General features: G+C 49.3%; 1 protein-coding gene across 1 annotated transcript; it reads left to right on the top strand.

Moving 5' to 3' along the window:
* Positions 1-48,309: 48,309 nt before the first annotated feature.
* LOC144936465 (volume-regulated anion channel subunit LRRC8E-like) lies at positions 48,310-57,140 on the top strand. The gene is made up of 8 exons (XM_078863535.1): positions 48,310-48,453; positions 48,884-48,997; positions 51,948-52,252; positions 53,548-54,060; positions 54,308-54,455; positions 55,283-55,441; positions 55,812-55,961; positions 56,136-57,140. Exons 1-8 carry the CDS (start codon positions 48,310-48,312, stop codon positions 57,138-57,140), a joined length of 2,538 nt encoding a protein of 845 aa, XP_078719661.1.
* Positions 57,141-72,089: the final 14,949 nt, after the last annotated feature.

Raw genomic sequence — 72,089 nt, 5'->3', positions numbered from 1 at the left:
TAAGTGACGTCATCACATCTATCCCTCTTTAAGGAATGAAACAGGAGGATTTATACACAAATCTCCGGTCGCCTAATGAAGCTGTTTGTAATTACTGGCCAAACGTCATATTCAGATTGTAAATGTTGTGGATTTGCTCTCCAACACACCGGTCTGCTGTACTTGTAATTAATTGGCATGTTCTGTTTACGTGACAAACCTTACTGTGTCGGGTGGTGGCGTGTTCCGCGACACATTTATATTTTTGCAATCTAACTCATGAAACCAATGTTATGTATTACCAACTGTAAATAAATTGTCTTGATAATTCACATTGACTCGAGTTCGTTTGTATGTATGTATGTTGAATTTATTTCGCATAGCCAACCGTGCTAATCAGAGTAGCAATTTGCATTGCTATTCTTTTTGCATTGCGAATTTGAGTGGGAAAAATGGTATACATCACTAACGGGTTACACACGGTAAAATTTTTGACACCAGCAGCTCACAGGCAAGAGGCAAATTTACCTCTTGCAACAGGGCTCATTAACAATTTTTTTACTTAGCGCCATCGCACAGGCTGAGTGGCTGCTTGCTGAGTGATATGTCACGTATACATGCCCTGTAAACGTGAAGATACAAACTTGCGATAAATATATATATTTGCAACTCGCCGTCAACACTTTACGGCCAGTTCCCGCTTCACGAACAGGTTGTGTGCCTGAGGCCCGTTCATTGATCCAACTCATTGTAAGTTGACACTCAGTGAACGAAAGCCCCATTTATGACAACACAGAGATAACACATTCCGTGAGAAAAAAAAACTTTTAATAACAGCTTGACAACGCCGAATTGCACTGGCGATACGAACCACCCAACCATTTGGTTTGGCGGAGCCAGCTGTAATGAGCCCTAACATCACCGCTGAGAGTGTGTGTACGTGTGCGCGTATGTATATGTGCGACAGGGATGTTCTCTGGCTTCAACATTATTTAACATCTAATAAAGAATAATTATTTCATATTTTAATAGCAAATGCTATCACCATCATTTTACAACAAAAAAACTGAAGGCACCCAATGGGTTCTCCCTTCTCTCCGGTTGTAGCCAATATTTTCATGGAAATATTTGAGACGGACGCCATCCAGGCATCCACTCTACGCCCGTCCTTGTGGAAGTGGTACGTGGATGACACGTTTGTCATCTAGCCACATGGCCGACCGGCTCTAACCAATTCCTCAACCACATCAATTCCATACACCCAACCATCAAATTCACCATGGAGGTAGAAAAGGATGGCATGCTACCTTTCTTGAATGTCCTAATCAAAAAGAGACCAGATGGCTCGGAGCCATTCTGTCAACAGGAAAGTAACCCATACTGACGCCTACCTAAAACCTGATTCCCACCACCATTCATCCCAGAAGAATTGCCTCATCAAAATGCTACACCATAGAGCTCAATGTATCTCCGAGCATGAACACCTGACCAGTGAACTCAAACACTATGCAATCAACAAAGCCATCACCCCAACCGTGAGGAAGGAGCCATCTGAAGATCCAATGAAAACCATCACCTTATCTTACTTCGCAGGGATAACCAAAAAGATTTCCAAAATCATGAACAAACACAAGATCCAGGTCCGATTTAACACAGTGCATAAAATTCGTGACTTGAACCCATCTGTGAAGAACAAGATTCCTGACATGCAATATCCAGGCGTCTACAAACTAAGCTGTATCTGCGGCAGCAGTTACATTGGGGAAACCAAACTACATGTCTCGAAACGTGTTCGTGAACATAAGGCAGATCTGAAACATAGCAGGACCAATACTTCTGCTGTGGCTGATCATTACTTTAATGCGGCTGGCTCACATGAAATTGATTTCTCAAAGACGATGGTACTTTGCAAGCCGACTGGCTATCAACAAAGATTCGTTCACGAAGACATCCATATATACAGACCCAGACACAATTTCAACCGAGACGACGGTTTTAACCACAGCAATAATTCGAAGAATGTCATCAACCACTCTGGGTCATGACTTGATTTGTGTTTTCTTGTCCACCTCCACCGTCAGCAGTGTTGATGTGTGAAGCGAGGTGCAATGCTATGATTGGTGTAGAACTACTGCCGGTGTCGGAGACCTCTCTTACATTAACAGCTGCCCAGCCCATCTCTAAACCTTTATAAACAGCCTCCCTCAGCAGCGTTCCCCCTCTTTTTTCTCCTGATGACGATTGCTTGTGTTGCGATCAAAACGTCGTGATATTTTAATTATTTTTAAAATTATGTTATTGTTATTATTTTTTCTATCAACGTGACTTTACCGAAAGAACCATATAATATGAATTCCTGCAGTCACGAAAGTTTCATGTAAAAATGAAAAGGCTATTTCCTCCAATATTTGAGGTGCCGCAGGCCCAGCAGGGTCAATCCCACCTTGCCCCATTTTGTTATATGAGCGGAGGGATTTCTCCACCCCCAAGAACTCAGAAAAGCTCAAAATATATTAAACTAGATTCGAAGCTTTCGTGACTGCAGGAATTACTCTTTAGTTATTTTAGTAAAGTAATTTCGAAAGGAAATGAATTAAATAATAATAGAATACGACGTTTTAATTGCATTATATTTCTAAGTTTGCTATGTTTGTTTTCTCATTCATTCGTACCTGATGATGGTTGCTTGTGTTGCAATCGAAATGTCGTATTCTATTATTATTTAATTTACTTTCTTTCTACGTGACTTTACCGAAAGAATCAAAATATATTCCTGCATTCACGAAAATATTTTAAATCAAAATGTATGCTGGTAGTGATTACAGTGATGGGCCAGCTTCATGGTGATTATGGGACTCGAGTTGGTCGGGTGATGCGGATGGAGTGATGGAGATTGGTGATGTTCGTGGGGGTTGGAGAGGGTGATTGCAGGAAGGATGGGGTTCATGCTGATTGGGAGAGTGGCTGAGGTTTGATGGGGAAAGCAACTACATACATGTCAACCCCTTATCAGTGCCTACCTTATTACAGACCAATTCAGACAGTATTAGTCACCCCGTGCCCTTATAAATCTCAACGTTCATCCTACAAAGTCCCATCAAAAGGGAGAAACACAAACAAATTGACAAAAAATAAAAAATAATTATTGAATATGTAATATATAGTACATGAAAAAAATTGCTCGTAAAAAAGGGCTTTACGCCTTATGGACCTGGAAACTCAATTTCCCCATACAAGAATACAGGTAAATCGTATGGGTTGACAGGTATGCAACTGAGATGTGGAGGGGGTACAGTGTGATGGGATTGGGTAGGGAATGGTGATGGGCGGTGATGATGGAGGACATTGGGGGACATCGTGATGCGAGTGGAGTTTTGAAGTCGCGCCCCGCTCCTCTTCACAAAATCCTCACGGGAGTTCCACAGGTTCCTGCTGAGGTCGGCCTCCCCGAGGTCAACCTCATCTTCATTGAGCACCGAGTGCGGTGTGTCAACATCCCCACTGGGTAGACAGGCAACCGGACCTATTGCTGCCCATCCACCTCGTGTGCCGTGCCGGCCATCATAGATGTTGCTCTCTAAGTGCACTTGCCCCAAGAGTATGCTAAGGTTACAAGGGGGATATTTGTCTTTGTGTTCGCATGTGAAAGTGTGAGTGTGTGTTAAATTTTAAGAGTTTACTCCTGAATAGCGCTCTGCTCCCCATCATAAAATCCACGCGGAAGTTCCGCGGGTTCCTGCTAGTTAGTAGTATTACACGTGTTTGTTTACCCAGCAAAGCCTCATTAAGTCTCCAGACTCTTTAACAGGAGGGCCATATTGCCCAGTTTTCATCGCAGTAGGAGAGATGTGGCTGTGTGTGTCATCACAATGGAATAACATGCAGGTCATTTATCAGCAATTGGATGTTTGGCCAATACCAGTTTTACGATGGCCGGAAACCATGCAGAACAGCGGGAGAACATACAAACTCCACTCAGAAAGGCACCCTAGTCGGTAATTGAACCAAAGCCCTTTTTGCTGTGACGTGCAACCACTCGGCGAACCTGCTGCGCTGACAGTCTGTCACCCACTACCAATGATAGCGAGAAAGCTTGGAATCCTGTCATCGGATGTGACTGCATACCACACAGGAAACATTCTAGACAGGTACAGTCTTCATATGTTTGGTGGCCTTGGGAAACAAAAACAACCTCATGTACCCCTAGAGGTCACCAGCAGGGATAGAGGTCACTAGCAACAGGGTGGTCTCAGTCTGTCCTTGTATGTCGCTCTCTCTCTCTGCATCTCTCTTTACATTTCTGTTTCTCTATCTGTTTCTATGTCAGTCTGTGTATCACTCTGTGTCTGTATCTTTCTCCCTATGTTTCTGTATTTATGTTTCTATCTCTGTGTCTGTCTCTATATACATGTGGAACTTCTTTTGTACCGTGGATAGCCAACCGTGCTAATCGGAGGTGCGAGGGAAATACAGCCTATCAAACACAAAAAGAAGTTTCAAGAAATGAGTTTTCAATCTATATTTAAAATTGCATACCTCCAGTGGCTTCCTTATATCGGGACAGCGTTCCAGACGGGCGTAAAACTGCATCAGAAAACACGCGATGCGGTGACTGTCTTTGTTCGATGGCCAGCCAAAAGCCACTGTGAGGATGACCGGAGTCCTCGTGATGGTTTTTCTCTGTGTCTGTGTCCCTTTGTGTGTGTGTGTTTGTAGGCCTGGGCTCTGTGTAGTTCTTCGTGCTTTCGAAGTCCCTAACCCTCTGCTCACAATCATTAAGGACCTTCATGATGGTGAGCGGGCCCGGGTAAAACTACGTGGCCGGGAGTCAGAGCCATTCCCTGTACACCTTGGGGTGCGACAGGGATGTCCTCTGGCTCCCACATTATTTAACATCTATTTTGACCACGTAGTTCGTGAAGCCTTCAACGCTGTACCGGAGGAATTTCCATTTGGTACAGATACAATGGAAGGCTGATCGATGCCCGTGTAATTGCTGCTCACTCAGAGGAGGAGTTGGAGGCTCTGCTGCTGAACCTGGAGCTTGCCACTAAGAGGTGGGGCCTTACCATCAGCCCCACCAAAACTTAGCACCTGCCTGGGTATTTTGTACCATCGGACACTCCACCCCACAACTCCCAATTGGTGATAGGACAGTTGTGGAGAGAGTGGAGAGTTTCCCATACCTTGGCAGTGTGCTCATGACCGTCTCCGGTTTAACAGCAGAGGTCTCACTCCGAATTAGTCGAGCGGCATTATCTTTTCATTGGTTGCATATCGCTGTTTGGAACCTACCTGGTCTATCACTCCACACAAAGCTTCAGGTCTTCTCAGCCACGGTCATTCCCAGCTTGCGAAACGTGGACACCCTTAATGGAACATCTTAGCCGGTTAGACACATTTTTTCTGGCCTGCCTACGATCCATCCTGGGTTTAACCAGGCTGGATTGTGTGAGGAGCTCACAATTCCTTTAAAGATGTGGACAAAGTCCCATTGGTGAGCTCCTCCGGCAGGCAAGGTTGCGTTGGCTGGATCATGTCACCCGCATTCCCAGCCACAACATGCCTTAACAGCTTTTGTTCAGCCGGATCGAGGGGGTGAAACGGGCGCGGTACGGGCTAGAGTAAAGATGGAGTGATGTGGTATAGGAGGATGTGGAGGTGAGTGGACTTGCCGATGACTGGTACCAGCGGTGTCAAGATCGGCCTCTGTGGAGGAGACTTGTGGTGCCACAGCGACGGGGCCGCTCCGCCGAGCCAGGGAGCCGCCCGGCTTCCCCCACCGCACTGCACCCCATCACCCCCCCCCACATAAGCACACACCCGCACGCATTTCCCCCCCCCTCATAGAGCTGGAAGGGAAGGTTACCTGATCGACCGGTTTTTATCCGAGAAACCCTTTTCGGGGTTAACTCTCACGGTTTCCGGCGATCAGGGAATTGGACGACCTCCCCCATGCTACGTTGCGCCGCGGCGCTGCGACCAGCCTTAATATGGTGTGGTCGCGGCATGGGGCATTCGGCCACCGCGGCTGAGGCGCATTTTCACCCCACACACACCCCCACGGGTCGACGAGACAGGCGGAGGGAGGGGACAGCATGAATAGCGGGACCGCAGGGGCTCTTGCGCATAGTCATGGAGGGTTGGGATCATTATGCTTGAGCGCGCAGGCCCCATTGTTAGGAAGGGTAAGGGATTAATTAGAATTTGCGCCGCGCAGGTTGAGCATTAAGTAGCATATCAAAAGCGCCCGGAACGGCGGTGCGCATGCGAGAGGGTCGCGAGCCTATTGTCCAGAGTCGCATTCCCTTTGAGGTAGGGAGGATTAATGGGGAGCGCGAAGGGGAAATCGCGCTCTTGCTCCGAGAAGCCAACGTCCAGGACTGCCCCAGCTCTGCCCTCCGGACGTCCGTGCGACGTGTCGAGGCGAGCAGCGAGGAAAACCCACGGAACGTCGAGTGCCTCAAACCGTGAGTAAGGAGGTAAAAGTGTTTCGTGAACGATAAATAGGGAATAGGTTCCGGGCTAGTAGAGTAGGCAGCCTCGTCGATTCATACTGACTCAACAACCAGTCCCACGTAGCAGACAATAAATCATTAATAGCTGATCGTGGCCTCGTGTGATCTCGTGTTATAAGTGTGAACGCGTGTGGTACTGTGTATGCGTAAGCTCGCGGCGTGCGTAATCAGCGTACCCCAGGTGCGCGATCATAACGTGAGCGGCGAGCGCGGCGCAGAGCGGCGCAAGAGTGGGTATCGCGTGTGGAGCTGTATGCGTGTGTGCGCGCACGTTCACGACGTGTATAATACAGGTGCGCGATCCTAGCGTGAGTGGTCAGGGTTGAGTGAGTGCCGCGCAGAGCTGTGTGTGGGTGTGCGCGTACGTAATTAAACATGCCTACTACGCGGACCCGCGGGGGAGGGGAATCCTGGAGCGACGGCTCTCACCCCATGGGTGAAGAACGCAGCAGCGGTTCGCCTAGCAGCGAGGGGGCGAGTAATGAGGTTAACCCGGCCGTTAGGGGTACCGAGGGAGGGATATCGGGGGCTAGCGACCCTCACATATTGGTGTCAGAAGCGGGACGATCCCCCGCACCCCCAAGGGAAAGAGGCCCCCCAACCCAGGTTAAAATCAAATGCACATTTACGGGCAAAGGAATTCCATCATGGAAATCGTTTGCCCGCAGCATCAGGGGGGCTAAAAAGGTTAATGGGTGGTCGGATGAGGAGGCGTTGCAGCAGTTAGAGATACATTTAGATGGACGGGCAGCTGACTTTGTGGAAGCTTTGCCCGCAAGCGTACAAACTCAGTGGGAAAAATTAATGTGCGAACTCGAACGGCGCTTCGGCGCCTATGACGAGGAGGATGCGCAGGCGGCCTTAGAGGCACGCCGCCGCCAGCCCGGCGAGGATCTGCGAGATTACGCCGAGGACGTACGCATGTTGACCCAGCTCGCGTACCCGGAGCACGAGGCGAAAGTAATTGAGAGCCTCGCCGCCGGGAAGGTCCAGCGATATTTGGCACGCACCCCGTGGTGGCAGCCAAATATAGACGGTGCACGCCTCTCCTTTAACACACTTGTCGAGCGCGCGCGTAAATGCGAGAAGCTCTCTGGTGAGCGCGCGCAGCCTCGAGGGAGGGGACGAGAGTGCGCCGTAGCGAGCCTACTCTCGGACGAGGAGGAGGAGCTCGCCATCGCAGGAAGGGGACGGGCAAGGGAGCCCCAGAGACCCAGCGAGACTACCCCGGGGTGGGTAGCCGGGTTACAGACCGGCATTGGAGATATTGCTGGCCGGGTAGACCGAATGGACGGTAAGGTAACCCACGTAGGTGAGAGGGTAACCCAGGTACGCGAGGAAGCAAATAAAAATATGAAGACCCTCCAGTCTGAGATGGGTGAACTACGCTCGACAGTAGGGGGACTAGCCGGGAGGGTGTCCCAATTAGAGTCCGATTTGGGACAACTGCGTACTGGGGGAGGGAGAGGGAGCGGGCAGGGGGCCCACTACGGAGCTGCCACCCCTCCCCGGGCGTGTTATGTGTGCGATCGGCGAGGGCATCTCAGGAGGGACTGTCCGCAGGTCGCCCGAGCTAGACAAGAGCTAAGGTCAAACACTAAGGCCCCCCTAGAGAGGGGACCACCGGGGGGTCAAATCGACGTAGCCCCGACACAAACAAGCTGTGAGAATAATGGCGAGCGAGTGATCTCCACACAGGTTCCAGCAACAATGCCAACGGAAACGATGACTCCTGACGACTGGCTGCGGGAGCTGGTGGCGGGGATCACGGGGGCCACGTCGCTGGTGGAAGGGGAGGTAAACGGAGTGCGTACCCGAATTCTGCTGGACACGGGGGCGGTGGCCTCGCTCGTGAGCGCAGCGCACTGCAGCGCGATCGGGGTCGACGTGCGTCACCTGCAGGCCCCGGACCGCGCGCTGCACACGGCGAGCGGAGCCGGAATGGGGTTGCTAGGGAGAGCCACCCTAGAGGTCCGCATAGGCAGCCAGGTGTGCACCCAGGAGTTCTACGTGTCGAGTGCGTTGTGTCACGAGTGTATCGCAGGTACCGACCTCCTAGAACGGTTGGGACTCAACGTGCAACCCCGCCAGCGATGCGCCACCATGGAGAGCAACGGCGAGCGGATACCGTTCCTGGGACGAGAACCGACGCGCCCCCGCTTCGCACCTGTGGCCGCTATCCTGGCGACGGCAGTCACCATCGGCCCGCTCACCGAGATGCTGGTGCCGGTGGCAACATCCCCCACCGACCCCGCGCTCCGACCATCAGGGGAGGTAATGCTAACTCCTCACCCGGAGTTGGCAAAACGGTATGGGGTTGTGGGATCCACCACGTTGGTAAACGCAGATGGGGGCCGATTGTTTATGCGGATGTTTAACCCCCACAGTACCCCAGCGATACTGCGGCGGCGCACCCCGATAGCCACCGTACACCCCCTGCACGCACGCCACTCTAACGACTCGGTGTTCGCACTCTGGGCTGAAGACCCCGGTCGTCCTGAGGGTGACCAGGACCTGGCCTGGCGAGTCGGCCCGACTCCCCGAGCCGAGGTCATTCCCCTGCTCGACGCGTTACATGTACCATGGGCGGATTTACCTAAGGGAGAGGCCGATCGGCTGCGCGAGTTACTGCGGGAGTATGCCGACGTATTCAGTGAGCACGACTCGGACGTGGGTCGGACCGATCTTGTTAAGCACCAAATTGACACCGGTGCAGCCCGACCCATCAAACTCCCTGCGTACCGAGTGGGCGCACCCGAACGCGCCCAAATCAAAGAGGCAGTTGGGGACATGCTTCGCGATAACATAATTCAGCCCTCGGCGAGCCCCTGGTCAGCCCCAGTGGTACTAGTGACGAAAAAGGATGGGTCAACCCGGTTCTGCGTCGATTACCGTAAACTAAATGCAGTCACGCTCGGCGATGCCTTCCCCATACCCCGCATCGACGACACCTTCGACAGCCTCGCTGGAGCGCGATATTTTTCCACCCTCGATCTCGCGTCCGGGTACTGGCAGGTGGAGATGGCGGAGGAGGATCGGCCGAAAACCGCATTCACCACCCCGATGGGGCTATTCGAGTTTCGAGTACTCCCGTTCGGACTCACCAATGCGCCCGCGACGTTCCAGCGGCTGATGGAGTTGGTGATGCGGGGCTTGCAATGGGAACAGTGCCTGATTTACTTGGACGATGTGATAGTGTTCAGTAGATCTTTGTCTGAGCATTGGTCCAGGCTTCGAGAGGTGTTCCAGCGACTGCGAGCGGCTCATCTCAAGCTCAAGCCACGTAAGTGTTACATCGCACAACGCGAGGTGGGGTACCTCGGGCATCGCGTCAGCGAGACAGGTGTGCACACCGATCCGGAGAAGGTACGCGCCGTAGTGGAGTGGCCACGGCCAAGGAATCTGACGGAGATCAGATCATTTTTGGGGCTCGCCACCTATTATCGCCGATTTGTAAAGGGATTCAGCGAGATTGCACGCCCCCTCACCCAACTCACCTCCCCTAAGCACCCCTACCAGTGGACGGGGGCCTGCCAGACGGCCTTCACCACTCTCAAAGACCACCTCACCCACGCCCCCACCCTCGCTTTCCCCGATTTTACCACCGATTTTATTTTGGACACCGACGCCTGCAGCAGCGGGCTGGGCGCGGTGTTGTCACAGGTACAGGATGGGACGGAACGAGTCATCGCGTACGCCAGCCGGACCTTGAGTGGGGCCGAGCTGAACTATTGCGTGACCCGCCAAGAGTTGTACGCCGTGATTTTCGCATGTAAGCAGTTCCGGCCGTATTTGTACGGCAGGAAATGTCGCGTACGCACTGACCATTATGCTCTGCAGTTCCTTCTTACATTTGTAATAAACGACTGGACCACGATGTCTGGCTCAGTGTCCTTTATTCGGTTCGTGCTGTACACCCACACGGCTGTCTTTACTCTGTAGCTTCTCCACGGTGCTGACTCCAATGTCGGCCCGATCCACAACAGCAGCTCCGCTGCTGTTTCTCTCACACAGCCCCCCTTGGCTGTACCCGCTGCAACTCCTCTCCCTCCGCAGCTCTGACAGCCTCTTGCTGTCTCTCTCTCTCTCTGCAGCTCCTCCTGGCAGCCACACCGCTGCCTCTAACATGCAGCCCTCTCTCTCTCTCTCTCCGCAGCTCCTCCTGGCAGCCACACCGCTGCCTCTAACACGCAGCCCTTCTGGCTGTCTCCTCTGCAGCTGCACACCACTCCGCAGCTTCCTCTTATCTTCGGGGTTGGCTCCCGATGGCCGTCGGCGCCCCCCCCTCTCCACACTCGCCCGCGTGGCCTCACTCTTTTCCGCTCACACCCCGACTGCCTTCCCCTTCCGGTTTACCCGCTTAAGGACCCGAACCTTCCCCCCACGTCACATGACTCCACCCCCCGTGACGTCACATCCGGAAGGTCGCTTACGCCCGCATTACACCACCCTCCCCCGTAGAAAAATCCCAGCCGACCTCGGCTGACCAATAGCAAATCGTAATGCGGCGAACCGAGCTTCCCCCCCTAAAGGACACTAAGCATACAATGTAACAGCAAGAACAACAACAACAACGCAATTAACATCAACGAACGTACAAAAAGCATGCAATAAATACAACTGTAAGAAAAAAATAACAAGACAACAACAATCAACGAAACGTAAGCGATTTGGAACGTGTGCGGGTCGCCGGCCCGTCCCGGACGGTCGGCGGCCCACTCGCAGAACGGGAACGCGATGAAAGTCGAGGAATGACAGGGGGTAATCCCCCTGTCGCAGCTGGAAGTCCACCGCCGTCCCGTGTCTCTAAAGAGTTAGTCTTGGGCTTGTCCTGTGACCGTGCCCGCAGCTGGGTCGGAAGGGCTGCAGGGCTCGAAGGTCCCGCAGACCTGGCAGGCGTCCTCCGAGCAGGGCCCCTCGTCCCCCGCAATGTCACGGCCGGCCTGTCTGGAACAGGTACGACAGGCGCTCTAGCAAGATCAATGGACGCAGGCAGGGGAGAGTCAGCAGCAACAGACCCCGGCAAGGCAACATTGGGGGATGACGCATCATGTAAGGGAGCAACATATGGTTTCAAGCGCGACGTATGCACAACCCAGCGACGAGACCCAATCTGGACGCGTGCTGACTGTGGGTTGGGAACCGCAATGAGGCGTACGGGACCATGCCAGGGTTTGTGCAATTTCGGCGAGGTCCCCGGACGTACCTGTGGACAATGAAGCCAGGCTAGGTCCCCAACCTTCCAAGGGCACTCCCCCTCAGACCGTCGCGCATATCGCTCGTTCCGGGCCTGGGCTTTGGCCGTAGCCACGCGGGCATTCTCCCGCGCCTCCGTGACTCGGCGAACCGTGTCCTGAATGTATTCAGGAAGTGGTTTACGAGGTCCCTTCACCCCAGTTCCCAATTGCACATCCACCGGCGGCACGTTTTCCCGACCATACATAAGGTAAAACGGCGAATATCCTGTAGCCGCATGAGGCGTCATCCTGTACGCCGAAAGCACCCCGGGGATGTGCAGATCCCAATCTGATTGTTGTTCACTCACGGTATGGCAAAGCATGGCAGACAATGTCCTGTTCAGTCGTTCAACCATACCATCCGTCTGCGGATGGTATGGGGATGTCCGTACTTTCTTAGTCCCAAGGCCCGCGCACACTTCCGCCAATAATTTAGAAGAGAAATTCCTGCCCTGGTCCGTGAGGAGTCTCTCAGGCGCCCCCTTATCCATAATATACCCAAACAAAAAGGCGTCGGTAATGGCCGCGGCCGACTGATCGGGCAACGGCCAGGCCATCGGCCAACGGGAGAGGTACTCAACCCCTACCAGCAGATATTTATTACCCCTCGCCGATGGTGGAAAAGGTCCCAATATGTCCAGTGCCACCAATTCATTGACTCGAGACACCTGAATCGACTGGAGAGGCGGCACGTAAGGATGCTTCGGCGGCTTACGTCGTGCACACGCAGGGCACGCGCGCACGTGCCCTACGACATCTGTCGCCATGCCGTGCCAAAAATAATGACGTTGCAACGTCAACAAGGTCTTCTGCACCCCTAAATGTAAGAGAGTGTCACAATGGAGGGTTCTAATCAACTCGAATCGCAAGGACGTTGGTACCACCAGGCGCCAACGTTCCTGGAACCCCTCCCGCCACATAAGCAGACCATCTCGGAGAGCGGTTTGCGGCCCCACAGCCGTACTCGGACTCCCATTGTCCTTAGCAGACCGCTTCCGCAAGGACACCAATGACTCATCCATCATCTGTTCCCGGATCCAGACAGACCGCGGCAGATTCAAAACCCCGTCAGCCGGTCCCGGTTCCATCGGAGTGTCCGACTTCTCGACGGCCAACGTAAGCGGCTGAGGGGGGTTTGGAATCGGCGAACACCTATGCGTCCCCGACTCACATTTACAAGGGGCGCGCCGCGGTAATCTGGAAAGTGCGTCAGCGTTCGCATGGCGCACTCCCTTCCGATGTTGAATTTGGAAGGAAAATTCCTGTAGCGTGTCCAACCAACGTGCCAACTGTCCGGATGGCTGGTCAATTTTAAGGGCATATTGCAAGGCCGCATGATCCGTACGCACAATAAAAGAACGACCGTAGAGGTATGGTCGAAATTGCCGTAGGAAAAAAACAACCGCCAATAGTTCTCTGCGAGTGACACAGTAGCGGGTTTCCGCAGGAGACAAGACTCGGCTACCATACGCCACGACACGCTCTACACCCCCTTTAGACTGTGATAACACCGCCCCAATACCTGTGTCACTCGCGTCCGTATCAAGAATGAATGGGTGATCGAAATCGGGATAATCCAATGTTGGGGCCGTGGCCAATAGATCATGCAGACTCCGAAAGGCCGCCTCTTCCGGCTGTCCCCAAACAAACTTCCGTCCTTTACCCGTAAGGAGATGCAAGGGCCTCGCAATCGTCGCAAAACCCGGCACAAATCTTCGGTAATACGAGGCAAATCCCAAAAACCGCCGAACATCCCCCACGGTGGCCGGAGTCGGCCAATCCCGGACGCACGCCGTCTTTTCCGGATCCGTGGACACTCCCTCAGCACTCACAATGTGCCCCAAATAGCGGACGGACCGTTGCAGTAGGTGACATTTCTTTGGTTTGAATTTCAATTTGGCAGAACGCATCCTCGTGAACACTGTCTCCAGCCGCGTCAAATGTTCATCAAATGTGCGGCTGAAGACAATGATATCGTCCAAATATATAAGACATGTCTCCCACTGCAACCCCGTCAAAACGAGCTCCATCAATCTTTGAAATGTAGCAGGGGCCGCATTCAATCCCATCGGGAGACAGTTGAATTGAAATAACCCCTGCGGCGTACGGAATGCGGTTTTCTCCCGTGAGGACTCGTCAAGGGGAAGCTGCCAAAATCCCGAAGAGAGGTCCAGTGTGGAAAAGAACTTAGCCCCCGACAATGCGTCGAGGGAGTCATCCATACGCGGCAGGGGGTACGCATCTGCCACCGATATCTTATTCAATTTGCGGAAATCAACACAAAATCGCAATTTGCCATCCTTCTTCTTAACCAAGACGACTGGAGCGCCCCATGGGCTGTTAGATGGCGATATAATGTCCGCAGCCAACATGTCTTCCACTGCCCCCCGTACGTGTTCTCGCTCCGCAGGGCTCATCCGATGCGAATTTAATCAAATAGGGGCAGCATCGCCCGTCTCAATGTGATGGTAAAGCAACGAAGTGCGGCCCAAATCCAAATCATCGGAGCTGAACACATCGGAATATGTCAACAACAATTTACGCAGCGCACCACGTTGCTCCATGGACAGGGAAGAATTTTCGTCACATAAATGAGCAACCCAACGATCATCCGAACTCCTTGGCTCGGAAACCCCAGCAACAACTCCCCGGCTATGTGGACAATCATGGGTCGCAAACGCCGTAGTGGCATGTGCCACAACCGTACCGGCCGGGACACGGACGTTTTCTCCCCCCGCATTAAGCACCTGTAAAAACGGTAATTGATACGGCCGGACGATGGTCTGTGCCCCCACTAACGCCAACCCGGTTGTTATCGCGGCGGACGGTGACAACAAGACCCCTACTGCTCCTAGCCGATCAGGCAGGGGCTTCCGATACCGCAAGGGTATAAGCATCTGTGTACCAGGTGGGATGTCCACAGATGCGACGGACAGCGCCTGCACTTGTACGGCCGAAGCAGGTCGCCCCCAGGGCGACAGCAGAAACGAGATTTGACGGCCCCCCGGCAGTTCAATACAATTATCATTGATTTTGATCAAAATGGGCATCTTAGCCAAAAAATCGGTGCCTAACAAACAAGGAACCGCCAAAGATCTCGATATCAACACAACACCCGAGGCCGACACATCCCCAATAGATATCTTAGCATCCACCTGACCCACGATACCCATGCTACCCCCGTTGGCAGTGACGCACGACCCATAAACCGGACGCACAGCCCCCGGCGGGATGCCCAACAGATGAAAAATGACATCCGAAATAATAGTCGCAGACGCGCCGGAGTCGACCAAAATGCGTACGTCCACCCCTTGTATAGACCCCGGTACAGTGGACGAGCCCGTAGCGGCCGCGACGACTCTCCGTGCCAACTTGCGCCATTGCGTGACCGAGCGACAAGGCCCCGTCGAAGGGCATGCTTTAACCACAACGTTAGGATGGCGCAACGACGGTGATGGGTGAGGTGTAAAGCCTTGCCGAGTGTCTGGTGCGTGCCGACAAGCCTGTTTCGGAGGATCTTTAGCCGACTTGACCGGTGCCGAGGCCTCCTGCTGCGGCGGAGCCGGGAAGCGGGCCCAGCAGTCTCTGGCGTAGTGGCCCCTACGCCCGCAGCGGAAACATTCGGCCTCGTTGCGCCGAAGCGCAGGCCTCGCCTCCTGACGGCCCCGTTCTGGTAGCGCCGCGCGCGGTCTCGGCCCGCCGCGTCCCGTCCATGGAGCGGAGGCGGCCGTCAGTTGTTGAGGGCCCCGGTCATCCGGAACATAGACAGCCTGCGCAGGGTTCCACCCCAGCGCATCCCCTTCTTTGACGGGCCCCCCCGTCCACGCCGTCACTTGTTTCCAGCGACGGAGGTTGAATTGCGCATCGAGACACTTAGCAGCCGTCCGGGAAGTTAGCTTCTCATGCCCACACACAGGCATGGGGATCCCTAGATCCCGAGACAGCTCCAACATTTTCCCTAATATGAGAGGCTCGAGCAGGTCCTGTGGCGTCTCAGGATAAGCTGCCATGGCCAGCTCCAGCACCGCACCCCTGAACGCCACGGGCGACTCCTCTGGTGCTCGTTGTCGTTGAGCGAATCGCCGATGCGCATCATCTGGTGGCTCATAAGCATCGGCCATTTCTTGAAAAACACCACATAAAGTTGCCTTCTTATCGGTCGTTATGGAACGGAAGAATCGGACAGATTCGTCGTCCAGGAGAGTCGGCAACACCTCCAAAGCCTCCGCATCGGTCCATCTTGCTGTGCGTACCGCCGCCAAGAAGCGGCAGGCGAACGCGCTCCAGTCCCCACCGACGGAAAATTCTTTAACCGTTGTAAGGTGGCGACTCCGACTCCTCTTCCCGCCGTCTTCCAATGGTGGTGGTTGTGATGGCAAATTCAAAATGGCGTCGGCCCGCGGCGTGGCCAAGATGGCGGTTTGGCGCCACGGAGCGCGCAAAATGGCGGCCTCTTGCCGCGTGGGCAATGGCGGCGGCAGGACAGGCAACGTGGCGGCCCGCGGAGCACCACTTGCATCATCCATCGTCCCTGGCGCGACGAGATGGCATAGATGCGCCAGGACGTCCTTAAGTGCCTCCAGTTGTACCGCCATCGCTTGCCATCGTTGATCCGCTACTGATGATGTCGACGGACCCGCCACCCCGCCAACATCCTCCACTCCCGTTCCCGTGGTCGCCTCAGCCGGGCTCTCCTCCACCACCCCAACAGGATCCGTGGTTGGAGGGAGTTCGTCGTCGTCGGACGAAGAAGCCGATGCAGGCGCCGGATTAACTTTCTTCCTCACTTGTTTCGACATGCCGTTGCACTTCCGACACCAGTGTAATAAACGACTGGACCACGATGTCTGGCTCAGTGTCCTTTATTCGGTTCGTGCTGTACACCCACACGGCTGTCTTTACTCTGTAGCTTCTCCACGGTGCTGACTCCAATGTCGGCCCGATCCACAACAGCAGCTCCGCTGCTGTTTCTCTCACACAGCCCCCCTTGGCTGTACCCGCTGCAACTCCTCTCCCTCCGCAGCTCTGACAGCCTCTTGCTGTCTCTCTCTCTCTCTGCAGCTCCTCCTGGCAGCCACACCGCTGCCTCTAACATGCAGCCCTCTCTCTCTCTCTCTCCGCAGCTCCTCCTGGCAGCCACACCGCTGCCTCTAACACGCAGCCCTTCTGGCTGTCTCCTCTGCAGCTGCACACCACTCCGCAGCTTCCTCTTATCTTCGGGGTTGGCTCCCGATGGCCGTCGGCGCCCCCCCCACTCCACACTCGCCCGCGTGGCCTCACTCTTTTCCGCTCACACCCCGACTGCCTTCCCCTTCCGGTTTACCCGCTTAAGGACCCGAACCTTCCCCCCACGTCACATGACTCCACCCCCCGTGACGTCACATCCGGAAGGTCGCTTACGCCCGCATTACACATTCAAGGAGCCGCGGGGGCAGATGGCCCGGTGGTTGGCGCAGTTGCAGGAGTACAACCTGCAAATCGAGTATCGGGCTGGCCGGACGCATGCAAACGCGGACGCCTTGTCGAGGCGACCCACGGTGGACGCCGAGACAAGGGCGGAGGAGGCCTGCCCGTGCTTCACGGGGGGACGCTGCCGGCAGGCAACGGACCCCCGAGCGGCCGCGGCCACTGACCCCCCCCCAGCGAGAGAGAGTGCAGTGTGCGCCACAGAGGCCCTCACAGGTGGCACCGAGGATCCCGTCGACCGCACAGCAAGCGCGGGACCCGCGGCTCGGGACCCGATCGGACGGATCCAGGAGGACGTCGGCTGCGCCTTCCCGGGCCTGAACGACGAGCAGCTGAGACAGACCCAGCAGCGAGATCCCGATCTGGCGGCAGTGGAGGCGGCACTGCGGGAGGAAAAGAGCGCCCTACCAGGACCCTGGAGCGGTTTGTATGCCCGGTTGTGTGTGCAGAACGGAGTGGTACGGGAGTTAACCGAGGCCGGCCAGCCGGGGTGCATCTGTGTTCCTGCCCAGGTGCGACCCCAGCTGCTTCGGCTGGTGCATGACCACCCACTCGGGGGCCACGATGGGGAACGACGCACTCGAGAGACCCTGCGTCGCCAGTATCTCTGGCCCAAATTGGCACAAGACGTGGCGGCCTGGGTACAGGGCTGCCGCGCCTGTCAGCAGTGCGGGCCGAAACCGGCACGATACCAGGTACCCCTAAGGCCGTTCCGCGTCAGCCGCACGAATCAGCTGGTCGGGATTGACCTACAGGGGCCATTCCCGCGATCCCATCGAGGCAACCGATATATTCTCGTAGCGGTGGAGTACTTCACCCGCTACCCCGTGGCGGTGGCTATCCCGGATAAAACAGCCCTCGTAGTGGCCCGGGCCTTCGTGGAAAACTACGTACTTAAGTGCGGGATCCCCGAACGAGTCATTACCGACCAGGGTAGTGAATTCGAGGCCGAACTATTCCAGGCGCTGTGCCGAGAGTTCGGGATCCAGAAGGACCGAACCACGGCGTATCACCCCCAGGCGAACGGGATGGTAGAGAGGATGAACCAGACTCTGGCCGGGAAGCTTAAACGCATGGCGGCCGCGAATCAACAGGACTGGGACGAACACCTCCCCTACGCCCTGTTCGCCTACACCACCGCCGTTCACACATCTACAGGACAGACCCCGTTCCTAATGATGTTTGGTCGCGAGTCTCGCCTGCCCGCAGATCTGCTGTTCGGTGTCCCCCAGCCGCAACGGGAGGAAGGGAGCCACCCCGTGGAGCACTTGCTGGAGACCCTCCGAGGGGCCAGGGGCCGAGCCTACCCGCACGGAGAGGCCGCGCACCAGCGGCAAGAGCAGGGCGCCCGACCCCGTATGGAGCCCCCCTTCTACACTGCGGGCTCCGAGGTGTGGCTGTACACTCCCCGCGTCGGTGCCGGACAGGTGGGGAAGCTGTCCACCTACTGGCGAGGACCCTGGATTGTGAGACGGCAGATCTCACCATGGACGGTGCTGATTCAGGGAGGAGAGAGGGGCCGGGAGATGGTGGTCAACATCCGCCGACTGAAGCCGTGGCGAGCAGCCCCCGAGGGGGGGAGCCCCGCCGTCCAAGTACCCCGAAACCCCGGGGTCCCCCCACCCCCCGTGCCCGGGGGCCTCGCGCAGTATATGGGCCCCACGGAGCCCCGGGCTCCGAGGGGCCCCGGGCGGGGCCGGGGGCGACGAGGACGGCGACCCTTAAACCCCACCGCCTCTGAGTTTGTTCCCCAGCCCGCAGGTGCCAGAGGCCGAGGGGAGCCGTTGGAATGGAGGAGGAGACCACCGCCGGAGCCCCAGGAGACGGAGCCGCCACCCCCGAGGCCAGCCACAAGGGCCGGGCGAATCCCGCGGACCCCGCTGCGATACCTCGTGGGGGCAACCCAGGCGAGGTGCTCCAGTCAACCCGGGACGGGAACTGGCACCCCGGGGGGCTATGTGGTGCCACAGCGACGGGGCCGCTCCGCCGAGCCAGGGAGCCGCCCGGCTTCCCCCACCGCACTGCCCCCCATCACCCCCCCCCCCCCACATAAGCACACACCCGCACGCATTTCCCCCCCCCCCATAGAGCTGGAAGGGAAGGTTACCTGATCGACCGGTTTTTATCCGAGAAACCCTTATCGGGGTTAACTCTCACGGTTTCCGGCGATCAGGGAATTGGACGACCTCCCCCATGCTACGTTGCGCCGCGGCGCTGCGACCAGCCTTAATATGGTGTGGTCGCGGCATGGGGCATTCGGCCACCGCGGCTGAGGCGCATTTTCCCCCCACACACACCCCCACGGGTCGACGAGACAGGCGGAGGGAGGGGACAGCATGAATAGCGGGACCGCAGGGGCTCTTGCGCATAGTCATGGAGGGTTGGGATCATTATGCTTGAGCGCGCAGGCCCCATTGTTAGGAAGGGTAAGGGATTAATTAGAATTTGCGCCGCGCAGGTTGAGCATTAAGTAGCATATCAAAAGCGCCCGGAACGGCGGTGCGCATGCGAGAGGGTCGCGAGCCTATTGTCCAGAGTCGCATTCCCTTTGAGGTAGGGAGGATAAATGGGGAGCGCGAAGGGGAAATCGCGCTCTTGCTCCGAGAAGCCAACGTCCAGGACTGCCCCAGCTCTGCCCTCCGGACGTCCGTGCGACGTGTCGAGGCGAGCAGCGAGGAAAACCCACGGAACGTCGAGTGCCTCAAACCGTGAGTAAGGAGGTAAAAGTGTTTCGTGAACGATAAATAGGGAATATGTTCCGGGCTAGTAGAGTAGGCAGCCTCGTCGATTCATACTGACTCAACAACCAGTCCCACGTAGCAGACAATAAATCATTAATAGCTGATCGTGGCCTCGTGTGATCTCGTGTTATAAGTGTGAACGCGTGTGGTACTGTGTATGCGTAAGCTCGCGGCGTGCGTAATCAGCGTACCCCAGGTGCGCGATCATAACGTGAGCGGCGAGCGCGGCGCAGAGTGGCGCAAGAGTGGGTATCGCGTGTGGAGCTGTATGCGTGTGTGCACGCACGTTCACGACGTGTATAATACAGGTGCGCGATCCTAGCGTGAGTGGTCAGGGTTGAGTGAGTGCCGCGCAGAGCTGTGTGTGGGTGTGCGCGTACGTAATTAAACATGCCTACTACGCGGACCCGCGGGGGAGGGGAATCCTGGAGCGACGGCTCTCACCCCATGGGTGAAGAACGCAGCAGCGGTTCGCCTAGCAGCGAGGGGGCGAGTAATGAGGTTAACCCGGCCGTTAGGGGTACCGAGGGAGGGATCTCGGGGGCTAGCGACACTCACAGACTCGTGAAGGACGCTACTGTGCAGTTGGATGCAGTCGCCCTCCAACAACAAAGGAGGGCGGAGGAGCGACGCTCACAACAATGCGCGGAGTGCCGGGTGTCTAAAGCACAGCAAGTTGGCACAGTAGGGGGCACAGGTGGTGCATCAGCCAGTCGTCTCAGTCAGTCGACCCGTGGCATCTGGGTCTGCCCCGTGACCTCATGCCAGCGGGCGTTCGACACTTCACGTGGCCTCAAGGTGCACATAGCCTGATACAAGCGTCGTGGTGACGTAACCGCCACTTAGTTGCGTATGGCATTTGTTGTTGTGTGTTTGTTTCTCACTGTACTCCTATGTCTCTCACTGACTATTTCTGTGTCTATCTTTCGCTGTGTTTGTTTCTCTCCGTGTCTTTCTCTCCCCCCCTATTTGCCCATGTCGATGCCCTCATTATTTTCCATTACAGATTTTCGCCCGTGCGTAGCCGCCCCGATCGTCCATTCCTAATTCCAGTCCTGACTTTAGTGCTAAAACATTTTACAATACGAGAATCACAGTCACATCCACCTCATGCCAATACTGTACGTAACTAATCAGGCCTATTCACCATGTAGAGTGGTGAAAGTTTCCGTGGAAAAATATTGTAAAATCATTGTAGCTCCCTATGAAATCAATGTTGGAGGAACTGGAATGTACATGCTCACATGTAAACAGTACCTAGGGGAGTTATTGAAGGCAGACCGGAATCATAGCCAGGACAAAAGAGAGGGGGACGACGTTAGATGGAAGTAATTCTGAATATCGACGTAGCTATGTGCTCAGGGAATCACGTTAACACACGGTGCATCTATCACCTGCTGTGACGTATGGATCAGACACACCGATATATCAAATGAGTGTAGCTAATACTTGGACGAGGAAGACAATGACATATGATCTCTCGATTAATGTATCAGCATCTGCGTGCTGAAGAAGGAAACAAATGCATGGAAATGTAAAACATTAGTATAAACTGAGATTGAAAACATCTAGATTTGAAGCTTTCGTGACTGCAAGAATTCATACTCTTAGTTCTTTCGGTAAAGTCACGTAGGTAAAAAATGAAATTAAAATGAATTATTAATTTAAATTTCATGTTTTTTTACCTAAAAATAATTATTAATTTTTAATTTTTTTTTACCTACGTGACTTTACCGAAAGAACTAAGAGTATTGAAAACATCGGTAGACCTGCTGCTGGCGGATGGTTACTAGGCACGCAGTTATGTAGCCCACCAATAATTCAATTCGTCACAATTCAGAATTTACAATTGCATTTATTGTTTGCTTATTCCTCGTTTTTTTACCGTCTCCTGTGTAGACACGCACACAACAAAAGCTGGACGGTGGCGGCGACGCTGCTGCACGTGGCTGCAGCACTGTGGAGGCAGCAGCGAATGGATCACCGCACTTCGATGTTGTGAAACTCCCTTGCCATGGGCGTCGAGGAGGTGCCATACCCTGGCTATGCCAGCAGAAGGCGGTACAGAAAGAATGTGGACTGCATGGGATTGAGTGTTGGCCCCCTTTGCACGCATGGGCACCACGGTGGTGAGATGTTACCTTCAACGCCTGGTATACAGGAGGTCGTGGATTCGATCCCGACCCAGACGCCTGCTGTATATTTGGAGTTTGCATGTCTCTGTCTCCCCGTGGTCGCGTTGATTTTTTCCGAGTCCTCCGGTTTTAACCTCCTCAGATAGAGAATAAACGAGCGTTTTGAGTATTTGACTGCTATAAATTTCCACAAGATACGCCACTTCGTTGAGCTATCATTTGGGGCCAGGTCGTTTCTGAAAAAAGAGCTGCAAAGCTGAGTGAACTTTACCTGGTAAACATTTTTTTGTTTAGTTATTCTTCAGGTGCTCCGGTTTCCTCCCACATTGATTGGCCCACACCACCTCAAATTGTAGAGGACCGCAGAGCTTGGGCAATCGTTGGCGCCGACTAGTCGCCTGGCTGCTGCCTTCCCGCTCATCCGTGGTTCCTCCTCGCGCCTCAGAGTCGTTGTCCTCTCTGCGAGAGCGAGCGAGTGATGTGCGGTAGCGGCGTGTTGAAAGTGAAAGTTGACATTATTATTATTATTGACACACGCGGGGACGGATAAGGTGGCGTGACCTCACATGCATGACAACTGACCTATCGCCCTCACCACTCACCAGATATCATTCACCTGGCACACACATGATATGCTCATCAACCACCACACACCACTCACCTGATCCGAACCAAACACTCCAGGCATTTGCCATTCACTCGCACACACTCACTCCATTCTCACCTATTCGTCCATAACATTCACAATCCTGTATCTGTCTAATCGCATAAAACAACAAAATCAATGTTTTTTTTTTATCCCATCAGCCCCACGGTCTTCTTGGAGTGCATAAAGTCAGCAGTATTAGTTCAATACAAAGCAAGCTATGGGCTCGCTTCGACATTCAGCGTCTCATCAGTAGTCAGGCTTGCCCCAACCAACGTTGGTGAATCGCAAGATACTAAAGATGCTAATAAGCAAAGACGCCCCACCCCCGCTAACTTCAAGATAATGAGTTTTCACGCAAAATGGTATACTGTAGTGTGATATATTCTGATATAAAGTACACATTACTCAATTGGGATTATACATAGCCATCCTCCTACTGTAAAAACTGGCATATAGTATCGTAATTGTATAGTGAATATACAGCAGTGTGATATACAGTAGGGTGTGTAGAATAATACATAGTGTAATATTACAATGTATAGTCGAAGTTATAGGGTGGTGTATAGTAATACAGTATGTAATTTAATGTTGGGTTTGTCTATGGCAGTATATAGTACGGGGTAGACCCGTGTGATATAAGAGAAAAAAGTTTAGCTGGAAGCATATTATATTTTTTGCGACATAGAATTGTAATGTATTACTTACTGTTAGTAGCTCAGCTTATTGGAGAGTATATTTAGTATACTGATGATACTATGTAGTTTATACTTTAGTTTTTTACGTGGTGGTTTAGTTACTGCAGCTACATACTATTAACATTCCTTCCCTTTATTAATGCTACCCCTATCCCCTCCCTTTGATGCTGCGAATCCTGCATAATGCACGGGCATAATATGACTTTGAAACCCCCCGCCCACCTCCTACGCATTTCACAAGTAGTACTAATCCCATATCTGTATTTCCCATAAATATGCTAAATTTCTCTTTATATGCAAATTATTTTGTCAAGGCGCTCTTCCCCCTCCAACACCAGCTTAAATATACGCTCCAAGCCTGGGGTGTTTCATTCAGACGCTGTCTTCTCGACAGACCTGTTCTTCACCTGAGGACGGCTGCTTGCGTTGTGGCCGAAACGTCGTGAGAATTATTTGATTATGTTTTATTTGTATTATTTCATTATTTCCATTCTACGTGACTTCACCGAAAGAACCAAGAAGATGAATCCCTGCAGTCACGAAAGCTTTAAATCGAAAAGCCTCATAATAATCACGATCATACTTGACACCACTCGCTTTTGGCCGTCTAATGCGTATTGTCTCCGTGGCACAATAGCGCGTTTAGTCCAGCAGGGGCTGCTCCGGCAGTGTTGTTGACGCACGTGTTGGCTTTACGTGCTATGAAGAAGAGCAATTGACCAGATGTCGCGTATTAAAAAATAAATACTTTTAAGACCACAGTTTGTTATTTACGAATTTTCACTGAGTTGTCATTGCACTGCAGCACGTGACTTGTTTATTTGTAATCGAGGTCAAGAGTCATAACATAGGCAATGTGCAATTCCAAAGACCCCCATGGGTGATTATGGTGGGTGTTTCAGATTGCCATCAAACACCCGACCTGTGTCACGCACTGGATTATATATTTTTTTAAATTCTGAGATAAAATTCATACGTCGTACAAAGTTCACATTTAATACCATAGCCAGCTGGATTAATACGGTCAAAATAAGTTATCTTCCGATTCTATTCTTTGAGAACTACTCAAATTAATGCTGCGAAAACACACCGGCTTATGTAAACCGATTCATAATCTGTGCCATAACTCACACATGTCTCCCTTTTTGCCTCTCCAGAGGCTGGCCTCACTCCTTGCCTTGGCCTCGCCCCTCCAACAGTTGGCCCTGTTCAGCTCCATCCAGCACATGAACCACAGATTTTTATTTAAGCTTGTTTAGAGGCTATCTGCCATAGGTTATCAGTTTCTAGTTAAAATCAGCTGGATCGTAAAATGAAAATTACAGGAAACCCTCGACTTACGAACACCCGACGTATGAGCACCCGCCTTAGGAACACCTGCACTGAAGACTCGGCCTAAAATGAGTACCAGTAAACATCGCCATTTGGGAGACAAAGGCGGTTCGCTGTGGTGCTGGCCACCCACCCTCTTGTGTGCCGTGTCGGCCTTCATATTTGCTCGCTAACTGCACTCGCCCCAACAGTCTGTTAAAGCTATGTGAGGGATCTTAGTCTGTGTGCATGTGAATGTGCCTTAACAGCTGTGACGATTATCCCCGAGCACCTAGGTCTACTTAGTCTGAAATGCCTACCTGGTGCGGTGTGTAAACAACGCCACTGTGGAAAAAAAGGTCGCCGGGCGTGGTGCTGGCCACCCACCTCGTGTGCCATTCGGTCCTTCAGATGTGCTGCTCGCTAACAGCACTTGCCCCACCAGTCTGTTAAGGCTATAGGGGGATCTTTGTCTTTTTTTGTGTGTACGTGAAAGTTGGGTCGGGAGCAGTAGTGTAGTTGTGAGCGCTTTGTTGTAATGAAGACGTTAGCGCGCTGCTCGACGAACCCAGCGACCCGAGTTTGATTCTCGCTCAAGGCCAACACCAGTGAGGATTATCTTAATGCGTCCTGGGCCTCCCCTAGGTCGACTCAGCCTGAAATGAGTACCTGGTGTGGTGTGTAAACATCGCTACTTGGGAGACAAAGGTGGCCGGGCATGGTACCCACCCCCTCGTGTGCCGTGCCGGCCTTCATAGGTGCTCACTAACAGCACTTGCCCCGACAGTCTACCAAGGCTACACGGGGGATCTTTGTTTTTCTCTTGTATGTCGTTAGAACAGATTCCCTTCGTAAATCGAGGACTGCCCAAATCCTCGCCGAAGTTTCGCGGATTCCTGCTGATATTGATAGCAATACCGCAATTACATGTAACCAGTCCGAACTGGACATCTGTAAAGAAGAGATTCATAGCTCATCGGATCCCTCCAGCCTAAATGAAGATTATGGTTCTGATGTTAGGGAATTTATAGTAATGGTGCAATTAAATTTCGATTTAAAGCTTTCCTGACTGCAGGGATTCATATTCTTGGCTCTTTCGGTAACGTCACGTAGAAAGGAAATAATAAAATAATAAAAATAAAACTATAAAATTCTCACGACGTTTCTATTGCAACACAGGCAATCATCGTCAGGTGTGAAAACCACAGCAAGAAGATTTGAAAAAGTGGCGTTTTTTTCTTAACGTCAGCACCACGGACAGCAACTAGCGGTCGTTCAGACAGACGAGTCCATCTATGCTCGGAACGGAGGAGGGGGGAGAGAAGGAGAATGGAATGCGGTCTGAAAGTCACCGTTAGCGTGACCCTTCTCGCCGACTTGCTGCCGCAGACGGTCGAAGGATGAGAACATCTCCGAGGTGAGTGTGAGACGGCACTGGGGAGAGAGACAAAGACGGCTGTGACACGTGTGCAGCGGGCGAGGGAGACGACGGCCCTGGACACGGCACACGCCGCCTGTGTTGTGGCCGAGGCCTTCGTCAGATCGCTCGTTGCTTTCAGACGGACATTGATACAGACCGTGAGGGAGACACGTGGACACAACAGAGACACAGGAGGCAGACAGAGGTTGCTCTTCTCTTGGGAGCGAACACTCCGCACCAACACACGGAGACAGGCAAAGCGTTCCAGTCCTCCAATCCCTCCTTCACACGCAACTCTCTCTCATCCTCCTCATGCACTGCTCTCTCCTCCTCATCAGCTGCTCTCTCTCATCCACTCCTCCTGCCGACATCCCCTCTTATCCCGACGGCCCCCTCTACCATTTGTGGCCATCTGGCTTCTGAAAAAAGCTAATAGCTCTGTGGGCTTTACCTGGTAGGATGAACCTAGTTGAGTTTCATTTGTATATATTTTTGAAGTGATTTGCTTACCTTTCCTGTACTTTGCACTCCTATCGTGTTTTTGTATTGTTGTAACTTTTTGAGCAACCCCCAACTAGACATCTATGAATAGGGGCCGTCCATAAATGACGTCACGCGATTTTGGCCGATTTTTGCTCCCCCCCCTCGTCACACGGCGTCACAAAAAGTCAGACCCCCTTCAAATATGACGTCACTAGGCTCTGCCCCCCCCCCCCAACCATATTTTCATTTTGAAACTAAAACATGCTTCAAATCACTTTAAACTATTGTCATTGTAGTGCGTATTTTACGTGGTGCTGCACTTATAGGAGAAACATTTATTTAAAAGGAGGCATTAGAAAGCTGAAATTTAGCATAAAATTCATTTACAAATATTCAACGCCTAAATAAAACTGCAGATGTTCAGAATATTATATTGAAATTTTCTTATGATTATACATTTTTTTAGGTAATTATAACTATAAAAAAGAGTTGAAATTTTGTAGTAGAAAGAAGCAAAATGGAGAGTACAATTATAACAATCACATATTCATTCCACAGAATGAAAAGTCCTGGTAGAATCATTAGAATCAAAATGTTTATTAACAATAATTCTAATTTTTTATTAATTTATGTTTCTCCATTTTCCCATGGATAAGCAAAATGCTCCTTCATGGAATAAATAAAAAGGTGACCTTAGTAAATATAAATAATCGAATAGTTATTAATGAAAATTAATCAAAATTAGTGTTGTTATAACAATTCTATTTAATTAAGTTTATTTTAAGTTGCGCATTTTGATGTGACGTCACATTTATCAAAACCCCCTCCACCCCTCGTCACACATCGTCACAAATGTCTGACCCCCCTCCCTCCCCCTAGGTGCGAGACGTCATTTATGTACGGCCCCAAAATAGCTTCATAGTTCATCGTATTCCTCCAATATAAATAAAGATTCTAATTTCACTTGACTCGAGTGTGAATGCAAGTTGACAGAAGCCCGTGACTGTTGGCGCGACGGCTGCAAAGCATCTGTGACCCCAAATTACACTCCGTCTGCCTTTGCAGACAAGTGGTCATTGACCACATTCCGACCGCGACGCGTTACAACCTGTCGCCCGACAACGACGTGCCAGAGAAGGAGGAGAGCAGCCTGTTCTGCTGGGGCCTTTTTTGTGGGAAGGGGTCACGTCGGTCAGCGGCGGATAAAGCCCTCCTCAAGGCGCAGAGAAAGCTCGCCAAGACCCAGATGAGGGCGCGCCAGGTCCTGGAGGAGCTGTGGCGGGACGCCGCCGCGGTCGATGCCGCCAAGGAGCGGAAGGAGGAGAAGGAGAACATGGAAGGAGATGTCAAGAAGGCGCTCGGCAGATGGAGGCGCACGATGGACTTATCTGGCAAGGGTAGGAGACCAGGTGAGGAGATTGAGTTCAGCTCGCGATGAGAGACTCGCCCAGTCTAAGGTGTTGCTAAACACGTGATGTTGATTCTAAATGTGGAGGGAAAAACCGGAGGACCGTGAGAAAAATATACGTGACCACAGGGAGAGAGACATGCAATTTCCCAATATACAACAGGCATCAGGGTCGGGATAAAGGTAAGACATGTTGAAGCAGTGCCTTTAATGCGGACAGAGGCTCTCGTCCAAACGGTTTTGAAAGTCGTTCTGCGATGCCACCTTCTCGGGCGCTGCGAGTGCGCGTGAGTCACGAGGGGGGTGGTCCTTTTGTCGCAGGAACAACCGCCCGGCGAGAGATTGACCGGGATGCGCTGATCGAGCTCGTGGATGAGGCGATGAGCTTCCACCCCGTCCACACTGCGGACGCGCTGCTCCTCGAGGGAAGCAGCAACAGTGTGCACACGAGCCACGCCAGCATCAGCATCGACATGTACGTCGGCTGTGGTAGCAGCTTCTGCAAAAGCAACAGCAGCAGCGGCAGCAGCAGTGGCGCCAGCAGCGGGGGCAGCAGTGGCTACCTGCCACAGTCTGAGTCCGAGATGTTAACAGACTCCACGCCCCCCATCGATACAGATGATGATGGCCTCCTCAAGGACGACCCTTGTGCCCCTCCACCTCTCGAAATGGTGAATATAACTCTGTATCTCGCCAATTACACATATGCATGTTTATGTTTTTTATTTCAAGGCCACAGTATCGTTGATGAGTGTGAGTTAATGTTTCTTCTCGAGAGGCAAACTATCACCGGGACGTCGTGACGAATGGCACTTGGGCAAGTGGCCCGTGTCCATATGTTCACCGCGTGCTGATTTCCTATTCTCCCTACTGCAGGAACTCGTGAACCCGGACACCACGGTCGTGGATGCAAGTGGTGTGCTGTACCTTGACCGGGGCACTTCCTGCAAGCCACGGCTAGCTGATTGGAAGTTTGGCCATGAATCGGTAGGGAGTGACTTGCATATGCAAACACATACAGAACTGTAAAAAAGACAAAGATCCCCTACAGAGCCTAAAAGACTTTTGGAGCAAGTGCTGTTAGCAAGCATCTATGAAGGCCGTCATTGTGGCACACAAGGGGGTAGGTGGCCAACACTACGCCCGGCCGCCATTGTCTTCCCAATGACAATGTTGACACACTTCACTAAGTACTTATTTGAGGCTCAGTCGACTTCGGGAAGCCCCAGGACCCATTCAGATAATCGTCACTGGTATTGTCCATAAGCGGCCATAGAAGTCGGGTCACCGGGTTAGTAGAGCAGTGCCCTATCCGCTACACTACTGCTCTGCACGTACATACACACACGTACAAGTACCAACATATGCGTACACACACATGAAATGACAGCCATGTTAAGGTGTTCGCTGTGAAGCCCAGAGCATGGGTTTCGGATGTGCGAGCGAATCGCTCGTTTGCCTCGGGCGTTCTCGACGAGTTAATGTCCATGGCGGTCTCCTTCACAGGCCTCCCAGCCCCGGGAGGGAGATGTTTCCCCATTGTATGAGAATCAGCAGCCACCGGGGTTCGTGCAGCATAAGGACGGCCACAGGTGAGACGCACGCGCGCATACACACAAACGAACGCACGGTCACGAGAGCATCGCCGTTCACACCCGACGCCACATCCCGTCCAGGCACGGACACGGGACCTCTATCGGCCTCACCCCCGCGCCGTACCCCTCCTGCTGCTGGGGGGTACCAACGGACTCTGCGGCTTGACGCTTTTTTTCTTCCGCAGATTTATCAACGTTGCGCCTTTCGCCAGCCAACCGTGGTAAGCAGGCACGAGCGTCCGCCCCACCCCGACCCCGCTGCCTGCGAGATGGGAGATTGAGCGTGCTGCTGGTTCGGCACCTCCTGTGAACACGGTTCTTCCGCTGGGGAACTCTGGGAGATCGCTCCTCATCCTCCTCTGTGGACTATTTGTCAACATGGACCCTCATGAGAGGAAAACCTCTTCAATCCGGACGGATGTTTGGGATAGCCCCTCTTTTGATAGTGCATGTATTACTAATTTGTAGGCTTTCGCGACCAATATCCATAATATAGGTTTTTTGGGGTTAGATCACGTAAATATAAATCTGTCGTTAAACCCGCCACCACCTGACAAAGCCAATTGGTTTATCATGTAAACAGAACATGCCAATTTGTTACTAGTACAGCACACCAGTGTGTTGGAGAGCAAATCCACAACATTTACAATCTGAGTACGACGTTTCACCAGTTATTACAACTAGCTTCATCATCATGAAGCTACCACCTGTTTTGGTTGATGACGTCACTTGTGAGTGCTTCTTGTACGAAGGGTGGGGGGGATTAATGAATGCATATACATTTTAATGGGTATCCATTGCCAGCTGCGTTATATATATATATATATGGTAATTATCAACATACATTATGTGTGCACATTATGCATGCACATTGTTCTTGAACTGCCTGTAGTTTGCGAGCAATCAATGAGTACGTGTTATTGTCTGTGTACAGGTAATCCCCATTTATGTATGGTGACCTCTAGACATGCATTTAAACAATGTATTATTTGATGATTCGCTTCTTAGCAGCACTAAGCCTGTAGCTATCGGAATGTTTACAATTATTTTTCTCAATTTCGATGGATTATTTAATTAGTCTTGGCAGGTAGTAACTAGTTTTGCACAGACCTTCGAAATGATCATAATCACTTGAGTGTCATTGTTGGCATGCGTATTCTGCCACTGCTGACAGTTGTATTTGGGAGTATTTGATATTGATTTTGTGTTCTTTTGGTCGTGCTGATGATTCGTCATGTCTGCCCAATATAGCATTTGGCACAAGTGCAATTAATCCGTTGCAAACTTTCTGTTGAATGCTTCGTTAATAAATCTTCAGTACTAGATATTAGTTTATGTATTTTATGTACCATTCCAAATCTGACTCGGATGTTTTTTTTCCCAAAAATATCTACTACTACTAAAATACCGAACATCAACTAGCCAGATATTTGGAAAAACAAAACATCCGAATCAGAGTTGGCACAGTACATAAAATACAAAAACTAATAGCTGGTACTAAAGATGTATTAACGAATCTTGATTTGAAGCTTTCGTGACTGCAGGAATCCATATACTTTTGGTTCTTTCGGTAAAGTCACGTAGTTAGAAATCAAATTAAACAAATTACGAAGTTTCGGGCGCCACACAAGCGTCCGTCATCAGGTGGGACAACCACAGCAAGAAAACATTTGCTGAAGTGGGCGAGAGAGCTGCCGTGGCAAGAGGTTATATAGGTAAGAAAAGGGGGAGCAGCAAAGGGGGAGAGAGAGAGGGGGGGGGGGTGCGTGAGCGTTCGGGGGAGAGAGGACATGAGGTGGGGGGGGGGGAAGTGGGCGAGGCTGGAAGTGGAAAGCTGGGGATGCGGGGAGAAATTAACTCGGAAAAATAGGCTAGTACCCGACAGATATGATGGAAACAACCATACACAGTTAAGGTTTTACCTGGTTAATAACATCCTTCCAATGAGTGCTCCATTTGTATCCATCTCGGTTGAAGTTATGTTTATATATCTGGATGGCTTCATGAACAAACGTTTTATAGTAGCCAGAAGGTTTGCAGAGTACCTTGGTCTCGGAAATACCAATATCATGCGAGCCCACAGCGTTATAACAAAGGTCAGCCACGGCAGAGGTATTGGTTCTGCCTTGTGTTCGCGAACACAGTCCGAGACATGTCGTTTCGTTTCCCCAATGTAACTGCTACCACAGGTACAACTAGATTTGTAAACTCCAGGATATTGCATGTCAGGAATGACATCCTTCACAGATGGGATTAGATCACTGATTTTGTGTACTGTATTGAATCGGACTTGGATCTTGTGTTTGTTTAATATATTGAAAATCTGTTTGGTAACACCTGCTATGTATGGTAACGTGATGGTTTTGATCGGCTTCTCAGGGGGTTGTTTGACCATGGTTGGAGAAACAGCTTTGCGAATAATGCGGTCTGAGTAGCCATTCATCTTGAGGGCCTGGTGTACGTGTTCCAGTTCACTGGCTAGGTGGTGTCGGTGGTAAATGCAGTTGGCCTTATTGTGTAGTGTTTTGATGAGAATTCTGTGCCGGATGGGGGTGGGAATCAGGTTTCAGATAGGAATCTGTGTGGGTGGCTTTCCTGTAGACAGTGTCCCAACGAGCCGTCAAGTCTCTTCTCAAACAAAGCATCCAGGAATGGTAGCTTACCATCCTTCTCCGCTTCCATGGTGAATTTGATGGATGGGTGTATGGAATTGATGTGGTTGAGAAATTGGTTCAATGCTGGCAGGCCAAATACCGAGAGTGTCCACAATGAAGGACGTAGGGTGGATGTCTGGATGGCATCTGTTTCAAATTTCTCCGTGAAAACATTTGCAATCACTGGTGATAAGGGGAAACCTTCATTTTGTTTGTAGAAAGTACCATTCCAGGTGTAGTAAGTATTGGTAAGGCAGTGCCTAACCAGAGTAGGTACATCAGGATTCAGTCCATGTTGGACTAAGTCTTCAATTATTGCTAAGGTGTCTGGTACAGGAACCTTGGTGAACAGAGAAACTACATCAAAGCTGACGAGCAATTCATCTGGGGACAGTGAAATGCCCTTGATTAGAGAGCCCAATTGAGCTGAGTTATGTACTGCTGAGGTGGTCTTGTCCGTGAATGGAAGCAAGGTATCAGATGGATAACGGGCCAGTTTGTAGGTAGGTGAGTTGATAGTGGAAACGATGGGCCGAAGTGGAGTACCTTCTTTATGGAATTTTGGAAGACCATAGAATCTGGGTGGTCTAGTAGCAGAATGTTTTAGGGAGAGCCGTTTGAATGGCTCTATTAGAGGAGTTGAACTGGTAATGATATTGTTGGTTTTTGTAGCCAGGCGGTTGGTAGGATCTTTGTTGATTTTGGTGTAACTTCCATCATTTAGAAGGTCCTGGATTTTGTTGTTGTATGTGGTTTTATCCATGATGACAGGAGCATTGCCCTTGTCGGCTGAGAGGATGACTATCTCATCTCTCTTTTTCAATTTGGCGAGTTCAGAGTGCTCGTCTTTGCTGATGTTACTAATGGGTTTCTTAGCATTTTTAAGGATGGTGGCAATTTCAGATTTTGCCACGTCTGTCGGGATGTGTCCCAAGCATTTGAGGGCTACATCTACCTGGGAAATTCTATAATCCACTGGGATGTGTTTGGGGGTGACAGCAAATTTCATCCCTCTAGCTAGTACCGATTTTAGGCTATCGGAGATTGTGCTGCTACTCTGATTGATAACAGTCTTGTTAACATCTAGCTTTTTAATGTGTGGATCTGATTTCTTTTTTGACAAGTTATTGAATTTAGCAATAAGGTTAACCTTTCATTTGGAGGACATTGTTGCGACAGAAGAAGCAGTCATGTTATCTACAAGGTTCCAATCAAATGCGGACATTTAATCTGTTAATGTTAAGTGTGATTGTAGGAGACATTTGTCTAAATTATCAAGTTCAAGACGGAGTAGTCTTATCCTCTCTGAGATTTAAGAAAGGCTAGCTCTGAATTAGATCCATTTGGTGTTAGGAGTAGTGACAAGGTAATACCGACCACAGTGTAAATGTGGTCGGTATTACCTTGTTGTCGCAGCATCTCTTCAGAAAGGTGAAATACTCGATCATGTGAGCCACCTTGTCTCGTAGTCTGTTAAAAGCTCTAACAGATGTGTGAAAACCCTCCCCGTAGAGGTGGTTCAATCTTGATTCGTGACTGCAGGCATCCATACTCGTACACTCACATCTGCTTCTGTCACTTCTCCTAACGCCAACTAATCTTATTCACAGCTAGCCTTTCTCTAATCTCAGAGAGGATAAGACTACTCCATCTTGAACTTGATAATTTAAACAAATATACACCAGGCCCTCAAGATGAATGGGTACTCGGACCGAATTATTCCCAAAGCTGTTTTTCCAACCATGGAGAAACAACCCCCTGAGAAGCCGATCAAAACCATCGCGTTACCATACATAGCAGGTGTTACCAAAAATATTTCGAAAATCTTAAACAAACACAAGATCCAGGTCCGATTCAATACAGTACACAAAATCTGTGATCTAATCCCATCTGTGAAGGATGTCATTCCCGACATGCAATATCCTGGAGTTTACAAATTTGCGGTAGCAGTTACATTGGGGAAACAAAACGACATCTCTCGGACCATGTTCGCGAACACAAGGCAGATCTGTAACACGGCAGAAAACCAATACCTCTGCCATGGCTGACCTTTGTTATAATGCTGTGGGCTCGCATGATAATATTTTTTCCGAGACCAAGGTACTCTGCAAACCTTCCAGCTACTATCAAAGGTTAGTTCATGAAGCCATTCAGATATATAAACGTAGACATAACTTCAATCGAGAAGATGGATACAAATTGAGCAATCATTGGAAGGATGTTATTAACCAGGTAAAACCTTAACTCTTTATGGCTGTTTATCTGCCGGGTACTTGCCTATTTTCCGAGATAATTTCTCCCCGCATCCCCAGCTTTCCCAGCTTTCCCAGCCTCCCACTTCCAGCCCTGCCCACTCCCCCCCCTCGCTCTGGCCTCACATCCTTTCTCCCCCGAGCACTCACGCAGCGCCCCCCCCCCCCTCTCTCTATCTCTCTTTCCCCCCTTTCTCCTCCCCCCTTTCTTACCTATATAATCTCTTGCCACGGAAGCTCTCTTGCCCACTTCAGCAAATGTTTTCTTGCTGTGGTTGTCCCACCTGATGACGGACGCTTGTGTTGCGCCCGAAACTTCGTGATTTGTTTTATTTTATATTATTTCTAACTACGTGACTTTACCGAAACAACCAAAGACTATATTGATTCTTGCGGTCACGAAAACTTCAAATCAAGATTCGGTAATACATCTTTAGTACCAGATATTAGTTTTTGTATTTTTTGTACTGTGCCAACTCTGATTCGGATGTTTTGTTATTCCAAAAATCTGGCTAGTTGATGTACAGTATTTTAGTAGTTTAAATTACTTGGTCAGTTTCAACTCGTGTTATTAATTAAAACTATTCAAAATACCGTACATTGTGGGAGTAATGGATAAAATTTGTGAGATTTTTGGAAAAACAAAACATCCGAGTCAGATTTGGCATGGTACATTAAATACATAAACTAATATCTGGTACTGAAGATTTATTAACGAAGCATTTAACAGAAGGTGTGTAACGGATTAATTGCACTTGTGTCCAATGCTATGTTGAGCAGACAGGAAGAATGATCAGCACGAGACTAAAAGAAGACCAAAGAAATACTCCCAAATACAACTGTCAGCAGTGGCAGAACACGCATGCCAACAAGGACACTCATTGACGTTCTGTGCAAGACTAGTTACTACTGGCCAAGACTAATTAGAGAATCTATCGAAATGGAGATAAATACAAATAATTAATAATAAAGGTTTTTGGGTTAGATCGCGTTATTTATAAATGTGTCGTAACCCTCCACCACCCGACACAGCCGAACAGTAAAAAATGTCATGTTGACAAAAGACAAATAGTCGTGAACTATGTGACTTTTGTCAACGTGACTCAATTTTGGTAGAGGGTTACGACACATTTATAAATAACGCGATGTAACCCAAAAACCTTTTTTATGAATAATATTGTTCGCGAAAGCCTACGTGTTAAATACAAATAATCTTAACCATTCGGATAGCTACAGCCTTAGCGCTGCTCAGAAATGAATCTTCAAATAATTGTTTAAATGCATGCCTATACAGGTCAGCATACATGAATGGGGATCAACTGTATGCAGACAATACCAGGTGCTGTTATTTTATTGCACTCAAACGACAGGACGTACAAGAATAATGTGCATGCATAATGTACGTTGATTAACATATAAATAACCCAACAGGCAATGGATACCCCCATTGTTATTCATATGCATACATTAATCCTCCCCCTTCACACAAGAGCTCACAAGTGACATCATCACATCTATCCCTCTTTAAGGAATGAAACAGGAGGATTTATACACAAATCTGGCTGTCGCCTGACGAAGCTATTTGTAATTACTGGCTAAACGGCGTATTCAGATTGTAAATGTTGTTGATTTGCTCTCCAACACACCGGTGTGCTGTACTAGTAATGAATTGGCATGTTCTGTTTACTTGACAAACCTTACCGTGTCAGGTTGTGGCGTGTTCCACGACACATTTATATTTACGCAATCTTCTTCTTCCTAGCGTTGTTCCCGCTGTGGCACAGGGTCCTCTTTTCGGCATTGTCTTCTCCATTTGGCTCGGTCCAGGGCATCTTCGGGGGATGCGTTGACCGTCTTCATGTCTTCCTTTATTCGATCCATCCATCGCTTCTTCGGACGTCCGCGTGGACGGCAGCCCTCTGGCTCAATACGCATGGCAGTCTTGGCCACTGATGACTCTTCACTTCGCATCACATGGCTGTACCACCAAAGCCTTGCCTGAAGCATCTTGTCCGCAATGGGGGCCACACCAAGTTGCTTCCGAACGTCTTCGTTCATTACACGATCCCATCGAGTCAGTCCAAGGCTCCATCTGAGCATCCTCATCTCCATGGTATGGAGGGCTTGTTCGTGTACAGTTGTGGCTGGCCAGCACTCGGATCCATAGAGTGCCACCGGTCGGACGATGGTCTTGTAAATTTTTCCCTTCAGCCTATCCGGCATTTTCCGATCACAGAGGACTCTGGTGACTTGCCTCCACTTCATCCATGCCGCATTGACTCGTGACCTCACATCAGTCGTGATGCTTCCATCTGAGCTGATGCTGGAGCCCAGGTACTTAAAGTCCGTCACTTTCTTCAGATCTTCTCCGTCAATGCTGATGGTGCCGTCGGTTTGGGGGCCACACTCCATATACTCCGTCTTTTTGATGTTGAACCTCATCCCGTTTTCGTCCAAACGTTCCTTCCACAGGCGCGATTGTCTTTCCACATCTCCTCTCTCTTCATCTGAGAGGAGGACGTCATCCGCATAGAGAATTGACCATGGCAGGGGCGTGTGCAGGTCGGCAGTGATCGTGTCCATGCACAGGATAAACAGGAGTGGTGACAGGGCCGATCCTTGGTGCACTCCAACGCTGATGGGAAATGGCGGTGATATGCCCACTGCACACCTGACTGCACTGGTGACGTTCTTGTATAAGAGTTGCACCCAATGCACGTAGGTTTCAGGGACTCCATGGGATCGAAGCGAGTGCCAGATGAGGTCGTGGGGGACCCTGTCAAATGCCTTTTCAAGGTCGAGGAACGACACGTGCACAGCTTGGTTCTTCTCTCTGTGCCTCTCCAGCAGGAGCCTCGCCGCGAATATGGCGTCCGTAGTGCCACATCCTTTAACGAAGCCGCATTGGTTGGGTGATAGGGTGATGATGTTTCTAATCCTCGTGTCCAAAACTCGCTCAAAGATCTTCATCGCATGACACAGGAGCCGGATTGACCTGTAATTCGAGCATTCTGCCACGTCCCCTTTACCCTTCCAAATTGGAACCGTCGTGCTGGTCGACCAGGCTTCTGGGACCTCACCGGTGCTCGTGATGGTGCTGAAGAGCTGGGTAAGGAGGGCAGCACCCTGCCTGCCAAGGATCTTCCAGGCCTCAGCAGGGATATCGTACGGGCCAGTCGCTTTCCCATTCTTCATTATCTTGATAGCTTGTTCCACTTCGATGATGGTGATAGGCAAAACGGGACCGAGGACGTGTTCAGCGCTAATAATCGGTGGGTGGGGAAATTCCTGGTTGCAGATTCCAGAGAAGTAGTCGCTCCAGCATTGAAGGATGGCAGGCGGGTCTCTGAGAGCGCTGTGATTCTCATCCTTTATGCATTTAACCTGACCAATATCCTGAGTCGAACGATGGCGCGCCTCTGCCAGTCGATAGATCTTATTGGCACCATCTTGTGTGTCCAGTTCGACATACAGTTGGTCGTATTGAGCTAATTTCACCGCTGCTACTACTCGCTTCGCTGCCGATTTGCAGTTTCTGTAGTACTCTTAGGTTTTTTCGGTAAAGTCACGTAGGTAAAAAAATTTAATTAATAAAAGTAAAATAAAACAAATTAAAAAATTCACGACGTTTCGGAAGCAACACAAGCCTCCGTCTTCAGGTGGAACCGTCACAGCCACGACAGCTGTATCAAGTACTTGTGTTGCTTCCGAAACGTCGTGAATTGTTTAATTTCTTTTATTTTACTTTTATTAATTTAAATTTTTTACCTACGTGACTTTACCGAAAAAACCTAAGAGTATGAATCATTGCAGTCACGAAAGCTTCAAATCTAGAATTAGTTTCTGCAGTGTTGGTAATCCAGATCTGCGAGCGTTTGGCGCCACTTCTTGAAAGCTAGCTTCTTCTCTTTCACTGCTAGCTGCACTTCTTCGTTCCACCACCATATTTGCTTGTCAATGAAGCGTTTTCCCGGCTTAGTTAGCCCCAGTGCTTCCATTGCTGCTGTGCACAGTTGGCCGGCGAGATCTTCCCAAATCGCATTCGCTGGTCGGTTGGTGTTCACGTCAATCTGATTGAGGGCGACTCTCAGCTGATCCTTGCATTCCTTCATCCGCCACCACTTAATTCGCTGCTGTCCCATTGTTGGTGGGCGATGTCGCTGGCCAATGTCCATTTTCATGTCCATGACCAGGATGCGATGTTGTGGGGCGATGTTGTCCGATGGTATGACTTTAGTGTTTGTCACCGTTTTCAGCCTATCCCGCTTGACAAGCCAGTAATCAATTTGAGTTGATCTCCCACCACTGGCATACGTAATGAGATGGGACGGTCTCTTCTTGAAGAAGGTGTTGGCGAGAACAAGATCATAGGCTTCCGCAAAGTCCAGGGCTCGGTTTCCCTCATCGTTCCGGGTACCATATCCTTGGCCACCATGGTTTCGAGGGTATCCATCCCGGGCTTTTCCAACGTGTCCATTTAGGTCTCCACCAATTACTAACTGCTCTTCTCCGTTTATCGATTGCATGTGTTCATCAAATTGTTCCCAAAATTCCTCCTTGGTATCTGCTGGGTAGCCAGGCTGCGGCGCATAACAAGATACCACCCGGAGGCGTAGGTCGTTTGAGTTGATTTCGATGGACATGAGGCGGTCGGAAACACGGTGGACGGCCACGACGTTGTCTCGTAGATTTTGGCTGACTGCGATTCCAACGCAGTTCTTGGTGTTTCTTTCACCGTTGTAGAACAGTTTGTATCCTTATCCAATCTCCCTCGCCTTTGCTCCACTCCACTTCGTTTCTTGGATGCATACGATGTCGATACGACGGGCCTTAAGGGCAGCTGACGCAATCTAACTCATGAAACCTATGTTATGTATTACCAACTGTAAATAAATTGTCTTGATAATTCACATTGACTCGAGTTCGTTTGTATGTATGTATGTTGAATTTCTTTCGCATAGCCAACCGTGCTAATCAGAGTAGCAATTTGCATTGCTATTCTTTTTGCATTGCGAATTTGAGTGGGAAAAATATTATACATCACAAACGGGTTACACACGGTAAAATTTTTGACACCAGCAGCTCACAGGCAAGAGGCAAATTTACCTCTTGCAACAGGGCTAATTAACAATTGATTTATTTAGCGCAGACATGGGCCGTATATGGCCCGTTGGGCTTTTTAATCCGGCCCGCCGAAGTTGTCCAAATATTATTATTAAATTAAATTTCACCTTCCTCCTGTAATGCCCCCATATCTCCATTAGAAGGCGCACTTTGTGTAATTCAACATAACAAACGAAACTTAACTCCGAGTTCTCTCCGAATTTCACGAGTCCGTTCTAGACCTCAGTTTTTTTAAAGAGTTTTAAGCACAGAAAACATCATTAAAGTTTGAAAAATCATTAATTATACAAACTTTTCAATAAATTCCTTCTTCGCTTCGATTTAAAATTTCTTTAAACACTTCTTCTCACCAACATTACCACTCATTACCACTTTCTCCGAAGGCAAGTTTGTAAAAGAATACATGGTACAGACAGCAGACATCTTGTGTCCGGAGATCAAAAGCAAATTTGAAAAAGTCAGTTTATCACGCAGGACTGTGACTCGCCGTGTGGAACTGATTGATAAAAATATAGCCAGTCAACTAAGCAAAAAATCTGATTCCTTTGAATTATATTCACTAGCACTGGATGAAAGTACAGACGTAAAATACACTGCTCAGCTCCTCATTTTTATCGGAGGCATTGACGACAGTTTTGCGATAACAGAGGAGTTTTTGACCATGGAGTCCCTGAAAGGAGCAACGAAGGGAGAGGACTTGTATAACCAGGTATCTGCTGTCATCGAAAGAATGACACTATCTCGGAGTAAACTTGTCAATGTCACAACGGATGAATTGCCAAATTTAACTGGAAAAAACGTTGGGCTGCTGAAAAGAATCCAGGATAAAGTGAAAGAGGAAAACCCTGTCCAGGATCTTATTTTCCTTCACTGCATCATCCATCAGGAATACCTGTGTAAGTCTGTATTGCAGCTGAATCATGTCGTGAATCCAGTCGTAAAACTTGTGAACTTTATACGAGCAAGGGGACTTCAGCACCGTCAGTTTATTACGTTCCTGGAGGAAACTGATGCGGATCATCAGGACTTGCCGTACCACTCTCGTGTCCGCTGGTTAAGTTTGGGGAAAGTGTTACAACGAGTGTGGGAGCTGAAAGAGGACATCATCGCATTTTTGGAGTTGATGGGGAAATCTGACGAATTCCCTAAGCTAAGCGACAAGAACTGGCTTAGTAACTTTGTGTTTGCTGTGGACATATTTTCACACATGAATGAGCTGAATGTGAAACTGCAGAAGGAAAGCTCAGTTTGTTCACGACATGTACAAACATGTGAAACCCTTCAAATCCAAGCTCACTTTGTTCTCCGGACAAATTGCGAACAAATCTTTCGCTCATTTCCCCACACTTGCCATGCAGGAAGAGGCACCGCGAAACGCCAAAAAATACAGCAAATCGCTAGAGGACCTGCACGGAGAATTTTGCCATAGGTTCTCTGATTTCGAAAACATTGAACAGTCACTTCAGCTGGTGTCCTGTCCCCTGTCACAAGACCTTGAAACAGCACCACAGGAGCTGCAGTTGGAACTGATAGATCTTCAGTCTGACTCCGTCCTAAAGGAGAAGTTCAACTCTGTTAAACTGAATGACTTTTATGCTTCACTTAACAGAGCCACGTTTCCAAACCTCCGGAGGACTGCACAGAAAATACTGACTTTGTTTGGCTCGACTTATGTGTGTGAGCAGACATTCAGCATCATGAACGCCAACAAAGCCCGTCACAGATCAAAGTTAACGATCTATCCTGAGAATTGCCACAACCAAAATAACTCCAGACATGGATGCACTGGCAAAAATGGGAGATCAACAACACTGTTCCCACTGAAACTGATTATGTGTTGCTGCAGCGAGGTTGGAGCCAAATCTCCATCACACAGCCTGCGTGGCTGCTCTAACCTGTTAATGTAGATAATAAAGAAGTTCAAGTGAGGTAATTGGTTTGGGCGCAGGCCTGAGATGTTTTCATGATGTTTGATCAGTCATGTTACGACATGTTTTTCTATTGTTCATGTTCGTGCAATTTGTTAAATTGCCTTGCAAATAAATGCTTTGCTACCTATTAAAGGCCAAATCCTTTCATGTAATCATTTTTACATGTAATTTATATTAGTTCACACAATCACTCCATCCATCTGTTCCTGGCCCGGCCCCTCTGTCAAATTTTAGAACCCATTGTGGCCCGTGAGTGAAAAAGTTTGCCCACCACTGCACTATACTGTACATTACACTATTCCTCGGGCAATTGCCGGTGGCGCAGCCGGCCTTACCGCTGGCAACCAGCGGTTCTCTCCCCCCTGCATGGTCGTGTCGAGCCGGCCCGAGGGGGGACCTCACCGTGTGGGCCCTGGGGTTGGCCATGAGCTTCCTCAGCACGGTCTCGTTCCACTCCTTCAGATCCACGTCGAAGCCTCTCGGCACCGGCACACACAGAATGCGCTCGTTCATGTTCTGGGCGGAGGTGGGGGAAGTGGGTACCACGTGACCATGACGTGACGCCGTGTGGTCTCCTTGAAGACGTCTCTCCACTCAGGTTCACTTTGCACGATTCCCGGTGTGTACGGGGGGGGGGAGGCAACCCATATCGACCCAAGATGTGCTCTCTAGCCAGCGCTTTGAGTGAGCTCGCACGTCGAGTTGGAACCCACGACCTCCTGCGTACCAGGCGAGGTAGTTAACATCTCCCGGCCACCGTGATGATGAGACATACGCGAAGTCCAAATATGCAGCAGGGGTCGGGATGGAACCTATGGCCTTCTGCGTACCAGGCGAGGTCGTCAACATCTCCGCGATGTTATCCATAGCATGGCGGCGACATTGATGAATGTGCGTGGGGACTCTCTAGAGTCTAGAGCGTTGGAACGACGTACCTGCAGCATCCCGGCAAAGATGCCTATCATGAACATGGGCACGGAGAGCATGTCGCACAACACGTCCCACCAGGGCTGAAGGATCTTGAGGTCCTGGTGACCCTCCAATGAGAAGGAGGAGGTCAGGGCTCCGACGGGAATCATGACTCGAGCCGAGACTGCACACAAGCAGACACACACGCAGACACACACACACACAAGCAGACACACACACACAGACACACACACACACATGCAGACACACACAGAGGCGCACACACACACACAGACACACAAGCAGACACACACAGACACACACACAAGCAGACAACAACCGCCATTCGCCACTAAGTGGCGGTGACGTCACCACGACGCTTGTGCCAGGCCAAGTGCACCTTGAGGCCACGTGAAGTGTCGAACGCCCGCTGGCAGGAGGTCACGGGGCAGACCCAGCAGGTGCCACGGGTCGACTGACCGAGATGACCGAGATTACTGGCTGATGCAGATGCACCACCTGTGCCCCCTACTGTACCAACTTGCTGTGCTTTAGCCACCCGGCGCTCCGCTCGTTGTTGTGAGCGTCGCTCCTCCGCCCTCCGTTGTTGTTGGAGGGCGACTGCCTCCAACTGCCAAGAAGCGTCTTTCACGAGCCTCCTCCACTGAGGCCGATCTTGACACCGCTGGTACCAGTCTTCGGCAAGTCCACTCAGCTCCACGTCCTCCTGTACCACATCGCTCCATCTCTTCTCTAGCCCGTGCCGCGCCCGTTTAGCCCCCTCGATCCGGCCGAACAAAAGCTGTTTAGGCATGCGGTAGCTGGGCATGCGGGCTACATGACCCAGCCAACGCAGCCTTGCCTTCCGGAGGAGCTCACCGATGGGACTTTACCCAGATCTTTCAAGGATTTGTGAGCTCCTCACACAATCCAGCCTGGTTAAACCCAGGATTGATCGTAGGCAGGCCAGCCTAAATGTTTACAACCGACGAAGATGCTCCATTAGGGGGGTCCACGTTTCGCAAGCGTAGAGAAGGGAGGGAATGACCGTGGCCGAGAAGACCTGAAGCTTCGTGCGGAGCGACAGACCAGGTAGCTTCCACACAGCGTTACGCAACCGATGAAAAGATATTGCCGCTCGACTGATTCGGAGTGAGACCTCTGCTGATAAACTGGAGCCGGTCATAAGCACACTGCCCAGGTATGGGAAACTCTCCACTCTCTCCACAACTGCCCCATCACCGATTGGGAGTTGTGGGGGTGGAGTGTCAGATGGTACAAAATACCCAGGCAGGTGCTTAGTTTTGGTGGGGCTGATGGTAAGGCCCCACCACAAGCAGACACACAGGCAGACACACACACACACATCTGGATGGTCTCAAGAACAGAATCACGGCAGCAGTGACTTCAGTGGAAGAAGACGCTTTGAGAGGCGTTTGGGACGAATTCAACTATCGTCTCGATGTTGTCCGTACAGCAGGTGGAGGGCACACAGAGCATTTATAAAATGGTTAGTAAAACTTGATAACTCATTAAAATTCGAGGTACGCATTTCCTTGGAGAAAATGTGTTCCAATCGACCTTTAAAATATGCTCATCCTATTAATAATATAAACGCCCACCTATTATCTGTGATGAACGCTGCACTTCCCATCATTTTCATGCAGGGGGTGCTGCAAACCTACGCGCCCCCTGCATGAACGACGGAGGCGCAGGGACAGACGTTCGATTACGTTGGAATCGATCTGCAGACGACGGTCTTCTCCCACGGCCAGCAGCTCTACGTCGCCTTGTCTCGATCCCGCAATCCCAACCAGGTGACAGTACGCATCGAACCTTGGAGGCGGCCCCCAACAACCTAGTTGAGAAATAACGTTATAGTGTTTATTGCAGGTTGGTATTGGGTTATGCTAACGTGTCTAGGTTATGGATACACTGTTTGAATCATGAACAACAGCTGTATTGGTAATTGCCGAGGCATGCAAGACATCCTAGTTAGACAATTCGTTTATTATGAATCCTTCAACTTTTATGGGATTTAAAGCGCAATCCTTTACAATGCCTCATGATGCGTCAATGCCAATAGCGTGCTTGGTTGCCATCAGACCCAAGTTTGATGTTTAACAAATCGTTTGATTGGTAGCTGCTTGGTCTAAAAACTCCCCCCTTATTTCCTCCCAACCGTAATCGGACAGGGGTGATGGGTGACAGCAATATGACCGCGATTATTAAACAGCCTTGTAAATTTCGATTTAAAGCTTTCGTGACTGCACGGATTCATCTTCTTGGTTCTTTCGGAAAAGTCACGTAGAAGGGAAATAATAAAATAATAAAAATAAAACATAATAAAATAATTCTCAAGACGTTTCGGCTACAACGCAAGCAGCCGTCCTCAGATGAAGAATGAAACACCACCAAGCTTGGAGCGTATATTTAAGCTGGGTTGGAGGGGGAATGTAAATGTCGCGTTGCATGCCGATGGTGCCACAGCACCTGCGATCGTAAGGTCACTAAGCAAAGCAGAGATTCTGGGACAATTGCGAAATTAACTCTCGGGTATCCTCCCAACGTTAGCAGTGAACCCCCAATGAAAGTCCAACTGTGTGCTGGCTACGTGAACACACTTTGCCCATTTGCACGGCATTGATAACACATTTTAGTTGGTTATTGGAACTGGTGTAGTGCGTTAATGTACACTGGGTTGACGGTGAATTTGAAGATAAGCTAACCCAAGCACGTTACCCCTTCATAATCAACGTTTTTGGGTTTAGATCGCGTTATTTATAAATGTGTCGTAACCCTCCACCACCCGACACGGCCAATCAGTAAAAAAGTGTCACGTTGACAAAAGACAAATTAGTTCACTACTTTAGCCCACCGGTGTGTTGAAGCGCGAAACCACAACATTTACAATTTGAGTACGACGTTTCGCTGGTAATTGCATCCAGCATCATCGGGCAATTACGACACATTTATAAATAACGCGATCTAAACCCAAAAACGTTGATTATGAATAATATTGGTCGCGAAAGCCTACGTGTTAAACTGAGGTTACCCCTTGTTAAAGCACAAAACCATAACGCCCGATGATCACAAAAGGGGGGGAGGGGGGCAGAGAAGAAATTAAAAGACACTGGAAGGGGCCAAAACCACAGACAGAATGGGACTGGAGCCATTGAGGTACTGTATAGTCCAACGTGGCCTGAGCCTAGTTTCTAATCATTGTGGAAGTGTCGTGTTATGTCCACGACCTGACGCACTGCTCGAGTGACGAACGAATGCACAACGCATACAAATCCCACTTCAAATGGCACAAGGCAGACATGGGTGGCGTACTCCACGTGAGAATAAATATTTCAAACACGAATTGGGGGCAAACTTTTCAGCCAATTACGATTGCAACTAAAATGAATCAACCGAGGAAGATCAGCAATGAATCCAAACCAAATCCAACAGCTGCTGTACACGCGCGAAGTAAGCGTAACCAAGACCGGCCGATGCGTTTACTTTACATCACGAGTGCTGTTGAAGGCTGTGCAGTGGCGGCTCACAGCCACGTGGCTGGAGGAGCTTCGAGCACACCGTCGGCCAGCGGTGTGCGGGGGGAGCGGGGGGAGCGGAGCGACTGACGGGAGAGCGCGTGCGGGGCGCGCGCGAGGAGCAGCTGGTCCGCTGTCGGGACCAGCGGAGTGCGAACGACGGGAACAAAGAGGAGTGACGGAGACCAAGCAGTGTGTCGGCGAAGTCCTTCGTTACTACTACACTATGGATGGCTACGTATGCATAGTCACACTGTTCGTGTCAGTAGCATAACTGTCAACCCCTTATCAGTGCCCTACCTTATTACAGACCAATTCAGACCTTACTGATCACCCCGTGCCCCTTATACATCTCAACGTTCATCCTGCAAAGTCCCATCACAAGGGAGAAACACAAACAAATAGGCGCATTATGTTACTCAATGTCCCTGTACAAGAATACGAGTAAACCGTATGGGTTGACAGTATGCTATATGTATCTGTGTGGGTCTCCATTTATCTCTCTTGGGTCTCTATCTCTTTGGGTCTCTATCTATCTCGTTTAGGTCTCTATGGGTCTCTGTCTGTAATCATACCTGTCAACCCCTTTATCAGTGCCCTACTTGATTACAGACCAATTCAGGCCTTTTTGGTCACCCCCATGCCCTTAGAAATGTCAACGTTCATCCTATACATTATACTACACTATACACTACACAGCTGTCAACCCCTTATAAGTGCTCTACCTTATTACAGACTAATTCGGACCTTATTGGTCACCCCGTGCCCCTTAAAAATATCAACATTCATCCTACAAAATCCCATCACAAAGGAGAAACAAAAATAGACACATTTTTTTGTACGCCCGTACAGACCTAAGAACTCAATTTGCCTGTGCAAAGACCACAACGGGGTAAAACCGTGACGGGGTTCGACAGCTCCGCAATAGTTGAGTGTGAATAGTCGCTATTGGTTATCAGAGGTTACCTCCACAAGCAAACAACGTGTGGGCGGCCATTTTGGATAGGGGGTGTGGGGGCTTCTCCCTTACCAAGATGGCCGCTACCACCCCAAGAGCCACGTGGTGTTGACATTTCGCCTGTGTTTTTTAATTGGTCAGCTCCGTTGCACTTGACATTGAACTTTATTTCATAGCCCGGATTAAGGCCCATGGTTAATAGCATAGACTAGATCAGGCGCGGTTACGTTTCAGACTATACCAAGTATGGAGGGGGATGGAAAGCATCAACTAAAGACGCGCTTAAAAAATGTAGCGAACTTGTTTATAGTTTTATTGTTTCATCCAAAGCAACAAGAAGCAAGAGGGCTCGCTAGCGTTAGTGAAAGGTGGCGTTTTCTGTCTACCCCCTTAAATTAAAACAATTTATGTTCGCCGATTGAATTCACCCCTCCCGCGCACGCCGCTCGAGTTGGTTTCGCCCACGCGGCCCTCTCCCTCAACCACCACCAACAAACCGTCGCGATTTGGCGGGAGAAGTGGAGCCTAACGACCAGCACTACCACAACATCTATAATCACAAGTATAACTACTATAATAACATCTCCCACGTCTATAATCATTACTATAATAACAACTACAACATCTATAATAATTATAACACTAATAATAACATCAATAAAATAAACAATTACTACTACTATAGTAATAAAAACATGAACTGCTGTAATAACTAATACTGTAACAACTACTATAATAACAACCACAACATCTATTATCACAACTATAACACTAATAACATCAATAAAATAATATAAACAACTACTACTACTATAGTAATACAAACATGAACTGATATAATAACTAATACTGTAATATCAACTACTATAATAACAACTACAACATCTATAATCACAACTATAACACTAATAACATCAATAAAATAACAAACAACTACTACTATAGTAATAAAACATGTACTGCTATACTAACTAATACTGTAATATCAACTACTACTATAATAAAACAAGGGCGGTGAGAGAGAGTGGAGCCAATCTCTGCCTCTGTAAGCCTCACAGCCTGTCAGAGGAGCTACACGGGGAGACATTTGTATTGTGTCTGCCTGTGTGTGTGTCTCTGTGTGCGTCTTTGTTGCCTGTGTGTGACCCTCTGTGTGCGTGTCTGCCGGTATGTGTCTGCCTGTGTATGTCTGTGTGTGTGCCTGTGTGTCTGCTTGTGTGTGTCTGTGTGTGTGTCTGCTTGTGTGTCTGCCTGTGTGTGTGTCTGCCTGTGTGTGTCTGCTTGTGTGCAGTCTCGGCTCGAGTCATGATTCCCATCGGAGCCCTGACCTCCTCCTTCTCATTGGAGGGTCACCAGGACCTCAAGATCCTTCAGCCCTGGTGGGACGTGTTGTGCGACATGCTCTCCGTGCCCATGTTCATGATAGGCATCTTTGCCGGGATGCTGCAGGTACGTCGTTCCAACGCTCTAAGACTCTAGAGAGTCCCCAAGCACATTCATAAATGTCGCCGCCATGCTATGGATAACATCGCGGAGATGTTGACGACCTCGCCTGGTACGCAGGAGGTCATAGGTTCCATCCCGACCCCTGCTGCATATTTGGACTTCGCGTGTGTCTCATCATCACGGTGGCTGGGAGATGTTAACTACCTCGCCTGGTACGCAGGAGGTCGTGGGTTCCAACTCGACGTGCGAGCTCACTCAGAGCGCTGGCTAGAGAGCACATCTTGGGTCGATATGGGTTGCCTCCCCCCCCCCCCCCCCCCCCGTACACACCGGGAATCGCGCAAAGTGAACCTGAGTGGAGCGACGTCTTCAAGGAGACCACACGGCGTCACGTCATGGTCACGTGGTACCCACTTCCCCCACCTCCGCCCAGAACATGAACGAGCGCATTCTGTGTGTGCCGGTGCCGAGAGGCTTCGACGTGGATCTGAAGGAGTGGAACGAGACCGTGCTGAGGAAGCTCGTGGCCAACCCCAGGGCCCACACGGTGAGGTCCCCCCTCGGGCCGGCTCGACACGACCATGCAGGGGGGGGGGGAACCGCTGGTTGCCAGCGGTAAGGCCGGCTGCGCCACCGGCAATTGCCCGAGGAATAGTGTAATGTACAGTATAGTGCAGGGGTGGGCAAACTTTTTCACTCGCGGGCCACAATGGGTTCTAAAATTTGACAGAGGGGCCGGGCCAGGAACAGATGGATGGAGTGTTTGTGTGAACTAATATAAATGACATGTAAAAATGATTACATGAATTGATTTGGCCTTTAACAGGTAGCAAAGCATTTATTTGTAAGGCAATTTAACAAATTGCACGAACATGAACAATACAAAAACATGTTGTAACGTGACTGATCAAACATCATTAAAACATCTGAGGCATGCGTCCAAACCAATTACCTCACTTGAACTTCTTTATTATCTACATTAACAGGTTAGAGCAGCAACGCAGGCTCTGTGATGGAGATTTTGCTCCAACCTCGCTGCAGCAACACATAATCAGTTTCAGTGGGAACAGCGTTGTTGATCTTCCATTTTTGCCAGTGCATCCAAGTTTGGAGTTATTTTGGTTGTGGCAATTCTCAGGATAGATCTGAGGTGCTGATCCGTTAACTTTGATCTGTGATGGGCTTTGTTAGTGTTCATGACGCTGAATGTCTGCTCACACATATAAGTGGAGCCAAACAAAGTCAGTATCTTCTGTGCAGTCCTCCGGAGGTTTGGAAACGTGGCTCTGTTAAGTGAAGCATAAAAGTCATTCAGTTTAACAGAGTTGAACTTCTCCTTTAGGACAGAGTCAGACTGAAGATCTATCAGTTCCAACTGCAGCTCCTGTGGTGCTGTTTCAAGGTCTTGTGACAGGGGACAGGACACCAGCTGAAGTGACTGTTCAATGTTTTCGAAATCAAAGAACCTACGGCAGAATTCTCCGTGCAGGTCCTCAAGCGATTTGCTGTATTTTTTTGCGTTTCGCGGTGTCTCTTCCTGCATGGCAAGTGTGGGAAATGAGTGAAAGATTTGTTCGCAATTTGTCCGGAGAACAAAGTGAGCTTGGATTTGAAGGCTTTCACATGTTTGTACATGTCGTGAACAAACTGATCTTTCCCCTGCAGTTTCACATTCAGCTCATTCATGTGTGAAAATATGTCCACAGCAAACGCAAAGTCACTATGCCAGTTGTTGTCGCTTAGCTCAGGGAATTCGTCAAATTTCCCCATCAACTCCAAAAATGCGATGATATCTTCTTTCAGCTCCCACACTCGTTGTAACACTTTCCCCAAACTTAACCAGCGGACACGAGAGTGGTACAGCAAGTCCTGATGATCCGCATCAGTTTCCTCCAGGAAGGTAATAAACTGACGGTGCTGAAGTCCCCTTGCTCGTATAAAGTTCATAAATTGTACGACTGGATTCACGACATGATTAAGCTGCAATACAGACTTACACAGGGATTCCTGATGGATGATGCAGTGAAGGAAAATAAGATCCTGGACAGGGCTTTCCTCTTTCACTTTATCCTGGATTATTTTCAGCAGCCCAACATTTTTTCCAGTTAAATTTGGCGATCCATCCGTTGTGACATTGACAAGTTTACTCCAAGATAGCGTCATTCTTTCGATCACAGCAGATACCTGGTTATACAAGTCCTCTCCCCGCGTTGTTCCGTTCAGGGACTCCATGGTCAAAAACTCCTCTGTTATCGCAAAACTGTCTTCAATGCCTCGGATAAAAATGAGGAGCTGAGCAGTGTCTTTTACGTCCGTACTTTCATCCAGTGCTAGTGAATATAAGTCAAAGGAATCAGACTTTTCGTTTAATTGACTGGCTATATTTTTATCAATCAGTTCCACATGGCGAGTCACAGTCCTGCGTGATGAACTGACTTTTTCAAATTTGCTTTTGATCTCCCGACACAAGATGTCTGCTGTCTGTACCATGTTTTCTTTTACAAACTTGCCTTCGGAGAAAGTGGTAATGAGTGGTAATGTTGGTGAGAAGAAGTTTTTAAAGAAAATTTAAATCGAAGTGAAGAAGGAAATTATTGAAAAGTTTGTATAATTAATGATTTTTCAAACTTTAATTATATTTTCTGTGCTTAAAACTCTTTAAAAAAACTGTGGGGTCTAGAACGGACTCGTGAAATTCGGAGAGAACTCGGACTTAAGTTTTATTTGTTTTGTTGAATTACACAAAGCGCAACAGTTATGTATATAACTTTTGTTATATAAAAGTCCTAGTAAGATATTAATTTTGCGATGTAGTCATACCCCTCCCCCTCATTCAAGCCGTAATTTAGAGAGCGAAAGCGCCGAGAACGTAAATCGCATAAGAACCCGTTAATCTCTTCTCGCATCATTCATACGATGATGATGCGATGAAGTAAACGTTCATACGATATTACAGTGAATGCTTCCAAAAACAATACTGTACCCAAATATTACTTTTAACTTACTTTCAATAGAAACATGAATTGCTCATACGAATATTCTCTCTCTCCTGGTCAAAGTGCGCCATCTACTGGGTAAATGGGGGCATTACAGGAGGAAGGTAAAATTTTATTTAATAATAATAATATTTGGACAAGTTCGGCAGATTAAAAGCCCAACGGGCCGTACTTTGCCCACGTCTGGTATAGTGTAATGTATAGTGTGGTGTATAGTGTAATGTATAGTGTAGTGTAATTTATAGTGTGGTGTATATTGTAATGTACATTATAGTGTAATGTATAGTGTAGTGTATAGTGTAATATCCTAGTACAGCACACCGGTGTGTTGGAGAGCAAAGCCATAACGTTGACGATCTTGAGTACGGTGACGTTTCGCCAGTAATTACAACCGGCATCATCAGGCAAAAGCCAGATTTGAGCCAGCTCTGTCACCGCAACGGAGGGGCATGCGACATCACCGCCACGCCTGTTAATTTTGCCCTTCCCACACTCGCCCAGGTTGGCTTCGACCAGTACCAGTACCGGTTGATCAACCAGTTCTGCTACGACAACGCGGTGCTGTGGATCAGCAAATACTTCCCGCACCTCGTCGTGCTGCACACGCTCATCCTGACGGCCACCAGGAACTTCTGGTTCAGGTTCCCGGAGACGAGCTCCAAGATTGAGCACTTTGTGTGCGTGCTGGGCAAGTGCATGGATTCGCAGTGGACCACGCACGCCGTGCACGAAGCCGCGCTGGACGGGTTGGCGTCAGCGGCGGCGGCGCTGCAGCCGCCACCGCCCGCCACGGCGGAGAGCTGCAGGTTAGAAGGGGGCTGACTACTAAGAGACGGCCCACGGCTCCTTCCTTCCTTTGTCATCCCTTCCCCCCTTAAGTAACAAAATTAAAAAAAGTTCCCCCTTTCTCCATTCGGGGGGGACCCTGCGTGGGTTTGGGGCAGAGGTCGCAAATGGGTTTTGATTCCTTACCCGAACCCGTACCCGGCCGCACCAGGGTCGCAAATGGGTACCCGTACCCGGTCGGGTACGGGTACCCGTTCCCTACCCGTACCCTACCCGAAATGAGTGACAAACAGTTACTCACCAGTGACTCACGGCCTACCCGTACCCGTACCCGGCCGCATCAGGGTCGCAAACTGCTACCCGTACCTGTACCCGGCCGGGTACGGGTAGCCGGGTATTGGGTAGGGTACGGGTATCAGGTACCCGGTTGCGACCTCTGTTTTGGGGCAGCGAGCCCGTTCACGCATCTTTCTATCCCCCTGCTTTTCATAACCAGTTTGGCTTACGGTTGGTGGTGTGTGTGTGGGGAACGGTAGTGAAGCGGTTAGCGCTACGCTGCGCTATGATCCCGGCGACCCAGGTTCGATTACCGCTCATGGCCAACACCGGCGACGATTATCTGAAACACGTTCCTTCGGAGTGGGCAGGTAGTAACTTGGTTGGACAGCGCGTTGGTGCACGACAGACAAATAATCCCTGGTGGGCAGTGTAACCTGTTGTTCATACTTGTGCCAGCTCTGGGCCTCTCCTAGGTCTACTCAGCCTCAAATGAGTACCTGGTGCGGTGTGTAAACATCGCCACTGGGGAGACAAAGGCGGCCGCGCGTGGTGCTAGCCACCCACCCCCTCATGTACAGTTCCAGCCTTCATAAGTGCTCGCCAACAGCACTTGCCCCTATAGTCTGTTAAGGCTATACGGGGGATCTTGGTGTGCGTGTGTATGTGCGTCACGATGTGGGTGTCTGAGTCTGTATGGATCTCTGGGTTTCTGTGGGTCTCTGCGGGTCTGTAGGTCTTTATGGGTCTCTACGGGTCTCTGTGAGTCCTGATAGGTCTCTGCGGGTCTCTATGAGTCACTATGGGTCTCTGTGGGTCTCTGTGGGTCTCTGTGAGTCTCGATTGGTCTCTGTGAGTCTCTATGGGTTTCTGTGAGTCTCTATGGTTTTCTGTGAGTCTCTAGGGGTTTCTGTGAGACTTTATGTATCTTTTTGGGTCTCTGCGGTTCTCTGTGAGTCTCGATGGGTCTCTGTGAGTCTCTATGGGTCTCTGTGAGTCTCTATGGGTCTCTGTGCGTCTCTGCGTCCCACGCTTGCAGCGACCCGAGATCCGACAAACTCCCCATGGAGAAACTGCCTTCTGAGTCTCCGCCGGCACCGCCCCGGCCTTCCGTCCGATTCGTCGACCCCGGCGAGGCCGCCCCGCCCCCCGACTGCCCCCCCCCGGAGCAGAACGAGGGCCGGCGGACGCCATCGGATGATCGCATCCTGGACAAGAAGGAGGGCGAGCAGGCCAAGGCTCTCTTCGAGAAGGTGAAGAAACTACGTGCTCACACGGAGGCGAGCGGCGGGCTCCACAGGCTCTACGTGTGGCAGACGGGGGCCCGCTTGCTGCAGGCGCTGGTGGTGCTCGCGTACACCGGTTACGCCGGCCCCAACATGCGCTACCACATCCACTGCGTGGAAGACGAGTACATCACGGGCTACGGAGACTTCTATTGCGTCCACGGGCTGTGGCGCATCTTCCGCATGATGTGGATGGCCTACGCGACCACGATGTGCGTCTACGCGCTCACCTGTGCCTACGTCTTCTACTGGGTGGTGACCGGCAGGTGAGAGGGGGGGGCGGCGGGCTGCCGCAGAGCGGTTGCGTGGCACCGGATCGCCGTGCGGCAGCCTTCTGACTTTGGTCTGCGGGCTTTTCGGCGATCGTGGAGATGCGGTTAGCGCGGACGGCGACACCGCTACGTATATCTAATAGTAATGTTCTACCGGTGGCTTCGTGGGAGATCTTCCGCGTTGGGACGAGGGTTGACGGGCGCTGAGTTCTCTGTGCTGGGGGGGGCGCTGACACCGCAGGCTCAAGGAGTACAGCTTCGCGGAGGCGCGCCAGGAGACGGGGGTGGACGACATTCCGGACGTGCGGAACGACTTTGCCTTCCTCCTTCACCTAGTGGACAAGTACGACCCCTGCTACGCGTGCAAGTTCTCTGTCTTCTTGTCCGAGGTGAGGAGAAGCCGCTCGCAGAGCGCGCTGTGCGCTGCACGCAGAGCGCCTCACGTTTGACGAAGCCGACCGCGCCGATCGGAGATGTGGGGTAAGGACAACAAACTGTGGGTCTCTGTGTGGTCAACGTGGTGCTGGCCACCCACCCCCTCGTGTGCCGCCGTTCTGGTCTGCATAGGTGCTCGCTAACGGCACTTGCCCCAACAGTCCGTCGAGGCTATACGGGGGATGTTGAGTCTTTGGGTCTCTATCTGAGTCTATGGGCCGTGTTAGTCTATGTGCAAGTTATGTAATGACTAATTATAAGGGAGGCGTATCGGTGGTGAAGGTCAAAGGCTGAGTGAGACCACAAGCTCCGGGAACCTGCTTGAAGATTCTGGAAGGGGGCGTGGCCGGAGGCGGGGCTTGGCCGCACCGGGGTGTATATAAGGGGGACCGAACCAGAGGTTCGGTGCTGTTGCTGGTCCTGGGTCCTGGCTGCGTCGCCGCTCGCCGTCATCTCTCTTCGTCGTGGCCGATCTCCTGCAGGGCTCTCATCGTCGCTGTCGCTGCGCTAGTCAAATAACCGTGTAGTTGGACGCCGACGATGGGGTTGTGTAGAAGGGTCGGCTATGTGTAGCTACGTAGAGACGTTCATATTTCTGTATCGTCCAGTGTGAGAATAAATAAGAAGGCCTCTACATGATGTGTCTCAAAAGTCGCTCACTACATGTGTATAACGTCTTTACCGTCATGGGGCGTAACGGCTCATTGGGCCCTCGCTGCTGAAACAAATAAAATCCATCCACGCGTGGCTGCTGGTGCTGTTGCTGCTGCTGCTGCTCCAGGTGAGCGAAAATAAGCTTAGGCAGGTGAACGTGGATCAAGCGTGGACCCTGTCGCATCTGACGGGGCTGCTGGCGATCAATGCGCAGGGCGAAAGCGAGCTACATCTCTCCAAGCTGGCAGCGGTGCCAGTGGACACATACCGGCTCACTCAGATACAGGTGCCCGTGGACACACCCACTTACCCACCCACCTATGCACCCACCCATCCACACCCGCACACCCACTCCCCCACCAATTCACTCACCCACCCACTCACCCAGACACCCACTTACCCACCAACTCACCCGCACACCCACCCAACCACTTGCGCACACACCCACCCACTTGCTCACTCACCCACTCACTCGCCAACACACCGCCCACGCACACACCCACCCACACACCCACTCACTCACCAACCCATACACCCACCCACCCACACACCCATGCACCCACCAACTTACACAGCCACTCACCCACTAACTCACTCACCCTCATACCCACTGACCTACCAACTCACTCACCCTCGTACCCAATCCCCCACCGAAGGTGCTGACACTGGACTCGATGCACGGGGTGACGCTGGGGGCGGCGGTGGTGCAGATGGTGAATCTGCACAAGCTCCGGCTGCTGAACTGCACCGTGGGCGTCGACAATCGCGCACTCGCCTTCCTCAGCGAGGAGCTGCGCCAGCTGGAGGTGCGTGGGTGGATGGGCGGGCGGGCGCGAGGGTGGCTCGGTCTGAGCGGTCCATTCGGCTCCACTGATCCGGGCCGTGACATCGCCAAAAAGTCACCTCCCCCACCAAATGTATTTAAGTCACAATGTCGGGGACCGACATTCACCATCCGCCCCCCCCGCGCCCTCTCGCAGGTGAAGTTTGCAATCAAGGCGGAGGTCCCGGGCTGGCTGCGTGACATGCGCCACCTGGAGGAGCTGTCCCTGGAGGGGCCCCTGACGCCGGCGCTCCTCAAGCCGCTGGGCGGCCTCAGGCGCCTGCAGGGCCTGCGCCTGACGACCAGCGTCGCCCGCCTCCCGCCCGGCCTGGCCACTGTCGCCGGCGGCGGCGGCGGCCTGCGCACGTTCGCCCTCGACAACGGCGGCGCGCGCCTCGAGTCGCTGGCGCCCCTGAGCAAGCTGCGCAGCCTGGAGACGCTGCGGCTGACGCGCTGCGGCCTGGAGCCCGCCGAGCTTGCGCGGCCCCTGCTGGCGCTGGGACGCCTGAGCGACCTCGACCTTTCCCGCAACGGCCTCCGCTCGCCGGGCGACGGCGACGATGTGGCGATGCTGCCGGCGGCCGCCTGCAAGCGCCTCGCCGTCCTGCGTCTCTCGGACAACGCCCTCGCGAGCGTCCCGCGCTTGGCGGCGGCGGGGGGGGCAGGCTCGCCGGCGCTGCGCTCGCTCTTCCTCGACGGGAACCTCATCGGGGGCGAGCTGCCCACTGGGCTGTTCCGTCTGCACGGCCTGCAGGTCCTCGACCTGAGCCGCAACGCCATCGCCGCCCTGCCGCCCGAGGTGTGCCAGCTGACTCGGCTGAGCACCCTCCGTCTATCAGGCAACGCCCTGCGGAGTCTGCCCGACGAGTTGTTCCGGTGCGAGGGGTTGCGGACGCTGGCACTCGCCAACAACGAGCTGCGCGAATTGAGCGGCCTGGTCGGGAGGCTGTCGAGGCTGCGCCGCTTGGAGCTGGTCGGGAACCGGCTGACGGAGCTGCCGGCCGAGCTGGGGGAGTGCGCGGAGCTGAGGCGCGGGGGGCTGCTGGTGGAGGAGGAGCTGTTCGAGTCGCTGCCGGCGCAGGTGAAGGAGGCGATGCGGGGCGAGCCCAGCGGCGCGACGCAGAGCCCCCATGGAAGCTGGGAGAGAAGTCCAAGGAACTGAGAGAGAAATCCGAGAAAGTGAGAACCCCGAAGACACGAGAGACTTTCACCGGCAATTACAACCGGCATTGTCAACTCCAACTATACAGCAGTAGGCAGCGTCAGGGTCGGGATCGAAGCCACGACCTCCTGTATAACAGGTGAGGTAGGTAACATCTCAATTACCAAGACCTGTATAACAGGTGAGGTAGTTGACATCTCAATTACCAAGGCCTGTATAACAGGTGAGGTAGTTGACATCTCAACTACCAAGGCCTGTATAACAGGTGAGGTAGTTGACATCTCAATTACCAAGGCCTGTATAACAGGTGAGGTAGTTGACATCTCAATTACCAAGGCCTGTATAACAGGCGAGGTAGTTGACATCTCAATTACCAAGGCCTGTATAACAGGTAAGGTAGGTAACATCTCAATTACCAAGGCCTGTATAACAGGTGAGGTAGTTGACATCTCAATTACCAAGGCCTGTATAACAGGTGAGGTAGTTGACATCTCAATTAACAAGGCGTGTATAACAGGTGAGGTAGTCAACATCTCAATTACCAAGGCCTGTATAACAGGTAAGGTAGTTGACATCTCAATTACCAAGGCGTGTATAACCGGTGAGGTAGTTGACATCTCAATTACCAAGGCCTGTATAACAGGTGAGGTAGTTAACATCTCAATTACCAAGACCTGTATAACAGGTGAGGTAGTCAACATCTCAATTACCAAGGCCTGTATAACAGGTGAGGTAGTCAACATCTCAATTACCAAGGCCTGTATAACAGGTGAGGTAGTTGACATCCTAATTACCAAGACCTGTATAACAGGTAAGGTAGTTAACATCTCAATTACCAAGGCCTGTATAACAGGTGAGGTAGTTAACAACTCATTTACCAAGACCTGTATAACAGGTGAGGTAGTCAACATCTCAATTACCAAGGCCTGTATAACAGGTGAGGTATTTGACATCTCAATTACCAAGACCTGTATAACAGGTGAGGTAGTCAACATCTCAATTACCAAGGCCTGTATAACAGGTGAGGTAGGTAACATCTCAATTACCAAGGCCTGTATAACAGGTGAGGTAGTTGACATCTCAATTACCAAGGCCTGTATAACAGGTGAGTTAGTTGACATCTCAATTACCAAGGCCTGTATTACAGGTGAGGTAGTTGACATCTCAATTACCAAGACCTGTATAACAGGTGAGGTAGTTGACATCTCAATTACCAAGGCCTGTATGACAGTTGAGGTAGTTGATATCTCAATTAACAAGGCCTGTATAACAGGTGAGGTAGTTGACATCTTAATTACCAAGGCCTGTATAACAGGTGAGGTAGTCAACATCTCAATTACCAAGGCCTGTATAACAGGTGAGGTAGGTAACATCTCAATTACCAAGGCCTGTATAACAGGTGAGGTAGTTGACATCTCAATTACCAAGGCGTGTATAACAGGTGAGGTAGTCAACATCTCAATTACCAAGGCCTGTATAACAGGTAAGGTAGTTGACTTCTCAATTACCAAGGCGTGTATAACAGGTGAGGTAGTTGACATCTCAATTACCAAGGCCTGTATAACAGGTGAGGTAGTTAACATCTCAATTACCAAGACCTGTATAACAGGTGAGGTAGTCAACATCTCAATTACCAAGGCCTGTATAACAGGTGAGGTAGTCAACATCTCAATTACCAAGGCCTGTATAACAGGTGAGGTAGTCAACATCTCAATTACCAAGGCCTGTATAACAGGTGAGGTAGTTAACATCTCAATTACCAAGACCTGTATAACAGGTGAGGTAGTCAACATCTCAATTACCAAGGCCTGTATAACAGGTGAGGTAGTCAACATCTCAATTACCAAGACCTGTATAACAGGTGAGGTAGTCAACATCTCAATTACCAAGGCCTGTATAACAGGTGAGGTAGTTGACATCCTAATTACCAAGACCTGTATAACAGGTAAGGTAGTTAACATCTCAATTACCAAGGCCTGTATAACAGGTGAGGTAGTTAACAACTCATTTACCAAGACCTGTATAACAGGTGAGGTAGTCAACATCTCAATTACCAAGGCCTGTATAACAGGTGAGGTATTTGACATCTCAATTACCAAGACCTGTATAACAGGTGAGGTAGTCAACATCTCAATTACCAAGGCCTGTATAACAGGTGAGGTAGGTAACATCTCAATTACCAAGGCCTGTATAACAGGTGAGGTAGTTGACATCTCAATTACCAAGGCCTGTATAACAGGTGAGTTAGTTGACATCTCAATTACCAAGGCCTGTATTACAGGTGAGGTAGTTGACATCTCAATTACCAAGACCTGTATAACAGGTGAGGTAGTTGACATCTCAATTACCAAGGCCTGTATGACAGTTGAGGTAGTTGATATCTCAATTAACAAGGCCTGTATAACAGGTGAGGTAGTTGACATCTTAATTACCAAGGCCTGTATAACAGGTGAGGTAGTCAACATCTCAATTACCAAGGCCTGTATAACAGGTGAGGTAGGTAACATCTCAATTACCAAGGCCTGTATAACAGGTGAGGTAGTTGACATCTCAATTACCAAGGCGTGTATAACAGGTGAGGTAGTCAACATCTCAATTACCAAGGCCTGTATAACAGGTAAGGTAGTTGACTTCTCAATTACCAAGGCGTGTATAACAGGTGAGGTAGTTGACATCTCAATTACCAAGGCCTGTATAACAGGTGAGGTAGTTAACATCTCAATTACCAAGACCTGTATAACAGGTGAGGTAGTCAACATCTCAATTACCAAGGCCTGTATAACAGGTGAGGTAGTCAACATCTCAATTACCAAGGCCTGTATAACAGGTGAGGTAGTCAACATCTCAATTACCAAGGCCTGTATAACAGGTGAGGTAGTTGACATCTCAATTAACAAGGCCTGTATAACAGGTGAGGTAGTTGACATCTCAATTACCAAGACCTGTATAACAGGTGAGGTAGTTGACATCTCAATTACCAAGGCCTATATAACAGGTGAGGTAGGTAACATCTCAATTACCAAGGCCTGTATAACAGGTGAGGTAGTTGACATCTCAATTACCAAGGCCTGTATAACAGGTGAGGTAGTTAACATCTCAATTACCAATACCTGTATAACAGGTGAGGTAGTTGACATCTCAATTACCAAGGCCTGTATAACAGGTGAGGTAGTTAACATCTCAATTACCAAGACCTGTATAACAGGTGAGGTAGTCAAAATCTCAATTACCAAGGCCTGTATAACAGGTGAGGTAGTCAACATCTCAATTACCAAGGCCTGTATAACAGGTGAGGTAGTTGACATCCTAATTACCAAGACCTGTATAACAGGTAAGGTAGTTAACATCTCAATTACCAAGGCCTGTATAACAGGTGAGGTAGTTAACAACTCATTTACCAAGACCTGTATAACAGGTGAGGTAGTCAACATCTCAATTACCAAGGCCTGTATAACAGGTGAGGTATTTGACATCTCAATTATCAAGACCTGTATAACAGGTGAGGTAGTCAACATCTCAATTACCAAGGCCTGTATAACAGGTGAGGTAGGTAACATCTCAATTACCAAGGCCTGTATAACAGGTGAGGTAGTTGACATCTCAATTACCAAGGCGTGTATAACAGGTGAGGTAGTCAACATCTCAATTACCAAGGCCTGTATAACAGGTAAGGTAGTTGACTTCTCAATTACCAAGGCGTGTATAACAGGTGAGGTAGTTGACATCTCAATTACCAAGGCCTGTATAACAGGTGAGGTAGTTAACATCTCAATTACCAAGACCTGTATAACAGGTGAGGTAGTCAACATCTCAATTACCAAGGCCTGTATAACAGGTGAGGTAGTCAACATCTCAATTACCAAGGCCTGTATAACAGGTGAGGTAGTTGACATCTCAATTACCAAGGCCTGTATAACAGGTGAGGTAGTTGACATCTCAATTTCCAAGACCTGTATAACAGGTGAGGTAGTTGACATCTCAATTACCAAGGCCTATATAACAGGTGAGGTAGGTAACATCTCAATTACCAAGGCCTGTATAACAGGTGAGGTAGTTGACATCTCAATTACCAAGGCCTGTATAACAGGTGAGGTAGTTAACATCTCAATTACCAATACCTGTATAACAGGTGAGGTAGTTGCAGAGGTGGGACAAAGTCATTGTTATGCAAGTCCAAGTCGAGTCGCAAGTCATCAAATTCATGACTCGAGTCTGACTCGAGTCCAAGTCACATGACTCGAGTCCACATCTCATAGGTGGGACAAAGTCATTGTTATGCAAGTCCAAGTCGAGTCGCAAGTCATCAAATTCATGACTCGAGTCTGACTCGAGTCCAAGTCACATGACTCGAGTCCACACCTCTGGGTAGTTGACATCTCAAGTACCAAGGCCTGTATAACAGATGAGGTGGTTAACATCTCAATTACCAAGGCCTGTATAACAGGTGAGGTAGTTAACATTGTAATTGCCAAGGCGTGTATAACAGGTGAGGTAGTTGACATCTCTATTACCAAGGCCTGTATAACAGGTGAGTTAGTTGACATCTCAATTACCAAGGCCTGTATTACAAGTGAGGTAGTTGACATCTCAATTACCAAGACCTGTATAACAGGTGAGGTAGTTGACATCTCAATTACCAAGGCCTGTATGACAGTTGAGGTAGTTGATATCTCAATTAACAAGGCCTGTATAACAGGTGAGGTAGTTGACATCTTAATTACCAAGGCCTGTATAACAGGAGAGGTAGTCAACATCTCAATTACCAAGGCCTATATAACAGGTGAGGTAGGTAACATCTCAATTACCAAGGCCTGTATAACAGGTGAGGTAGTTGACATCTCAATTACCAAGGCCTGTATAACAGGTGAGGTTGTTAACATCTCAATTACCAATACCTGTATAACAGGTGAGGTAGTTGACATCTCAATTACCAAGGCGTGTATAACAGGTGAGGTAGTCAACATCTCAATTACCAAGGCCTGTATAACAGGTAAGGTAGTTGACTTCTCAATTACCAAGGCGTGTATAACAGGTGAGGTAGTTGACATCTCAATTACCAAGGCCTGTATAACAGGTGAGGTAGTTAACATCTCAATTACCAAGACCTGTATAACAGGTGAGGTAGTCAACATCTCAATTACCAAGGCCTGTATAACAGGTGAGGTAGTCAACATCTCAATTACCAAGGCCTGTATAACAGGTGAGGTAGTTGACATCTCAATTACCAAGGCCTGTATAACAGGTGAGGTAGTTGACATCTCAATTACCAAGACCTGTATAACAGGTGAGGTAGTTGACATCTCAATTACCAAGGCCTATATAACAGGTGAGGTAGGTAACATCTCAATTACCAAGGCCTGTATAACAGGTGAGGTAGTTGACATCTCAATTACCAAGGCCTGTATAACAGGTGAGGTAGTTAACATCTCAATTACCAATACCTGTATAACAGGTGAGGTAGTTGACATCTCAAGTACCAAGGCCTGTATAACAGATGAGGTGGTTAACATCTCAATTACCAAGGCCTGTATAACAGGTGAGGTAGTTAACATTGTAATTGCCAAGGCGTGTATAACAGGTGAGGTAGTTGACATCTCTATTACCAAGGCCTGTATAACAGGTAAGGTAGGTAACATCTCAATTACCAAGGCCTGTATAACAGGTGAGGTAGTTGACATCTCAATTACCAAGGCGTGTATAACAGGTGAGGTAGTCAACATCTCAATTACCAAGGCCTGTATAACAGGTAAGGTAGTTAACATCTCAATTACCAAGACCTGTATAACAGGTGAGGTAGTCAACATCTCAATTACCAAGGCCTGTATAACAGGTGAGGTAGTCAACATCTCAATTACCAAGGCCTGTATAACAGGTGAGGTAGTTGACATCTCAATTACCAAGGCCTGTATAACAGGTGAGGTGGTCAACATCTCAATTACCAAGGCCTGTATAACAGGTGAGGTAGGTAACATCTCAATTACCAAGGCCTGTATAACAGGTGAGGTAGTTGACATCTCAATTACCAAGGCCTGTATAACAGGTGAGGTAGTTGACATCTCAATTACCAAGACCTGTATAACAGGTGAGGTAGTTGACATCTCAATTACCAAGGCCTATATAACAGGTGAGGTAGGTAACATCTCAATTACCAAGGCCTGTATAACAGGTGAGGTAGTTGACATCTCAATTACCAAGGCCTGTATAACAGGTGAGGTAGTTAACATCTCAATTACCAATACCTGTATAACAGGTGAGGTAGTTGACATCTCAAGTACCAAGGCCTGTATAACAGATGAGGTGGTTAACATCTCAATTACCAAGGCCTGTATAACAGGTGAGGTAGTTAACATTGTAATTGCCAAGGCGTGTATAACAGGTGAGGTAGTTGACATCTCTATTACCAAGGCCTGTATAACAGGTAAGGTAGGTAACATCTCAATTACCAAGGCCTGTATAACAGGTGAGGTAGTTGACATCTCAATTACCAAGGCGTGTATAACAGGTGAGGTAGTCAACATCTCAATTACCAAGGCCTGTATAACAGGTGAGGTAGTTGACATCTCAATTACCAAGGCCTGTATAACAGGTGAGGTGGTCAACATCTCAATTACCAAGGCCTGTATAACAGGTGAGGTAGGTAACATCTCAATTACCAAGGCCTGTATAACAGGTGAGGTAGTTGACATCTCAATTACCAAGGCCTGTATAACAGGTGAGGTAGTTGACATCTCAATTACCAAGGCCTGTATAACAGGTGAGGTAGTTGACATCTCAATTACCAAGGCCTGTATAACAGGTGAGGTTCTTAACATCTCAATTACCAATACCTGTATAACAGGTGAGGTAGTCAACATCTCAATTACCAAGGCCTGTATAACAGGTGAGGTAGTCAACATCTCAATTACCAAGGCCTGTATAACAGGTGAGGTAGTTGACATCTCAATTACCAAGGCCTGTATAACAGGTGAGGTGGTCAACATCTCAATTACCAAGGCCTGTATAACAGGTGAGGTAGGTAACATCTCAATTACCAAGGCCTGTATAACAGGTGAGGTAGTTGACATCTCAATTACCAAGGCCTGTATAACAGGTGAGGTAGTTGACATCTCAATTACCAAGGCCTGTATAACAGGTGAGGTAGTTGACATCTCAATTACCAAGGCCTGTATAACAGGTGAGGTTCTTAACATCTCAATTACCAATACCTGTATAACAGGTGAGGTAGTTGACATCTCAATTACCAAGGCCTGTATAACAGGTGAGGTAGTTAACATCTCAATTACCAAGACCTGTATAACAGGTGAGGTAATCAACATCTCAATTACCAAGGCATGTATAACAGGTGAGGTAGTTGACATCTCAATTACCAAGACCTGTATAACAGGTGAGGTAGTTGACATCTCAATTACCAAGGCCTGTATAACAGGTGAGGTAGTTGACATCTCAATTACCAAGGCCTGTATAACAGGTGAGGTAGTTGACATCTCAATTACCAAGGCCTGTATAACAGGTGAGGTAGTTGACATCTCAATTACCAAGGCCTGTATAACAGGTGAGGTAGTTGACATCTCAATTACCAAGACCTGTATAACAGGTGAGGTAGTTGACATCTCAATTACCAAGGCCTATATAACAGGTGAGGTAGGTAACATCTCAATTACCAAGGCCTGTATAACAGGTGAGGTAGTTGACATCTCAATTACCAAGGCCTGTATAACAGGTGAGGTAGTTAACATCTCAATTACCAATACCTGTATAACAGGTGAGGTAGTTGACATCTCAAGTACCAAGGCCTGTATAACAGATGAGGTGGTTAACATCTCAATTACCAAGGCCTGTATAACAGGTGAGGTAGTTAACATTGTAATTGCCAAGGCGTGTATAACAGGTGAGGTAGTTGACATCTCTATTACCAAGGCCTGTATAACAGGTAAGGTAGGTAACATCTCAATTACCAAGGCCTGTATAACAGGTGAGGTAGTTGACATCTCAATTACCAAGGCGTGTATAACAGGTGAGGTAGTCAACATCTCAATTACCAAGGCCTGTATAACAGGTAAGGTAGTTAACATCTCAATTACCAAGACCTGTATAACAGGTGAGGTAGTCAACATCTCAATTACCAAGGCCTGTATAACAGGTGAGGTAGTCAACATCTCAATTACCAAGGCCTGTATAACAGGTGAGGTAGTTGACATCTCAATTACCAAGGCCTGTATAACAGGTGAGGTGGTCAACATCTCAATTACCAAGGCCTGTATAACAGGTGAGGTAGGTAACATCTCAATTACCAAGGCCTGTATAACAGGTGAGGTAGTTGACATCTCAATTACCAAGGCCTGTATAACAGGTGAGGTAGTTGACATCTCAATTACCAAGGCCTGTATAACAGGTGAGGTAGTTGACATCTCAATTACCAAGGCCTGTATAACAGGTGAGGTTCTTAACATCTCAATTACCAATACCTGTATAACAGGTGAGGTAGTTGACATCTCAATTACCAAGGCCTGTATAACAGGTGAGGTAGTTAACATCTCAATTACCAAGACCTGTATAACAGGTGAGGTAATCAACATCTCAATTACCAAGGCATGTATAACAGGTGAGGTAGTTGACATCTCAATTACCAAGACCTGTATAACAGGTGAGGTAGTTGACATCTCAATTACCAAGGCGTGGACACCAATGAAGGTGCAGACGACCACCAGACTGAGTTTGGGCCGAGTGGGTCTAGGGTAGGTCCAATACTGCACGGTGTTGCGTCTGTGTTTTATTGATCGAACAGTTGGTTAATGTAGCCGCAAACTACAGTTATGCGCATTTAATAATCTGTGGCTGAAAGTCACCTGATAATAGTGAGTGGAGTTTGTATGATTAGGGGTTGACAGGTCTGGGTGTAGACACTGATAGGGGAAGCCACCGTTGGCCAATTTGGACCCCCGTTTTTGTTTGTTTTTCCCCGTTTTTGTTTGTTTTTCCCGTTGGCTCCAAGCGCTTGATCTTAGCCCCCAGCTTTTAAGGGCGGTCCGTGAATCGCCGCTTCTCGCCCCTTCCGCCGGGATACCCGAGAGCGTGAATGCAAACATTAAAACGTTTCCCCGTCTTGACCGGGCCGTCTTTGTTTCTTACGTCCTGTTGATTGCGTTGCCTTGAGTGATCTGTTTGTCCCCGCGAGGCCATGCCGCCCGGACCCTCCTTGAAGAGACACACGGGGCCAAAAGAGATGCTGCTTATACACATGGACCCAGGGCTGGAAACCCAGGATCTCGGATGTCTCCGTCTTAACCATTGTGAATCCCCCGAGAGACACAGCCATTATGAATCCACTGAGAGAGAGAGACTGCCATTGTGAACCCTCTGAGAGACAGCCATTATGAATCCACTGAGAAAGAGAGACTGCCATTGTGAATCCCCCGAGAGACACAGCCATTATGAATCCACTGAGAAAGAGAGACTGCCATTGTGAACCCTCTGAGAGACACACCCATTATGAATCCTCTGTGTGTGTCAGTGTGTGTCAGTTTGTGTGAGTTGTGGGGGGTGGTGGTGTAGCGGTTATCGCTACGCTGCGCTACGAACCCGGCGACCCGGGTTCAATTCCCGCTCACGGCTAATACCAGTCAGTCACGATTATCTGAACCGGTCCTGGACCTCCCCTAAGTCGACTCGGCCTCAAATGAGTACCTGGTGTGATGTGTGAATATCGTCACTGGGGAGACAAAGGCGGCCGGACGTGGTGTTGGCCGCACCCCCCCGTGTACCATCCCAGCCTTTATAGGTGCTGCTACTCGCTAACAGCACTTGCCCCTACAGTCTGTCAGGGTCGTTTGTCAGCCCATGAACCCATAATGAAGGGGGCCATTTTGGGTTCGATCGCATAACCCAAAAAATAACCTTGGATTGGTATAGTGAAAACCTACTTGTTAAACGAAGGGGCCGTCCATAAATGACGTCACGCACCTGGGGGGGGGGGGTCAGACATTTGTGACTGTGACAAGGGGGGGTGGGGTTTGAGAAATTTGACGTCACATCAAAATGCGCAACTTTGATTAAATATAGACGACACGTTCTACTGAATTAAATATACTTTTTAATGAATGTTTTTTCCTACGACATCAGAGTGCAGCGCCACATTAAATACGCACTGCAACACACTTTTTCTGGCATAAGGTATTCCAACGGTTTTAAGGTAATTTTGGGGTGCTGATTCCAAATCTGGCATCAGTTTTTGTCTATCACATCAGGTTTTTTGAGATATCAAATATTGCATTTTCAATAAAAAAACTGCAGAAGAAAAATATTAAATAAATGTGGATATCTACATAAAATTATATTATAAACACACTATCCTAAAAATACAGCACCATATTTTAACCATAAAGCAATCACTGACTCGCAACAACTTGCAATCATAAGTGACGGAGTTAATTTCGGGTAAAATAAATGCAAATGGGGTATGCCGATAGCATAAAAATGAGATGTGATAGAGCAAATCTGAGATCAGATTTGGAATCAGCACCCTGAAATTAGTCTAGAACAGCTGCAAAAGTCCAGGCCAGAAAAATATGTTTTTTTGTTGTTGTTGACCAGTGCAACAGAAGACAGATCCCCCGTGTCGCCCCTGCAGACTCTAAGGGCAAGGGCCTCGATTGTTTGTGTTGCGATCGAAACGTCGTGACATTTTAATTATTTTTAAAATTATTTTATTGTTATTATTTTTTCTACCTACGTTACTTTACGGAAAGAACCATAGAATATGAATCCCTGCAGTCACGAAAGTTGTAAGTCAAAATATATTAAACTAGATTCGAAGCTTTCGTGACTGCAGGAATTACTCTTTAGTTCTTTCGGTAAAGTAATTTCGAAAAAAAAGTTAATTAAATAATAATAGAATACGACGTTTCGATTGCATTATATTTCTAAGTTTGCTTCGTTTGTTTTCTCATTCATTCGTACCTGAGGATGGTTGCTTGTGTTGCAATCGAAACGTCGTATTCTATTATTATTTAATTTATTTTCTTTCTACATGACTTTACCGAAAGATTCAAAATATATTCCTTCACTATGGGAACCTCATTTGCCAGTAAAAATATGATAATTGGTTCTTTACCCTTCTATCTGGCAACAAAACTGACACCTTTTTTTTGCAAGGAGTCATGTTTGCATAGACCGCAATACCTGCAGTCATAATACAAACAAAAGAACATAACTCTGATAATGTGCACTGTCCTTAAAGTTGATTGATCCACACCCGAGACAGCTTTCCTTAGAGCCTAGTCTCATATGGGTTGGACCAGATGACGCCTTTTGACTCCTTGTAAAAAAAAGGTGTCAGTTTTGTTGCCAGATAGAAGGGTAAAGAACCAATTATTATATTCCTTCAGTCACTAAAATCTTTTAAAGTCAAAATGAATGCTGGTAGTGATTACAGTGATGGGCCAGCTTCATGGTGATTATGGGACTCGAGTTGGTCGGGTGAAGCGGATGGAGTGATGGAGATTGGTGATGTTCGTGGGGGTTGGAGAGGGTGATTGCAGGAAGGATGGGGTTCATGCTGATTGGGAGAGTGGCTGAGGTTTGATGGGGAAAGCAACTGCATACCTGTCAACCCCTTATCAGTGCCTACCTCATGACAAACAAATTCAGACCGTATTGGTCACCCCGTGCCCTTATAAATCTCAACGTTCATCCTACAAAGTCCCATCACAAGGGAGAAACAAACAAATTGATAAAAAGTATATATTTTTTTTAATCTGTAAGAAATATGAAAACATTTGCCCGTATTAAAACGGCTTTACGCCTTATGGACCTGAAAACTCTATTTCCCCATACAAGAATACAGGTAAATCGTATGGGTTGACAGGTATGCAACTGAGATGTGGAGGGGATACACAGGGTGATGGGATTGGGTAGGGAATGGTGATGGGCGGTGATGATGGAGTACTTTGGGGGACATCGTGATGCGAGTGGAGTTTTGAAGTCGCGTCCCGCTCCTCTTCACAAAATCCTCACGGGAGATCCGCAGGTTCCTGCTGAGGTCGGCCTCCCCGAGGTCAACCTCATCTTCATTGAGCACCCGAGTGCGGTGTGCCAACATCCCCACTGGGTAGACAGGCAACCGGACCTATTGCTGCCCATCCACCTCGTGTGCCGTGCCGGCCATCATAGATGTTGCTCTCTAAGTGCAATATCTATGGTTGTTTAGTTACTGCAGCTACATACTATTAACATTCCTTCCCTTTATTAATGCTACCCCTATGCCCTCCCTTTGATGCTGCTAATCCTGCATAATGCACGGGCATAATATGACTTTGAAATCCCCCGCCCACCTACGCATTTCACAAGTAGTACTAATCCCATATCTGCATTTCCCATAAATATGCTAAATTCCTCTTGATATGCAAATTCTTTTGTCAAGGCGCTCTTCCCCCTCCAACCCAGCTTAAATATACGCTCCAAGCCTGGGGTGTTTCATTCAGACGCTGTCTTCCCGACAGACCTGTTCTTCACCTGAGGACGGCTGCTTGCGTTGTGGCCGAAACGTCGTGAGAATTATTTTATTATGTTTTACTTTTATTATTTCCATTCTACGTGACTTTGCCGAAAGAACCAAGAAAATGAATCCCTGCAGTCATGAAAGTTTTAAATCGAAAAGCCTCATAATAATCATGATCATACTTGACACCACTCGCTTTTGACCGTCTAATGCGTATTGTCTCCGTGGCACAATAGCGCATTTAGTCCAGCAGGGGCTGCTCCGGCAATGTTGTTGACGCACGTGTTGGCTTTACGTGCTATAAAGAAGAGCAATTGACCAGATGTCGCGTATTAAAAAAGAAGTACTTTTAAGACCACAGTTTGTTATTTACGAATTTTCGCTGAGTTGTCATTGCACTGCAGCACGTGACTTGTTTTTTTGTATCGAGGTCAAGAGTCATAACATAGGCAATGTGCAATTCCAAAGACCCCCATGGATGATTATGGTGGGTGTTTCAGATTGCCATCAAACACCCGACCTGTGTCACGCACTGGATTATATATTTTTTAAAATCTGAGATAAAATTCATACGTCGTACAAAGTTCACATTTAATACCATAGTCAGTTGGATTAATACGGTCAAAATAAGTTATCTTCCGACTCTATACTTTGAGAACTACTCAAATTAATGCTGTGAAAACACACCGGCGTATGTAAGCCGATTCATAATCTGTGCCATAACTCACACATGTCTCCCTTTTTACCTCTCCAGAGGCTGGCCTCACTCCTTGCCTTGGCCTCGCCCCTCCAACAGTTGGCTCTGTTCAGCTCCATCCACCACATGAACCACATATTTTTCTTTAAGCTAGTTGAGAGGCTATCTGCAGTTGTTATAGGTCGTCACCAATACCATAGGTTATCGGTTTCTGGTTAAAATCAGCTGGACCGTAAAATGAAAATTACAGGAAGCCCTCGACTTACGAACACCCGACGTATGAGCACCCGCCTTAGGAACACCTGCACTTAAGACTCGGCCTAAATGAGTACCAGTAAACATCGCCATTTGGGAGACAAAGGCGGTCCGCTGTGGTGCTGGCCACCCACCCTCTTGTGTGCCGTGTCGGCCTTCATAGTTGCTCGCTAACTGCACTCGTCCCAACAGTCTGTTAAAGCTATGTGAGGGATCTTAGTCTGTGTACATGTGAATGTGCCTTAACAGCTGTGACGATTATCCCCGAGCACCTAGGTCTATTTAGTCTGAAATGCCTACCTGGTGCGGTGTGTAAACAACGCCACTGTGGAGAAAAAGGTCGCCGGCCGTGGTGCTGGCCACCCACCTCGTGTGCCATTCGGTCCTTCAGATGTGCTGCTCGCTAACAGCACTTGCCCCACCAGTCTGTTAAGGCTATAGGGGGATCTTTGTCTTTTTTTGTGTGTACGTGAAAGTTGGGTCGGGAGCAGTAGTGTAGTCGTGAGCGCTTAGTTGTAATGAAGACGTTAGCGCGCTGCACTACGAACCCGGCGACCCGAGTTTGATTCTCGCTCACGGCCAACACCAGTGAGGATTATCTTAATGCGTCCTGGGCCTCCCCTAGGTCGACTCAGCCTGAAATGAGTACCTGGTGTGGTGTGTAAACATCGCTACTAGGGAGTCAAAGGTGGCCGGGCATGGTACTGGCCACCCACCCCTTCGTGTGCCGTGCCGGCCTTCATAGGTGCTCACTAACAGCACTTGCCCCGACAGTCTACCAAGGCTACACGGGGGATCTTTGTTTTTTCTCTTTGTATGTCGTTAGAACAGATTCCCTTCGTAAATCGAGGACTGCCCAAATCCTCGCCGAAGTTTCGCGGATTCCTGCTGATATTGATAGCAATACCGCAATTACATGTAACCAGCCCAAACTTGACATCTGTAAAGAAGAGCTTCATAGCTCATCGGATCCCTCCAGCCTAAATAAAGATTCTGATTCTGATGTTAGGGAATTCATAGTAATGGTGCAATTAAATTTCGATTTAAAGCTTTCCTGACTGCAGGGATTCATATTCTTGGCTCTTTCGGTAAAGTCACGTAGAAAGGAAATAATAAAATAATTAAAATAAAACTATTAAATACTCACGACGTTTCGATTGCAACACAGGCAATCATCGTCAGGTGTGAAAATCACAGCAAGAAAATTTGAAAAAGTGGCGTTTTTTTCTTAACATCAGCACCACGGACAGCAACTAGCGGTCGTTCAGACGGACGAGTCCATCTATGCTCGGAAGGGAGGAGGGGGGAGAGAAGGAGAATGGAATGTTGTCTGAAAGTCACCGTTAGCGTGAACACAATTAAGACCCGAAATGGTTAATCACATCCAATGATTGCTAAGCCAGAAGAGATTCTTTCATGAGGCTATCCACATATACAAACACAGAGACAATTTCAACCGACAAGATGGTTTCTGGCTGAGCAATCGCTGTCCTGGGTTGTT

This window comes from Lampetra fluviatilis, chromosome 16 (genome assembly GCF_964198595.1).
Source record: "Lampetra fluviatilis chromosome 16, kcLamFluv1.1, whole genome shotgun sequence".
NCBI lineage: Eukaryota > Metazoa > Chordata > Hyperoartia > Petromyzontiformes > Petromyzontidae > Lampetra > Lampetra fluviatilis.
Note: the sequence above shows the minus strand (reverse complement) of the source record. Positions and strands in the feature narration are given on the sequence as shown.

Excerpts from the sequence above, each read along its gene's own strand:
- LOC144936465 (XM_078863535.1), top strand. The coding sequence starts at position 48,310 with ATGATTCCCATCGGAGCCCTGACCTCCTCCTTCTCATTGGAGGGTCAC. Across the intron at positions 48,454-48,883 it reads TCTTTGCCGGGATGCTGCAG|AACATGAACGAGCGCATTCT; the intron begins GTACGTCGTTCC and ends ACCTCCGCCCAG. Across the intron at positions 55,442-55,811 it reads ACCGGCTCACTCAGATACAG|GTGCTGACACTGGACTCGAT; the intron begins GTGCCCGTGGAC and ends CCCCCACCGAAG.